General features: G+C 38.1%; 1 long non-coding RNA gene across 1 annotated transcript; it reads left to right on the forward strand.

The window, feature by feature from the left end:
* The first annotated feature begins 301 nt into the window (after positions 1–301).
* LOC138917905 (uncharacterized) lies at positions 302–5,749 on the forward strand. Its single transcript, XR_011426561.1, has 3 exons — positions 302–511; positions 1,914–2,001; positions 5,326–5,749. It is a non-coding gene; the product is annotated as an uncharacterized lncRNA (long non-coding RNA).
* Positions 5,750–72,089: the final 66,340 nt, after the last annotated feature.

Raw genomic sequence — 72,089 nt, forward strand, 5'->3', positions numbered from 1 at the left:
TAAGGGCAACCAAAGTAAACCCTTTGGGGTCTCTTCACAGTGAAAGCTTGGTATCTCCCAACACCTCCCCCGGGTAAGCTCCCTGAGAGATGGCGTCTTATCTTCACTCTCAGGCAAGGAAATACCTTGAAGGGAGTGGCTTGGACAAAATTCTCTCAGATCCTCTTCCCATATGTTATTTTTCCCTAAGATAGGATTTATCACAAGCCAGAATTTCAATGTATTAAGTGTCTCTTCCTATTCAGCAGCTAGCAATGTTTAGAACCCTACCCAAGCCCAGTTTTCTCTCCCTTCTCTTCAGAGGTTGCTGTGAGCTGCTAGAATGTGAAGACCTTGGCATCTGGCCAACCACCTGAGACTTCTTGGTCCTGTCCTTTCTGGAAACAGCCAAAAGAACTGACCACTCCAAAGCCAACTTCCTGCCATGTGTGAGATTTTCCAGAAAGTGAGCCATTTCATGTTTTTAACCCTCCAAGCAAGTTGATGGGTTCTGCACACCACCTCCTGAAAGGTAAGTTACCTGTGGCCCTTCCCATCAAGAGGACCAACATATCGGGTGTGAAAAATGACTTCTGCCACTGCCACCATTTGAATAAGAATTCAGTTTACCAAAACTGGCTTTTTACCCAGCACTTTTAGTGTAAGGCCACTCAAGTTTTCCACAGCAGGCATATAGTGAGCACCCAGGAACTGCTTAGAAAGAAGAGAAGTAAAGAATCCAAGGTCCTTATGGTGTAGAAGAGCTGGACTGATGGTTAACTTTCTAGCCGGGTGAAGGCAATTAGGAAAAGTTATTCCCAAATATGTTCCTTGTGGATCAATTGCTGGAAAAGTTGACATGTGACCTGGTACCCTTCTAGGGTGATTTAGCTACAGTGAGGAGGCAGAATAGGAACCAGGGACAGTGAAAGCTCTTATAATAGTATAGGGCCCATGATCTAGCTACCTGGGGATGCCAAAGTCTGAGTGTTTAAAACTTCATTCAGAAACAATTTCTTTCTTTCAGAGAGAAAGTGGCTACAAAATTGTAGAAGTGGAATATTAGTTTTCTGTCACCTCTAAAGCTTTTCCAAGTTGGCTAATTAAATTATACCTTCCAACAGAGAATACAAACACAATTTCAGGTTCTAATCTCTCAGTAATCAAGCGTTCTATTATTAATATCCTCTTCCTTTTTCTGTGCTTAATTGCTCATTGTACTACATGTGGCATTGATTAGCAGTAGGAAGAGTGTGTTCTGTTTTGTTGGCTTGTGAGAAAAGTGGCTATAAAAAGGCATTGAATCAAAAAGCAAGTTCTATCCAGCTGTGATATGGTGAGTGGGGGGTCTGTATCTGAGGAAGCAAAGCCAGTCAGCTTGTTTAGTTTAAAATAACAGCATAAAGTCCATATCTGCCTGTGAAAAACCATTCTTGATCAAACACGACGCCAAATCAACTGGGAGCTTTTAACAATGGTTTATGCAGAGCTTTGTAGTTCACAACACAATTTTTGGCAGGTATACTTTTGGTTAATCTGGACCATAAATCTGTGAGTTAGACATTTTAATCCAGATTTTACATATGAAAAGTCTGATGCTTAGTAAGATTAAGCAATTTTTATCAGGTCACATTTGAACACAGACATTGCAATTTCCAATCTTAGACTCTTTCCATTATTTTACACTGTCTCCCAGCAACAGTGAGTCAATTCAATGTAATTCATCGAACACTGATTGGGCAACTACCGTATTCCATAAACCAATCTATGTACTATGAGGCAATTCAAAAAAATTACTTGTAGAGGCAGAGAGCTCTAACAAGATGCATATTTGATTCTGATGTGTTATGTTACACATACAAGATACTGAAGACTCAAGGAGGAAAAAGGTACTCAGAAAAGAAAATTTTTAGTCTTTCCTTTATTTATTTCAGTTGGCCCTTAAAAGATAAGACACAATTTAACAATCAGCAACGAGAGAAAGGAATAGAGACAAGATTCAACACTCTGTAGAGGAAAAAGGTAAGAGAGATCTTATGTTGCAAAAATATGAGTTAACGTAATTTATAAGACTGTAAAGTACTTAAGAGAATAATTGAAACCCAAATTGGGTCCATGTGAAGGAATTTAAGTTTATTGGGTAAACAACAAAAAACTTTGACTATGTCTCCAGAAATATTACTACACAAACTGTTTCAAATTGACTTTTTTCCCCATATGTAAGAAGAAGAGAGCCATTAAAAACATGTCAGCTACTAGGGGGTGTGACAGCGTGCTTGGATTCAGCCCCCTAACAGAACTGTGCATTTTCAACACAGCCTCTCAGCAGTCAGTGCTTGTTAATTTTGCCACTAATACCTGGGACTATCATTTCTCTTTCCGTGTAGAATTTCCTTTCCAGGATCTGGACCAGATCATCTCCGTGGCTCCCTCCAACTCTAAGGTTCCGTTCTTTGCTTCTGTAACCTAGGTCAGCTTTAAGGAAGGCAAAGTTAATTAATCCACTAGGTTTCTGAGTACAGAATATACTGCTTCGAGCTCACTGATTTGCCCTGGAGGAAGAAAGGCTTGAGGCAGACCTGTGTGTCAGCAAGGAAACAATCTCTCCTGATGTTAAACAGAAGCAACAGCAGAATTCTTGTTTTGTTTTCAATCTTTAATAGAAAGCATTTGGCATATTATCATTAAGGATGATTTTAGCTGTAGACTTATGTACATACCCTTTATTGGGTTGAGAAAGATTTCTTCTATTCCTATTTAGCTGAGAGTTTGGATCAAGAGTGGATGTTCAAATGCATCAAATGCTTTTTCTCTATTTATTGAGATGATCATATAATTTTGGATTAGGTGCTGAATGTTGTGAATGTTCTGCTCCTGAGTGTCTGGATTTTGTTGTCTTCCTTTAAAGAGTATTAAAATTCTTTTTGGCAGGCAATTAATTTACTGAATGATCAACATGATCCTTTCAAAACTTGATTTTAGTCTTTGCTAAGGTGATCTATCATAAAGCTAGTTTATTCCTACTTTCAAGGTTTAATAAAGTGTGATGGTCCCCAGGTTCATAATGAATGACCCTGGTATTCAGCATCCCTTTTTATGCTGGTAAGTGGGAAGTTGGACATCTCCTAGCCCTGTGTTAGCTCCAGTTTTGTTCGGTTTACTGGTCTCTAGTGGTTGCTCTTTCCCTGGAAGTTGTCCTTTGCCTTGTCTCATGGAGTTTTACCCTAAACAAATTAACTTAGTATTCAGCCTAAGACTCAAGGGGACCCCTAAGTTAGTTTCTAGAACTCTTTCTCTGCATTGCCCTCTCCCCTCTTGTACTCTGCCCTTAAAATCACATCCATCGCAGTCTTCGTTGAAATACAATTCCTTGGTTACTCAGCTCATCAAAACTGGTCTTATTTAGTTGGGTTTCTTCTGCATGTACCATAGTCCAGAAAGTGCCTACAGACAGAAAGCTAGAGTGATATTAGAGTTCACTTTGTTTTCCTTAGTTAGGGATCACTGACCTACGCTGCCTACTGTCAAATAGCTGAAAACAGCTGCTTCATTTTTTCCCAATTTTCTTCCAGGAGAACCATTCTGGTACACAGTACTTCATCACCACTAAACAGTGTACTTGTTCAATGTAATATCAAACTTTTATTATTTCAGGAAATTTTTCTTGAATTATAGCTTCTTTGATATTCATTCCATTGCTTTGGTTTTCTTTTCCAAGGACTCCTACTATTCATGTTTGACTGTCTGCCGAACTTCAATAACTGTCACTTTCTCAAATAGTTTTCTCTTTTCTTTTTTGATTTGTAAAACTTCCAGAAGATCAAATTTGGACATTTTATTTATGTGAAGTTATTGTTTTCTCCTTTTTGTACTCTTCTTTTAGCTCACTATTTAGAGGCATTTGCTTTCTATTCCTCCATGCTCCCGCAACAGCTCTTTATCTGACAGCAATTAGTTTTCTATAGTGACGTCTAAACGACAACTTATTCTTTATTTAAGCTGTCACTCTGGCTGAATTTCACACTTCTTCACACTTTACTCTTTTTGAAACCTTCTACCCTCTGGAGCCGTGACGCTACTCTTTATGGGTACTCCTACATTCTAAACATTTCTTCTCAGTCTCCTTTCTGGGCATTACCTTCTCCATCTACCACGCAGTTTTGAAAGTTCTACTCCTGCCTCACAGTTCTGATTACACTACCATGCCCTATGTGAGTTCGGATATCCCCATGTATTTGTGAATTCTGTACAGATTTTCTTTTCTTTTCTTTTCTTTTTAAGGATTGACACCTGAGCTAACACCTGTTTCTGATCTTTTTTCTTCTTCTTCTTCTCCCCAAAGCCCCCCCAGTACATAGCTGTATATTCTAGTTGTAGGTCCTTCTGGTTGTGCTCTGTGGGACACCGCCTCAGCATGTCTTGATGAGCAGTGCTAGGTCCACGCCCCAGATCTGAACAAGCAAAACTCCAGACCGGTGAAGCAGAGTGTGCAAACTTAACCACTCAGCCACAGCCGGCCCCTCTGTGCAGATTTTCAATGGTAAGTTTCCTGCAAGAGCACTCTTCTAAGCTTTAGAAACTGATCCTTCCATATCATCCTCATTGCCCATTTCCCAGGGCAGAATTTCTCTCATCAGGTCTTCTAAATGTTTTTTTCACTTCTAATAGGTAGCCTCAAATTGATTTTCCACCTGGGCACCAGAGTACTTGATCTAAAATACAGATCTAATCATTTACTGTTCTCTATAAAAATTCTTCTTTTCTTCCTCATTGCCTTAATAATAAACTATGCTACACAGCCGAACAGCCACCTACCTCTGCAGCTTTATCTCTTACCATTTTTCAGCCTTAATTTTACACCGTGAACTGCTGGGCTACTTCTCATTTCCTGTACACAGCATGCTTTTTCACACTTTGCATATTTCTCAAGCTGTTCCTTCTGCCTGATGTACCCCAGTGCCTCCTCTTTATCTTGCTAATAACTCATATTTCAAAATTCAGCACAGATATTATCTCTTCCAGGAAATATTCTCTGGACAGGTAGCCCGGGCAAGTGATCTTCATCAGTGCTATTACCACACCCTGTGGTTACCTCTATGTCTCCAGTTAGGACATTCTCTATGGTGATTGTGACTTAGCAGTATTTTCCCTGGGATTGTGCAATCTTACAAAGAGCTGCTTTGTAAATCTAAATCCTACTACAGTGTCTGATCCACACTGTGTTCTTGAGAGCAGTTATGAAACCACACTATCAGAAGCAATATACTCTTGTGTAACCCGAGACACATACATCTCTATGAACATTAGAGATGCAAGAAAACTAAGTACAACTCTCTTGTTTTACAGATGAAGAATCTGAGGTACGTGATGAATTCTCAACTGGAGCAAGAATATCTTGATTCTGACTCTGGTAATATTTTCAGGGATATTATTCTGGGTATGATTAGAAGTTACAAAAATGTTTTCCCCTTCACATTATTTACTTTAAAATTCCAGCCAGGCTCTGCTCCATCCTGACTATTAATGTCACAGTGATCCTTTGATTTGATTTGTACATTCTTTAAATTGTATACACTGTGTTTATGACATTCAATTTTACTCTATATTTTTAAATTTTCCAAGTTATAATTTTCTTCTGAAGCTATTGTCTCAATATTTGACCAAAGCAATAAGGTGTTGACTTTTCTTAAGATAATGTACTGTTTGGCAAAGTGTGATGGTTTCTGTATCCTGAACCTCTCACAAATAATAAAGAGATTGTTTGCCAGACAACATATTTATCCATTTTTTTTCCAGAAAAGATACTAGGACTCAGCAGTAATGTTTCTGTTTTTCTTTCTTTTAAAAAACAAATTTTATTGCAGTAACATTGGTTTATAACATTATATACATTTCAAGTACACCTAATTATATTTTGATTTCTGTGTAGATTACACCATGTTCACCACACGAAGGCTAATTACAATCCATCACCATGCACATGTGCCTAGTTGCCCTTTTTGCCCTCCTCCCTTCCCACCTTCTCCTCAGGTAAACATCAATCAAATCTCCATGTGATTGTTTCTTGTTGTTTTCATCTTCTATTTATGAGTGAAATCGTACAGTATTTGACTTTCTCCCTCTGACTTATTTCATTTAGCATAGTATAGACCTCAAGGTCCATCCATGTTGTCACAAATGGCCAGATTTCATTGTTTTTCATGGCTGAGTAGTATTCCACTGTGTATAAATACACCACATCTTCTTTATCCATTGGTCCCTTGATGGGCGTCTAGGTTACTTCCAAGTCTTGACTATTATGAATAATGCTGCAATGAACGTAGGGTTGCACGTATCTTTATGCGTTCATGTTTTCGTGTTCTTCGGATAAATACCCAGCAGTGGAATAGCTGGATCATATGGTAGCCCTATTCTTAATTTTTTGAGGAATCTCCATATTGTTTTCCATAGTCACTTCACCAGTTTGCACTCCCACCATCAGTGTATGAGTGTTCTGTTTTCTTCACATCCTCTCCAACGTGTTATTTCCTGCCTTGTTAATATAGCCATTCTGACAAGAGTGAAGTGATATCTCGTGGTAGTTTTGATTTGCATTTCCCTGATAGCGATGTTGAACATCTTTTCATGTGTCTATTGGCCATCTGTATATCTCCTTTGGAGAACTATCTATTCAGATCTTTCATCCATTTTTTAACTGGGTTATTAGTTTTTTTGTTGTTGCTGAGATGTATGAGTTCTTATATATTTTGGATATTAACTCCTTATCAGATATATGGTTTGCAAATATATTCTCCCAATTGTTAAGTTGTCTTTTCATTTTGTTGATGGCTTCCTTTGCTGTGCAGAAGCTTTTTAGTTTGATATAGTCTCATTTGTTTATTTTTTGTATTGTTTCCCTTGCCTGGTCAGACACGGTACTTGAAAATATGCTGCTAAGATTGATGTCAAAGAGTGTACTGCCTATGTTTTCCTCTGGATGTTTCATTATTTCAAGGTCTTACATTCAAGTTTTTAATCCATTTTGAGTTAATTTTTGTGTATGGTGTAAGATAATGGTCTACTTTCATTCTCTTGTGTGTGGCTGTCCAGTTTTCCCAACACAATTTATTGAAGAGACTTTCCTTTCTCCTTTGTATGTTCTTGGCTCCTTTGTCGAAAATCAGCTGTCCATAGATGCATGGGTTACTTCTTTTTTTTTTAAGGTCACTTCTGAGCTCTCGATTCTGTTCCATTGATCTGTGTTTCTATTTTTGTGCCAGTACCATGTTGTTTTGGTTACTATAGCTTTGTACTATATTTTGAAATCAGGGAATGTGATACCTCCAGCTTTGTTCTGTTTTCTTAGTATTCTTTTGGCTATTCAGGGTCTTTTGCTGTTCCACATAGATTTCAGGATTCTTTGTCCTATTTCTGTGAAAAATGTTGTTGGAACTTTGAAAAGGATTGCACTGAATCTATAGATTGCTTTAGGAAGTATGGACGTTTTAACTATGTTAATTCTTCCAATCCAAGAGCCCAGAATATTTTTCCATTTCTTTGTGTCTTCTTCAATCTCTTTCAAGAATATTTTATAGTTTTCAGTGTATAGATCTTTCACCTCTTTGGCTAAGTTTATCCCTAGGTATTTTATTGTTGTTGTTGCAATTGTAAATAGGATTGTATTCTTAATTTGCCTTTCTGAAACTTCATTGTTAGTGTACAGAAATACAAATGATTTTCGTATGTTGGTTTTGTATCTTGCAACTTTATCATACATATATGCTGCATACAAGAGACATTTCAGATATAAAGACACTCACAAACTGAAAGTGAAGGGATGAAAAAAGATACTCCATGAAAATGGCAATGAAAAGAAAGCTGGGGTAGCAATACTTACATCAGACAAAATAGACTTTAATACAAAAACTGTAGCAAGAGACAAAGAAGGGCACTACATAATAATAAATGGAACTACCCAACAGGAGGATATAACACTTGCAAATATCTATACACCCAAAATAGGAACACTTAAATATATAAAGTAATTATTAACAGACATAAAAGGAGAAATAAACAGTAACACAATAATAGTAGGGGACTTTAACACTCCACTTACACCAATAGATAGATCACCCAAACAGAAGATCAACAAGGAAATATTGGCCTTAAATGACATATTAGATGAGATATATGCAGAAAATTCCATCCAAAAACCACAGAATACACATTCTTTTCAAATGCACATAGAACATTCTCCAGGAGAGATCACATATTAGGCCACAAAATAAGTCTCAATAAATTTAAGAAGATCAATAATACAAAGCATCTTTCCAAACACAATGGTATGAAACCAGAAATCAACTACAGGAAGAAAACTAGAAAAGCCACAAATTTGTGGAGATTAAACAAAATGCTACTGAATAACAATTGGGTCAGTGAAGAAATCAAAGGAGAAATCAAAGAATATCTGGAGACAAATTAAAATGAAAATATGACATGCCAAAATTTATGGGATAGAGCAAAAACAGTTCTAAGAGGGAAGTTTATAGTAATACAGGCCTACCTCAACAAATAAGAAAAATCTCAAATAAACAATCTAACAGTGCACCTAAAGGAACTGGAAAAAGAGCAAACATGGTCAAAATCAGTAGAAGGAAGGAAATAATAAAAATCAGAGCAGAAATAAATGAAACAGAAACTAAAAGAACAATAGAAAAAATCAATGAAACTAACAACTGGTTCTTTGAAAAGATAAATAAAATTGACAAACTTTTAGCTACACTCACGAAGAAAAAAAGAGAGAAGGCTCAAATAAATAAAATCAGAAATGAAAGAGGAGAAATTATAATGAACACGTCAGAAATACAAAAGATTATAAGAGAATACTATGAAAAGCTATATGCCAACAAACTGGATAATCTAGAAGAGATGAATTCTTAGAATCATATAACCTTCCAAAACTGAATAAAGAAGAAATAGAGAATAGAGAATTTGAACAGACCAATCACCAGTAAGGAGATTGAAACCTCCCGAAAAATAAAAGTTCCGGAACAGATGGCTTCCCTGGGGAATTCTACCAAACATTCAAAGACTTAGTACCTATCCTTCTCAATCTCTTTCAAAAAATTGAAGACGAGAGGAAGCTTCCTAACTGATTCCACAAAGTCAACATTGCCCTGTTACCAAAACCAGGCAAGGACAACACAAGAAAAAAGGCCAAGATCACTGATGAACATTGATGCAAAAATCCTCAACAAATTACTAGCTAATTGAATACAACAATACATTAAGAAGATCATATACAATGATCAAGTGGGATTTCTTTCAGGGATGCAAGGATGGTTCACCATCCTCAAATCAATCATCATGATCCACCACATTAAGAAAATGAAGAATAAAAATCACCTGATCATCTCAATAGATGAAGAGAAAGCATTTGACAAGATGCAACATCCATTGATGATAAAAACTGAATGAAATAGGCATAGAAGGAAAGTAACTCAACATAATAAAGGTCATATATGACAAACTTACAGCTAATGTCATTCTCAATGGAGAAAAACTGAAAGCTATCCCTCTAAGAACAGGAACCAGACAAGGACGCCCACTTTCACCACTCTTATTTAACATAGTATTGGAAGTCCTAGCCAGAGCAATCATGCAAGAAAAAGAAATAAAAGGGATCCAAGTTGGAAAGGAAGCAGTGAAACTGTCACTATTTGCAGATGAGATGATTTTATATATAGAAAACTCTAAAGAATCCACAAAAAAACTTTTAGAAATAACAAATGTTTTTCTTTTTTGAGAAATCAACACTAACCATGGGTTGATCTGGGTTAGAATTTAGGGTTTAGAGTACCCAGTCAGAGAAAACAGAATCCTAAGAAAACAAACAAACAAATAAAATTTTCTTTATACTGAGTATGGCAAGAATGGAATTTCAGCTTTGAATTAACTGGTATCAAACTATAGATAAAAGCACTGTTGAAAGGTTTTTGAAAATACATCTGAGGAAATGATAATTCCTAATAACTCTGAGTTCTTCTGAGCTCTGGGCTTTAGCAGACCAGCTGTTACCAAAGCAGTATATCTGTACTTTATTAACTTCTTGGAAAAATACCCCTGATGAATGTTGACAACAATATATCCTCAAGTTTTATTGAGACTTTGATATCAGAAATGTGTATGTAAAAAGTCTTCAACCGTCTGTTACCAAATGGCAGTGGCATTGCCTATCCTTTACATACAGAACCTCACAGTAAATTATTTGTAGAATTTTAGCTAAAGGGAAAATATATTTACTTCTCCGATAAACTGATAGGTTTCTAAAGTGATGCTTCTAAATTCAATGTAATTCAAACAATATTTATATCCTCTTATTTTGGAGTCACTGGTTTCAAGCAATAGAAACCAGATCTGGGTCACCTAAACAAAAGGCATACACTGGAAGTTATAGTGGGGGTGCCTAGACTCTATCAAAGGCAGAAACCAATGCCTATTTGGAGGGTTAGAAACAAAACAACAGCAGTGGCGTCACAGCATTCCACAGTCTGATCAGGACGCCGCCTATGGGAGAAATACACTGTAATATTTGTTTTGGATCTTTGACCTGCACTCAAACTTCAGACTGCCAGGAGAGAGTGTTTCACTGCGTGTAGTTAGGCCCTGGGCTCGCCCCCGGGAGAGCAGGGCAGGGAGAAGCATTTGACCCCTCAGGCTTCTACAGCAAAAAGTTGGTACATAGATTTTCTTTCCACTGAGTCATCACATGAGGCGGGAGGGGTGATTCTCCAAAAGTGAACTGAGGGGCTATTTGAGAAGGAGGAGTAGGTATTGAGCTGTCAAAATATGACAAGGGTCCTCTGTACCTGATTCTCTTCCAGCTGCTGGCAATGGAGAAAGGAAAAAGTGCTTGGCTTCGTAAAGTTTACAGTCCTAAAGGAATTTTTTAAAAATTGAGGGGAAAAAAGCCTCAAATGAAGTGAGTGTTATGAAAAGACAAGGGGTTCTAACCCAGTCAACGAGAACCACATTGTTTGTTTGTTCATCCTGGCTTACAAGAGATTGAAAGGGAAACTGTGCCCGTTGTGGTGACGGTTACTGCTACTTCCTGGTACTATCCTCTTCTCTTTCTTCTGGTTTCTCATTTTCTATTTTAACTACCCTTTGTTTGTGTGCAAGTCATGTATATTCATATTTTAGAATAGAAACTAAAATAAGAGCTTCCATTTATTAAACACCCACTGCTCACCAAGCCCTAGAAACACAATATAATTCTAAGGCAAACGTTATTATTCATACCTTACATATGAGAAAAGGCTCAAGACATTCAGTGTGTGGCTCAGAGCTAATGAATGTCAAAGCCTAGATTCTAACATATTTGTATGAATTCAAAAACCAAATCCTTAAGTGGGAGAACCATATACTATAAAATAATAAATACATAGTCAATATTTTCTGACATTTATTACAGAAATGGGAAAACACTAAAAGAATGCCAATAAAGGATTCAGGTAAGTAATAAACATATTCCAGTTTGTAGTTACACGTTTGTGGCTTCTGAGACATTTCTCCAATATCTATGGCTGGGATTTAAAAGCATCGACTAGAATTAAGAAGCCTGAGACTGCACTTCCACCATCACTGTTTTTCGTCGTTCTGGCCATAGGGAATTCACTTAAATCTAGTTAAACATTAGGTTCTCGTCTACATCATAAAATAATATGTCTCTCACAGGTGCTGTCGTGAAATTTAAATAAGACGATACATGTGAAATTATTTTGTTAACTTTGGATGTTGTAGAAATGCGCTTGTGTTTACTATCTTAATTATGTTCCCAGGAGTAGTAACATGTGCATTACAAATCTTCCCAGTGTTTCTTCCTGTTTTTCACAGTTTAGAACTGTGATTGTTTATTTCAGTGACTTAGCAAAAAGATAAAATAATTCTCCTTGAAATATAGGAATCATTTCACAGCTCCACGTCAGTGCCACTGGGGTTTTCTCTCCAGGCTGTGAAGTTTTGCACCATTTCTTCTGTAATTCGCTGCTGACTTGGACAGCGGGCCTATTTTTCAGTGGGAATTAACAAGCGCCTTTTGCAGAGAGGCATTTACTGGAAGGGGAATCACGTCTCTCACGTTCACTCTCCCTGGTAATTTTGTCAGTTAGCCTTGTCTCAACATTTGTGGAGGGGTTCTGGGTGCCCTGGGACTATTTCTCCTCTCCCTTTTGGAAAGATGACTTAAATTCTCTATTTTCAAAACTGTTGTCATGGTGGCATTTCTCTGTGGGGACAGAAACTCAGTGAGAAAGAGCTCAGTGATTCACTGCGCTTGCACGATGGATTCACGACACTGTGAAGCTATAAACCACCTCAGGGATGATCGGGAGAGAAGAGGCTCTGTTCACCAAGAAATTGGTCCTGATTAAGAATCAGGAATCAGTTTTTATCTTTCTGTCTCTTTGTCTCTGTCTCCCTATCTCAATCGCAATCTCTCTCAGTATGTCTCCTGCCCTCCCACCTTGCATCTTTCCTTCCCTTCTTCCCTCTTAATAGTTAGATATAGACACATTAATTTTAAGACATGTCCAAACTCATTCAAGATTTTGGGATTTGGCTCAGTTTCCTTCAGTTACCAGGGCTTCCAATCTCACCATGCCTCCTTTAGGCGTTTGTCCTCAGTCCTACAAAGAGAGGTACCAAACAGAAAGCTAAGCACCTTGACCCTCCATAGAGGCTAAAATTATGTATGTCACTGCTGAGAATCAGCCCAGTAGGGAATTGGGAGGGATGGTGGCTATTGTAGTAATGAAAGAGAATTTGGTGAATACTGCATGGGCTCAATTCCAGTACCACCACTTACTAGCTATTTGATTTCGAGTGAAATAGTTAATTTCTGCAACTCTCAATTTTCTTATATTTAAGTGGGAGGAAGAAATAATAATTTTGTGAGGGTTTCGTAGGCATAAAAATAAAGATTGTGAGTTGGATGGTTCATAGATTGAGTGGCGATGAGGAGCTGTGGTTGCTTCCTGAACTAATGGGCCCCGCTGCCCCCATCTCTGCCCAGGGACAGAGTTACCTTTTCACAAGATGCTTTGTGTGACTTTTCTCTACTTCACACTTTTTTCAAGTGTTGATAATGAATTCTCCAGTCCTGGTACGAGACAGTCACATTGGACAGCTGGCTATTTCCTCAGCTTCCAGAAGCCTCTCAAGTACATGTAGAAATAAGGGTTCCCTCTTTATTCTTTTGAGCACATGTCAACAGATCAGACCAGCCTGTGTCTTTGTGTTGTATTTCTTCACCACATGGACAGATCAGTCAGCTCACATATTAATGGAGCAAATTGTACCAAGAATCTAATGAATTCTTAATAAAAGGACATCATCTGTCAACAATTCCTTTGACTCTTCCCTACCTCACTCTTTCTCAGATAATTTCTTCCATCTTGAAGGGAGTTCTACAAATATTTGATAATTAAATAGTGAATTTTAGAAATAATAATATTGTGAAAGGGGAAATGCTTTTCCTTCCTTCCTTTCTTCTTTCCTTCCCTCTTTCTTTTTTTCCTCTCCCTCCTTCCCTCTCTTTCTCCTCTTTCCCTCCCCTCAGAATAATTTAACACCAATACTTGAGACAGATATGGGCTGCCAACAGTAAAGAAAATGAAAATGCTGCCTCAGCCACAAAAGGTAAATGGGTGGCAAGCTGTATAGTTCATATAGGTAGGACATAGCTGATGCTTATTTAAAATATGGGTTTTGTTATTTTGACAATTCATATGATTCTAAAAGCTGCTATCACTTGTGCAAGAAAAATAGGCAATAACTAGATGAAAATGTATGTAGTGTCAATTAAAAGCAGATTATGGGGGCCAGCCTGGTGGCACAGAGGTTAAGTTCATGTGCTCTGCTTCAGAGACCTGGGGTTTGCCAGTTTGGATCCCAGGTGCAGACCTACATACCACTTATCAAGGCATGCTGTGGCAGGCATCCCACAGATAAAATGAGGAAGATGGGCATGGATGATAGCTCATGGCCAATCTTCCTCAGCAAAACAAAAAACAACAAAAAAAGAGGAGGATTGGCAGTGGATGTTAGCTCAGGGCTAATGTTCCTCAAAAAACAAAAAAAAGCAGATTATGTAAGTTTGAAGGAAAATCTAAGTAGGTTGATGCAAGTAAAACTGTCAGCTAAAGTTAAAAATTAACAGTACAACCAAAGTTACCCCCAACAAAGTCTCCACACTACTTCTAAGGTCATTTTCAGAATTTACTTAGTAGTGAACTTGACATCAAAGGAGAAATATCTTGATGCCATGTGCCATAGATATGACCATATCTCCTGTTGGTGAAAAAGAAAAAAACACTAGGCAAGTTGAAAGTATCTATCAGAGATAGCTTGAAAAACAAATTTTAGGGGCTGGCCCAGTGGCGCACTGGTTAAGTTTGCATATTCTGCTCTGGTGGCCCGGGGTTCACTGGTTCGGATCCTGGGTGTGGACCTAGCACTGCTTGTAAATCCATGCTGTGGCTGCATCCCACATAAAATAGAGGAAGATGGGCATGGATGTTAGCTCGGGGCCAGTCTTCCTCAGCAAAAAGAGGAGGATTGGTGGCAGATGTTAACTCAGGGCTAATCTTCCTCAAAAAAAAAAAAAAAGAAAAACAAATTTTAGGTTACTGAACAGAAACACTTGCATAATTGGTTGAGGATCTAAAACTTAACTGTTGGGCAAATGTATGGATATCAGAGTTTTGATAATTTGTTTTTAAGTCTGCGTTTTGGCAAGGCAGACTGGCCCTGAGCTAACATCTGTTGCCAATCTTCCTCTTTTTCTTCTTTTCTCCCTAAAGCCCCAGTATGTAGTTGGATATGCTAGTTGTAAGTCATTCTAGTTCTTCTATGTAGGATGCCACTACAGTGTGTCTTGATGAGTGGTGTGTAGGTACACACCCAGGATCTGAACCCGCATGCCTTGGGCCTCCGAAGTGGAGCACACGAACTTAACCACTGGGCCATGGGACCAGCCCCGTAAAGATTTGATAATTTTCTTGAGCTTGCTTATTTCATTTTTAATGATGTAACTTGCAACACATACCAATCTATAAAATATTTGAGGGCAAAATAATCAGTGAAGAAATTTAACTTTTAACAATATTTGTGAGTTTTTTTCCACTTTGGGCAAATCCAGAATAGAAAAATATTTTCTGCATGACCAGAAAATACAGCATCATTCACTAAGAGCCCCATACCTCTGGGAGTTAGAGACTGGCTCTTGGAGTTTCAAGATTCAATAGTTGTTGTAAGCAATACATTTTGCTTAGACAATACCATCTCCGTTAACTAATTTATAATGAAATTAGGAACTGATTTTGAAAGCCAGCGCTACTGGTTCAGCTGAGGAAAGCTACCTGTAAGTTTTTCTGAACTCAGTATTGAATTTTTTTCTAATGATAAAATTATAATAAAATGATAAAATGAATTAATTCATTTTTTAACTTCAGTAATAAGAGGAGGGTTCATAAAAGTGACATATTTGGTTTTTCTAAGTTGAACACTTGTAATCAATAATTCCAAAGCAGAATTGTTGATGATTTTGCTGCTCATAAAAAGAAAGCTGCTGTAAGAATGACACCTGTGACTTGGATAGGGAGACTTGATTGTGGCGGCTGCGAGTGTTTTGAAAATTTTTGATCATTTACATGTGATTGAAATTAGAGGGCTAATGATAAAGATGGAAGGGCTTCAGTGAAACCTCCTCACTCCAAATGTCTTTTGCTAAATGTTCTCTTGTCATAGTAAAGGAAATGGCTCATGGATTAAAATCAAAATTAGCACAGCTATAGCACAACAGATTTGACTTTCAATAAAAAGGTACACTAATTGAAGTTTCCATCCAAGGGGTATGAAGACATTGCATCATTACCCTTCTGTGGCAATGCTCAGAACTTCACGTCTCATGAATTACTGGGGCGATGCAAATAAAATGTTGCCATTATATCCACACATATACACGAGCCTGAGTTTATGAATTGCTAGAAGAGGAGAAAAAATAAAGAGAAATGGCCTAATTATAAATCTACTATGTATTTTCTGCTTTCTTTGTAATTCAACATCATTCTACCTGTTAATTCATAAAATACGTGTTAAACTTTCCTTCATTCCAAATAATTAGCTCAAAACATTATTTTTTCACCTTGGAAAAAAATGCTCAGTATCCCAGTAAAGAGCCTGTAAAGCGATACACCCCAGGGTTAGTTTTGGACGGCAGGATGATGAAAACCTGCATTTTCTACTTTATGCACATCTATATTTGAAACTTTTTGACCAGAATATATAAAATTTATGGGGAAAATTTTAAGTTTAGACTATTCTTTGAAAAAGGTTCTGAAACCTATCTAAGTTTTAAAGTAAGACAGGAATAGTAAAGCATAAGGGCAAAGGTGCTGCAAGTTTAAACAAGGTTGTTAAAGGTTGTTCCCTCAGGCTCTGGCGTCATTTGCTCTGTTTAATATATTCTATCTTTGAGGGAACTTTATTGTATATGTTTTTAAAGATTTTATTTTTTTCCTTTTTCTCCCCAAAGCCCCCCCGTACATAGTTGTATATTCTTCGTTGTGGGTCCTTCTAGTTGTGGCATGTGGGACACTGCCTCAGTGTGGTCTGATAAGCAGTGCCATGTCCGCTCCCAGGATTCGAACCAATGAAACACTGGGCCGCCTGCAGCGGAGCGCGCGAACTTAACCACTCGGCCACGGGGGCAGACCCTATTGTATATTTTGACAATATTGCACGCTGACTTTAATTGAAAATGCGTTAAAGGTCTATGTGCCGTATTGAGGGGTGGGAGGTCAAATTTGCATGAAAAACAATTCAGTTAACTTTCTTAAATCCCTCTATATTGTCTTTTTACGTTTCCTGATGCCCACTGGGTTCATACTCAAGCAACATCGCTCCCTTATTCCTGCTCAGGGCTACTTGCTCTCATCTGAGTGACAACTGTGGTCATTCTCCAGATGTCTAGGCTTTAATCTTCACCTTTTCAGTCTATCCTACTTTTTCTAGTTATATCTATCCCTCATTGAAAAACCTTCCATTGTGCAGAGACTATCAACACGAGCATGACCTTGCCTCAGCTGTCCTTTAGAGGTAATTCAAATGAAAGTTCTAAAAAACTTTTGTACACAAGCAGTCAATCACCAAGTATATGGATTTCCCTACATTTAATTTAATATCTAATTAATATTTGTCTGCCACGGTGCTATGTTCTATGAGGATAAAAGAAATGGGATACATATTAATTCGCTGAAATCAAAGACAGCTATTTGTTTCCCAATAACCATTTCCTTCTTCTTTCTTAGTAATAGAATCTGCATATTTTATCAGGGCATATGGCCATCTAGAATAAAGACTACATTTTCCAGCCTCCTTTAGGTTTAGATATGTCTGGATGACAAAGTTATGAACAATATGATGTAAGGAGAAGTGATATTTCCAACTCTTCTCTTTCTGCTGGCTCTAATGCAGATGGAGTATCCATCTTGGAAGAAGAGGTGACCTTAGGAATGAAGTAGCCATCTTGGATGGAGAGGTGAACTTGGCAACGGTAGTCAGATGGCAGAACTATAAAACTGAAGGATTGGGGTCCTTAACAGGAGCACCAATTTATAATTGGAATGCCTTCTTAGAGAAATAAAATTCATTTACTTAAACCACAGTTACTTTTTGGTTTATTATCACCCATAGTCAAGTTTAATCCTTATTTAAATAGCCATCAAAATAATTTATATAAGACTTATTAGAAAACAAATCTTATCCAAAACATTTTGGGCACAATACTTTTCAGAGCTTTTTTTCTTTCACCAACATCTTAAATGAAAACAGTTGCTAAAGCAATGTTTTTAACTCTTTGTCACTTTGCCAATGTTTTCCTTTGGAAAACAACTATAGCTCCAACTCCAGCTTTAGCGCTGTTTAATCCCGAGTCTGTTTGTATTTTATAATCTGTCCTGTAGTTTCTCTTAAAACATTTCTCTCTGCTTCAGTGAGCTTCATCCTTTAGCACCACACAATTTAATAGAGAATGTTGAGCTGAAACTAGGTCAAGCGGAATTAGCTTCCAGTCCCTAACCTTATGATGATATTAAGCAATTTACTTTCTATCTCTTGTACTAGGAACAACTACTCTGCCTTCATGATAGAATTTTTATAGACATTAAACGAGAGGATGTAAGTGGTAGAGTTTTGCAAAATGCATAGCTTTTTCTATTTTACCATAGCAGGCTATGCAGTACTGTGCAGTTATGAGGGTTGTATATATCCTAATCTTTTCGATCCTTCTGCTCCAATATTTATTAAAAATATTTTAAAACATTTGATACATGTGAATAAATATATATAGTATGTATATCTATGAAGGAAAGTTAATCTTAAAAACACCTATGAACATTATTGTTATCTAACAACCGTGAACATTACAAATATTCTAGAAACTTTCTTTGTGTTTCTTCTCTATCCTCTCCCCTGCACCTCTCCAGAAGAAATAGCTACTGTGAATTTTGTGTTTATCATCTTTAGGTTGCCTTTATTTTTCAAATAGTTTTATTATTCATGTATATGTATCTAAGAAAGATTGTTTTGGTTATTTTGAACTTTTTATAAATGGAATCATTGTATGTGTTTTCCTGTTTGCTTTTATGAGCCTGTTTTTCTAAAATTCATCCATACTATTGTGTGTGACTGCAGTTCATTCATTTTTCTTGCTGTGTAATGCGTGTGAAATGACATTCATTCTTCTATTGATGGATGTTTGGGCAGTCTCTAGGGTTTTGTTGTTGTTGATTGTCCTTTTGTTTTGGTTTGTTTTGCTATTACAAACAAGCTGCTACGAACATTCTTATACATATCTCCTAGTGTACATGTATGGGGACTTCTCTAGAATTTCTAGAATCTAGAGTAGATAATGCTAGAAATAGAATTTCTGTGCTGTGAGTAATTGCATTCCAAAGTGATTTATATCTTTTGGTTCCTTTGAACTGTGTATGTGAGTATCTATTAGCCAGCAGCCTCTCTAACACTTATCAGACTTCTCAATTTCAGGCAGTATAATGGGAGAAAAATAGTATTTCATTGTGATTTTAATTTACATTTTTCTGATTAATAATGACAAACATCTTTCTAGATTTTATTAACTTGTGTTTCCCATGAAAGACTATTCGTATCTTTTGCTTATGTTTTCTATTGTATTATCTTTCCCTTGTTGATAAGTAGGATACTTTTATAAATGTATTTTTAGTACTATCCTTTCTGACTGTATGTGTGCAAAATATCTTCTTCAAATTGTAACTTGTTTTTTCATTCTCTTTTGGGAACTTTAGTGGAACAAAAGTTGTTAAGTTTAAGATAGCTGAACTTAACAATTTTTCTTTTATTTATCACTTTTTGACTATTATTTTAGCAGCCCCACATTTTTTTAAACAGTCCTCAGAGGATAAAAATATTCTCCTATATTCCTTTCTAAAATTTTAAGCTGTCCCTTTCACATTTGAATCTTTATCCCACATGGAATTGATTTGTACATTTGGTGAGATAAGAATATAGTTTCAATTTTGTTTATTTCAATAATTAATTGTCCAAGCACCATTCATTAAATAGTCCATCCTTTTCAAAGTGATCAGCAGTGCTAACTCTGGGATATGTCATGCTTCCATAAATATTTGGGTCTGATTTTAAGCTCATTATTCTGTTTTTTAGGCAAGTTTATTACCATGTAAATACTACTATATTAAGTTCTAGAGAAATGCACTTTACTATCTGGTAGGGCGATTTTTATTATGTCACAAGAACTCTCTTAGATGTCCTTGGGTTTTGTTCTACCATTAGATTTTAAAATCTACCCTGCCATATTAATTTTAGCATCAGCTTGGCAAAAATAGCAACCAACAATAACAACAACAAAAGAGTTGTGATTTTTGCTGGAATTTTACTAAATATAAATATGAAATTTGGTAAGAATTTGATAAATTACTAAATTCCCTCATGAATTGCAATTTTTGTAGCTAATTGAATATTTTCTACGTAGACAATCGTATAATTTAAAAATAATATGCTTCATTTTTTTTTCTTATTCTGATGGTTGATTTTATGTGTCAACTTGGAGGATGTTTTTGGATGAGATTAATATTTAAATTGGTGAACTTTGAGTAAGGAAATTGCCTTCGATAATTGAGTGGGCCTCATCTAATCAGGTGAAAGCCTGAATAGAACAAAAAGACGGGCCTCCCTGGGCAACAGGGGTCTCTCCAACAGACTGCCTTCAATTTCTACACCCTAAGGTCTCTGGGGTCTCCACCTTGCTGGCCTACATTGCAGATTTTGGACTTATCAGCACCCATAATTACAAGCCAATTTATTATAATAAATCTCTTTCTACATATATACACATTCTATAGATTCTGTTTCTCTGGAAAGCCCTGAATATACCTCTCCAGTTTGTTTGTTTCTTTTCCCTTCACTCCTGCACTCTCTAAGGTCTCCTGTACCTTCAACAATACTAAGCAGCTACAACAGCAGGCTTCTTTCTCTTGTTCCTGATTGTAACAGGAAGGCTTCTAAGGTTCTTCCAGTTAGGATAAGATTTCCTCTGGCTGTTGAGTACTGATTTGGATCAGACCATCTTCTCACGGAGAATAAGTAAGAAATTTGGGCAAAAACATTTCAAAAACATGATTGACATCTTTGAAGCACTACCACAGCAGAAAAGATTTACAGGTTAAGAACCCTGAGAAAGTGGAAAACCAGAGGAATGAGCCCAACCTTTCGTACCGTTCTTCCCCTTGAGGCATTTGCCGATTCTACAGAGGTGACTGAAAATCTAAGCAGAGCTTTTGGCCATTTCGTGGGTCTAAAGGAACGAAAAATGAAGTTTGGCCTGCCAAGAGGAAGATGTTGCTTAACCACCCTGCCTTTCATGGGGGACTTTTGACAGAATCAGGGTTTAGGAGTCAGGAACTTAGGAGTCAGGATGAACTGTAAATAAACCAGCCTCCACAATAATTAAAGTCCAACTTGAAAGCTCATTCTCTGATTCGATTAAGGTGAACTATTCCTACCCTAACAGCCTGCGAGAAGCAAGTATAAATCCTTTCTAGAGAACATAATATCGAGAGCTTCAAATTATTTCTATATTTTTCATACACAATGTTCAGCATAGGATTTTAAAAACTAAGTAACAGGGCAGGCAAAGGGATAAAAATTTATCAAAAATCAAGAGGAAAACAGATGATGGACAGCAGACAATAGACAACAGATATTTCAGATATTTGAGCCCGCAGGGGAGAAACTTAAAGGAAGTGTTATTGATATATTCAGAAAAGAGAACTTCAACAGATAACTGGAAAATATAAAAAATTCAACATAAAATAGAATAATTGAAGAGTTCAACAGAAAACAATGAACAGCATAGCAGATAAAGTGAAGAGGCACAGGAAGTCAGAATACAGTTCATGAAAAATACTGGTTGAAACACTGAGAAACAAAAGAATAAAAAATTTAGAACAGAACATAAAAGACATAGCGGACACAGTGAAATAATCTAACGTATGTCTAATTGGAGTCTCAGAATGAAAGGAGAGAGAATCGTGCAGAGCAACACTTAAAGAGATCCTAGCTGAGAATTTTCCAAAACTGACAAAAGACATCAAGGTACAAATTAAAGTAGTGCTATGAAGTGCAGAGAAAATACGAAGAAATAAACATCAAGTTAAATACAGTAAAAACTCTTGAATAATAAATACTGGTAGAAAAGCTTAAATGCAACCAGAAATGAGGGGGAAATATGTTAATTTCAAAGGAGCATTGAATTAAAGCTCGCAGCTAACTTCTAGGTAGAAATAATGAAATCCAGAAGGCATTCTAAGAATGTATTCAAAGTGCTGAAAGAAAATAAGTGCCAACCTGGTAGTGTATGGCCTTCAAAAAAGAAGTTAAATAAAGACTTTTTAGACAGGGGCACATAAAGAAGACAACACCAGCAGGTACACACTAGAGGAAATATTAACGGGCATTCTTCTGACACAAGAAAAATGATCCTAAGTGGAAGTATGAATATGGAAGAAGAAATAAAGAACAATGAAAAAGGTAACTATGCAGTAAATCTAAATGAATATTGACTATAAAGTCTTATGGAATTTAAAATAATGTTAAAATAACTGGGTGAAAAAAATGTTGAAAGAATTTCGAAGTACTAAGCTTTGTATTTTCCAGAAAATAGTAAAAGTTCTAATTTAAATTAGGTCTTAATAACTAAAGATGTATATTATATTCTTTAATTATAATATTTAATTATATAATCTATAATCTTATAACTGTAATCTTGAGAGTTGCCACTAAGAACCAAGAGCAAGGAATATGCAACTATCAAATCAATAGCGATAAAAATGGAATAATAAAAATGGTTGATCATTTCAAGAGAAGATACAAAAAAGAGAAAAGTTCTAACATTCTCAGATTGCTCAGGATGAGAGGGAGACATAAGATATTCATTAACTTTAGGCTTTTAAAAATACGCATGGTAAAATCACCAGCATAACGACTACATATAAATTCTACTTTGGAGGGAGTTGGATGAAAGAAATAACAAACAAATAAAAACCATCAAAAATGTATAAAAGAAGACAAATTGTATGTAGAATTAGCAAGACAACAGAAATGGGAATGTAAGATTTTGAAATGTCCAAGTATATCAATCACAATAAATTCAAATGGGCTAAATTGGCAAGTCAGAAAAAATCATGGGATTAGATTTAAAATAGAAACAAATCTAGCTATCCACTATTTTAGGAGACACACATGGGATTCTTCAGTGTCTAACCTGGGCTCCCTTTAGTTCACTCGGAGGAAACCAGCTCAGTGCAGAGGATTCTCCCGGCACCTCTAGACTGGGCTGTGAGAGTTCCCATGGGCACCTGCCTTCCTGGCAGCATCACCTTTCACTTTATTAGCATATAACTCACACTCAGCTTCCTGCTCTGATTCCAGCTTGGCTTAGTAAGTGTATTTTTCTTTGTTTGTTTAGTTGTTCACTTCTCTTTTAATCTTTGGAGATTTCTCCTTCTTTCTAGAGATCCAAGTGGTCCACTAAAAAGTACGTCCTTTGAAATACATCCCAGATCTGGTTTTATTTGACTGGGAGAGCTCTTCAGATTTTCAAACTCAATATACTAAAAATCTTCATTTAGTATCATTGCACAAGATTTAACGTGTTCTGAACATTTTGTTGGACAAAAAAGTTTTAAAAGACAGAGGGAATAGTCCTACCTTCAAGGAGTTCCCAATAAGCGGAATACAAGCTTCATGAGGGCAGGATCTTTGTCTATTTTGTTCAATGCCTGGAGCATGGCAGGTGCTCAATGAGTACTGTGGATACTGGCTTGAATCCTCTGGAGGAGCCCGAGTTAAACAGTAATTTCAACTGCTTAGTTTCTGAATGGTAATATTGAGAAAGGAAATGAAATTCCTGATTAGTGAGTGCATAACACTTAGATAGGAAAATATGAAGAAAACGAAGAAGGAGAAAAATCCTCAAGGAGCTCCCTTTTGCGGGGATGTGCATCCAGCTGTCCTCATGATCTCATTTGACATTTTTTCAGCACAGCGCTCTCATGCAGCTCATTCATTCCACCCCATCCCTAATGTCCAGATTTCATAAAATGCTCCAGCGGAGACTTTAAGCTTTTCAAATATCTGAACTCAGACCCCACTGGTATGCAGTCCAGAAGGGAGTCAGTGACAGGAGGATGAGGTTTCCCCAGCTTTCAAAACCTGCTTCTAGTTTATCAATTATCCAAAGCCCACAGGTGAATTCAAAAGTGTGTTCTTTGCAAGTAATTACCCCGTATGTGGGCCATACATGGGGCAGGGAAATAGGGATGTGACTCAGCCCATGCCATAAAGACCTAAAAGGCATGAGGAATAAAAGAATTCTATTTTATTTTTAAAGTGATGAAACCAGGAGGCAATTCGGCCTCACTACTAGGTGATAAAATAGAAAGGTCCTCATCCATGAAATAGAAATAGCTGAAGTCTGCCGCTTCTGACATTTCATTTCTGTTCCTGCAGGTAAATGTTTGTTACCACGAAATCACTAGGAGGAAGTAGGCCTGGCATTCTAAGATTTGGAGAGAAACGTAAGCCAATCACAGATCTTCAAGTGAGATGCACCTCTCTGTGCACACTTTTTCCTCAGCCCCGAGTCTACGCCTGCCCTTCAGTGGGTGAAATAAACAGAACTGAAATAACCAGTAATCCAGTATCCTTATCTCTCCAGAAATGTATTTTCTTCCTCACCACAGAATCTACCTGCCAGCTTGCACATGTAGAAGTCAAAAAGGAAATAATGTTAGAATTCCTCAAAACAGTGAGAAAACAGGCAGGCTGATGGATTTAGGATCAGGCTATGCATGAGATCGCATCCTCATAACCATCTCTAACTCAGACTATGCAGCAGGCTTCCAGCTGGGGCAGGTTCTGCTTGGCTCCTGGCCACGAGGCTCTCCTTCCTCCAACTTTCCCTAATCCCCACACCTTTTCAACCAAAATAATTGATCAGTTCCAGCATCACAATCTAATACATAACACCAAGTGCACATCACATACTCTGTCCTTGATCTTGATCACAAACCTGGTAACTGGGTTGCTCCCTGATTCAGGACTCACCTTGTGCCAGGTCTGGTGAGTGGCCCCTGCTTTATTCTCCTGGCCACAAGTATTTTTTCCTGATTAATCTGCCCCATAATGTAGCTTGTACTCCAGTCTATCTTTGCCAGCTCTTCCCCAAACCAGGGATTTGATCCCTGGAGTTGAAATGCTAATTCAGAGTCTGGGATCCCGCTGTCTCCAGACAGACCACTCTGGATCCTGCCCGGTGTCCTAAAATCACTACCATTTGGTTTCTCTCATTTCTCCACTGAGTTTGTTTCTCTGAGTCTTCACTGGCAGCATCCAGAGACATTTTGAGACCAGATGAAGTTAAGCAGTTACTACTCTACACTGGACTGAGTACCCTCTCGACCACCAAAATCTGGGGGCAATTCTAGACACAAATCCCAGATCCTCTCTCGTTTCTCTCCCACAGTGCAGTTAACTGGTCCATGATCCCTAGATGTAAAACTCAGAGTTGATATCCTATCCCAATTTCATAGAGTTTAGATGAGTTATAGTTCTGTTATGTCTATTTCAATACTATTTCTATTGCCGTCAGGCCAGTAATAGATTAAATTTTCAACCGAAGTTGTATCTACTTTGTGAGAGACTGTGTCCTTGAACTGAATGTTGCTCTTAGTTATGTTAGACGCTATTGAAATATCTTTAATCTAAAGAATTTTACCTCACAGAAAATTCCCAAAAATGTATGTCACAAGGGCAGAATGATTTTATGCAGTTTGGTTTCTCAAATAAAATGAGATATTGATATGAAATTTCTGCTCCAGCGATTTTAAGACACTGAACAGAGAACGTGAGTTCTGATGTAAACAGAAAGGAAATTGATTTTTGCCCAAGAACTCTGCAGTGTGGTTATTAGGAATAAACTAAACACCTAAGGAAATGTGTGCCCAGCCTCCATCTGCTCATCGTCGTTAGGAGAAGTGACAGAATTATGTAGAGGATTGTCACAGGGGAAGCTGCACAGGCCTTGACTCAACTCACATTTCCTTCACGTCTGCTCCATGCCTGGCATTGCCACGTGCTGAAGGATTGCAAGAACAGCGAGGCAAGAAGCTGGAGGAATAGACGCTTCATCTTCAGTGCAGAGAAGGCCCTGACTCCCACTGCTTCTGTCTTCCAGCATAGCCACCATGCCCACTCTCCTGTGAGGTTTCTCTCCCCCGAGCCTGGGAGCTGTTATTATCTCCAAGGGTGAGCGCACAATTAAGGCTCTTTCAGGGACTCTCCTGGTAATGATTGAAGGGAGAATAAACAAAACACCAGAAAAAGACTAATAAAAGAAAAGGAGGAAGGAAAGAAAGAAGGAAGAAAAGAAGGAAAGAAGGAAGGAAGAAAAAAATAAAATAGACACTGATATCTTTAAACTATTGAGTATCATTTTACACTGGTTGTTGCTGATGCAAAAAATATGCTAATTTGTTTTTATTATTAATCTCTTATCCAGGAAACTAGCTGAAGATTCTTATTAAGTATAGTATTTTGTCTGTAGAATCTTGAATTTTCTGTGTAGAAAGTAGTATCTGGCAAATAGCAGGAATTTTATCTCCTTCTTTCCAATTCCTATTCTCATTTCTTTCACACAATGAATGGATCAATGGTCATGACCTCTCAAACCTTGTTGAGTAGTTGCAGTGAATGTGGGCATATATTTTCCATAACTTTCATGGAAATGCTTCTACAGTTTTTTCACTAAGTATAATTATTTTGTGCATTTTTTCTGCAGACCTTTTATCTGGTAACAGAAATATTCTTCTATTTTTGTACAAATGAGAGCTGTTTTAAAACATAAATTATGTATGATTTTTTTTCTGTATATACTGAGGTAAGCATGTGTTCTTTCTTTAAAAAAATATATTCTGGTACTGGATAATCTTTGCATTTTTGTGATATGTTTGATCTTTCCGTCAACATATATACATTTTATACTTAAGTACTTATGAATGATTAGTCGATAATTTTCCTTCTTCCTATTGCCTTGTCAGGTGTTGATAGGAAGGTCATAAAAAAACACTTACCTAGTCTTAGGAGAGGAAAAGCTGTGTAAATGAGAGATGATTCCTTGAAGATTCAATAACATTGCCTTGTAAATAATATGGACCTCATTGTTTTTGAATGAGAGACGTTTTACTATTGTTTCAATGTGTTAAGTGTTTACTGGTCCATCTGCATTGTCTCCCTCTTTCTAAGTCACCACTGAGAACTGAAAATGCTCCAGAAAATTTTCATTTTATTCCTTTACAGTTTTAATCTCAAAATTGTAACTTTATACACTTCTTTTTAATTTTTAATATTGTTTCTTATCACCTTCTCTTTTTTCTAAATCAATTATGACACACCTTTGTCTCCTTTTTTTTTTATTTTTATTTTTTTTTATTTTTTTGAGCAAGATTAGCCCTGAGCTAACTACTGCCAGTCCTCCTCTTTTTTGATGAGGAAGCCTGGCCCTGAGCTAACATCCGCGCCCATCTTCCTCTACTTTTTTTATATGTGGGACGCCTACCACAGCATGGCGTTCCAAGCGGTGCCACGTTCACACCCGGGATCCGAACCCGTGAACCGCGGGCTGCTGAGAAGTGGAACATGTGAACTTAACCGCTGCACCACCGGGCCAGCTCCCTTTTGTCTCCTTTTAAGTCTTTTAAAAGACCCAACAATTTTTGTTTTGTACATCACTTTTATATATTCTCTGTTAAATTTCTGCTTTGATCTTTATTAATTCCTGTCTCTTTCTGCCTATTTACCTTGGTTCTTTTGTTTTTATTTATCCCCATTTCTGTATTCTTTTGGAATGATCATTTTGTATATATCCTTTTGCAACTATTGATTTGGAAATAATGCATTCATTGGTATATTTCCATTACTTAGTTGATATGCTTTAAAATTTCCGCATTTGAGCTTTAAAAATTCAAAAATTAATTAATAGGTTTACTTCTTCCCCAATAGCATAAGGAACTTAGCTTATCTACATCTGTTGTACAAGTAATAAATTGTGCTCAGACAACTAGCGATCTACATACAAAAGAACGAATTTTTCTTTCCTTTTTTTGTTTTTTTGAGGAAGATGAGCCCTGAGCTAACATCTGCCACCAATACTCCTCTTTTTGCTGAGGAAGACTGGCCTTGAGCTAACATCCATACCCATCTTCCTCTACTTTATATGTGGGACACCTGCCATAGCACGGCTTGACAAGCGGTGCATAGGTCCACACTCGGGATCTAAACCAGTGAACCCAGAGCCACTGAAGCAGAGAGTGCAAACTTAACTATTGTGCCACCAGGCTGGCCCCAAGAATGAATTGTTGCCCCTACCCCACACCACACACAAAAATTGACTCAAAATGGATCATAGATCCAAATGAAAGAGCTAAAACAATAGATTTCCTTGAAGAAAACACAGGAGTAAATCTTTGTAACCTCTGGTTGGGCAATAGTTTCTTAAATAGGACACTAAAAGCACAAGAGATAAAAAAGAATGAATGAATTAGACTTTATGAAAATTAAAAACTTTTGCCCTTCAAAGATACAAGAAAATGTAAAAATAACCTGAATAATGGGAGAAAATATTTTCAAGTCACATGTTTGACAAGGGATTTGTATCCAAAATATGTAAAGAACTTTTATAAATTAACAATAAAAGACAAATAACCCAATTCAAAATTGGGCAAAGAATTTTAGTAGCCATTTTCCAAAGAAGATATACAAATGACCAATGCATATATGAAAGCATGTTCAACATTATTATTCTTTATTAATCGTTAAATGTAAATTGAACCTACAATGAAATATCACTTCACATCCACTAGCTTGTATATAATCAAAAAGACATAATAACAAGAGTTGGTTACAATGTGGAGAAATTGGAACACATGTCCCTTGCTAGTAGGGATGTTCAATAATTCTTTGGAAAAGAGTTAGGTGGTTCCTCAAAATGTGAAACATAAAGTGACCATATGACCCTGCAAATGCACTCCTAGATATGTACCCAACAGGATGGAAAACATATGGCCACACAAAAACTTTTTCTTGAATTTTCATAGCACTATTATTTATAACAGCCAAAAAGCAGAAACAACTCAAACGACCATCCATTTATGAACTGGTAAATAAAATGTGGCATATCAATACAATGGAATAATATTCAACAATAAAAAATGAAGTAATAACATATGTTACCACATAGATGAATCTTAAAAACATTATACTAAGTGAAAGAAGCCAGTCACAAAAGACCACATATGTATAATTCTATTTACATAAAATGTTGAGAAGAGGCAAATCATAGAGACAGAAAGTAGACTAATGGTTTCCTGGGGCTATTGGGAGTATCGGGCCTAAGAAATGGTTACCAGTGAGTGTAAGTTTCCTTTTGGGGTGATTAAAATATTCTAAAATTAGATAGTGGTATGGATGTGTAATTCTGTGAATACATTAGAAAACACTGAGTGGCTTTAAATGAGTGGCTTTTGTGGCATGTGAATTATATCTCAATAATTAGCTATTCAAAAAGAGAAAGAGTTTCTCTAGGATATTGGTGACCTTTATGTGTCACAGGCTGTTACTGTCTTGAATCTCATCAGTGAGGCACGGTCCTTCTCCCTGAGAAATTACCTAAAGCCCTTCTTGTTTTCCGAGTGGCCTCTAGGATTGACTGCCTTTGTTTTTCTGGAAGGTCTATTTGAGAACAGTAGTTTCAAATTTTTGACAGATACTACTGTGCATTTCAGCTATCAGGTCTGACAATCAGATTTCCTTGTGGGATAGATAAATGACAGGTTTACTAAGGGAACTTTGTGAGTTGTCACTATGAATTAATGTGTAGACAGACCCCAATATGCTCAACCAAGACCAGTAATGGGCACTCATCATATAGTTGTGGGTTGTGGACCAAACTCTGTGAATATCTTATATGAGAATATAGTTATATGAGAATATAGTTGTACAGGTATTTGCACACATAGGCAATGTGAGTGAGGTGAGCATATGGATATATTTATGCAGGAATGGAATGACTTGTGTGGGAGCTGGTCTTGCTGTAACTGTGTAAATATTGAGAATATGAATAAATTTTAAGGCCTATTTGGGGACAAATGAAATCATTTTACAAATCAGTCAACAACTTTCTTTTTCGTCAGACATAACTTGCTCAAGTGCAGGGATAGTCTTGATTATTAGATCTAAAATATTTAATTTATGGATAGACTTTAGTCCAATATAGGCATGGCTATTTATACTTTTAAAAAGTCAGTAGAACTACTGATAAAAAGCATGATATTATTGAGTTCCTGAAGGAATCGGATAGTTTTTATATTTGTGATTTAAATTTATGAGCTTCACCACCACACTTGTTGACTATGGAAGAAAGGACTGGAGACTGAGTAATTCCACACCTTCTCAATCCACCTGTCAGGGCCATTGCTAGGGAGAGTCTGCTCCATTGTGCCTCATGAGACACCTAATGGATGTGTCTAATCCGAGGATAGCCTAGCAGTGCATCCTGGGCATGAGACACATTCCCCTGCTGATACTGTCGAGCACCCATCAGCCTTGCCAGAGAGCTCAGCGACTGTGTGAAAGCTTTACAGCTGTTCTGCTTCCTTTTGTTGATTACCTATCTCTCTGTTTCCATCAACAGATGAAAACACCATAAATTAATTACTTCTGGTTGTGAACAGGTCTACATCCCTTTTCAGATGGCAGAGACGCCATATTTTCTTCAGTGCTATTGAACCCACTTATTTCTAGTCAACTCCACTGTGCTAGGAATTGTATTCATGTAGTAAGTGAGTGATATTGGTTCACGGACTCAGTGTAGCGTGAGAACCTAGAGTGAAATGGATAAAGGGAGATGAGAGAGTAGAAGGAAGGAATATAGCAATAAAGTGCCAAACTGTTCTCATCCTTTACCTGCAGTACAGCAATGCCAGGCATCAGTGGAAACTTCACATGAGCTCAGTCCTAATCCACTTATAGAGGGGTGTCCCAAAACAATTCGACATGGTAATTAATCTTAAGGATGTCAAGTGACTGGGGAAATGTCCTAAGCTTTGATGTGAGAGTGTCCTACGTTTGAATCTAGTTTGTGTATCTTAAAAGTTCAATGTCTTTGGGCAAGTCCTTTATTAACCTCTCAGCCTTGGATTCTTTATCTGTAAGATGGACACAATAATAGTTACCTCACAGGATTAGAATCAAAGTGATAACATAAATAAAGCAGTTAGAAAAGGACCGGGCACATGGGTGAGAAGGCTAGACGTGCATGTACTGTGGAGAAAGGCTGTCTCTCCTAACTTCCAATTAAAATATGAATGAGGACAAAGAAAAGAAACTAAAAATAACACAGAGACTATTAGGATGGACTGACAACCTAGTATCAGAAATGAGAGAAATTTCTACAACTCTAATAACTTTAGAACCACATAGAGAAAAACCTACCTGGGCTTAATTTTACGAAACAGAGATAACCTAAAGAAAGACACTTCTACTTCTCCCATTATCTGTCCCCAAATTCAAAGACTATCCAGGGTTTGAGCCAATCCAAATGCTGAGCAGCTGCCCATCTGGCCCTTGGGTGCCGATTCCTGAGGCAGCACCCTCCGCTGTCATTTCTACTTCTATGTACAGCAACTCTCAAATACAACGAGAAGGGGGCTCGCTGTAGCACATTCCATCCGAGGCTCCACAAGGAAAATACTTTATGTAGGCTGGAAAGAGCCACCCTGGGAACAGTGCATCCTGAGAATTACACTCCCCATCCCGCCCCACATTATCCAACAACTCAAAGGGCAGTGCAACAGTTACTAGGGGTAGGGAAGGCTATCAGCTCCACAGAATGTAGGACAGTAAGTAAATGCTGACAGGAAGCTGAGAATTGGAGGATGAGGGGTTGCATCCACCAAGAGTAGATATGAGGGAAAGACTCAAACAGCACGCAAGTGGGCAGAGCAGAGCCAAAGGCATCCATGCTTCCTATTTGCTGACAAATACTGAGGATGATAGCTGAATCACTGGCTGAAAACAAATAAAAAGGGGAAAATGGGAGGTATAAAAGAAAAATGCTACAATAGGGGAAAAAAGTCACCTAGAAAATTCTGAGAAAGGCATTTGTCTAAATGTGATTTAGTTCACAATCCATGAGAAAATTCGGAGAACTGTCATCTTCAATAAAGAATAAAAAACAAGCCTTATGAAATACTCACATGAAGGAAAAAGGGTATGAGACAGTAGATTGGCAGGCAGAGATCTTGTTGTGTTTTGTTTTTATTGCCAATGCTTAGCACCATGCCAGGCACATAGCAGTCACATCGTAAAGATAAATGACATTCAGCAAATGTTAACTGCATTTATCTCTGGGTGGTAAAATTGCCAGTAATATTCATTTTCTTCCTATTGTTTCACAGTATTTTCTAAAATCTCTACAAAAAACATGGCATGCTTTTGGAATAAGGAGAAAAGCTCACGTGAATTATGACTTCCCCACTTCTGTTGTCCCCTGTTAACCTGGATGCTGGTTAGCCTCCCAGGAAAATAACTTTAACCCAGTGGAGTGAAATTTCAAGAAACAATGTGGATCCTTATGGAGAGAATCAACCATGAGGGAAGAAGAAATCTGCAGTAGTGAGCCAGGCTCAGTAACAGGGCCTGAGGATTAGAGGGAAAAATAGTATAGCATGACGGGTGCTACCTGAACATTCTACCTGCCTGAACCAATGTATACTGCTATGGAACATCTCTAGAAGGTCATAAGAACCTAAGGGAGGACCATTGCCCTTATAGTGACAATAGCTGCATCAATGGCAGCTTTCCCTTGGGTGCTGATTCATGAGGGAGCAAATGAGTAAAGATGCTTCCTAGAGCAGTCAGCCAGAGATTAGACTAGTCCGAGAAAATGGAAACCCAGTGGCTGCAGTGGGAAGGCACTGGGGAATGAAGGTGGTCAGAGGAAATCAGTGACGCCTAGAGGCAGGTGGCAGTGAGAGGCAAGTAATGTCAAGTGCAAGAAGCAGCAGCTCAGAGGCAAGTATTCCTAGGTCTACGCCCCAACCAGGCGCAGCACGGCCTCAAAGGCAGTGGCCTCAGTGGAGCAGAAAGCAGCGGCTCAGGGATAAGCAATTGCAGCAGCATGGGCACCAGTGCAGCTGCTAAGGAAGCAGACTGACCTAATTTGTGAGACAGTGTAACTCCCCCGAGGGTGCCTTAGAGAGATTTGGGTCCTGCCATCAAACAGGAGGGCCCACTGAGCTCCTGTCACACGAAAATGACTCCAGGTCCACCAGGGGAGACCTAACCGTATTCGAGTTACATAAGCAATAAAAGATATTTGCAGGGGAAATTAAAGGAAAGAAAAGCTTCAGTGGCTCCCCACTCTCTAAGCCTCATTACCCAGTATCCTTAACCTGTCATTCAGGACATCCAGGAGTTGAACCCAGTTGACTTCTCCAACCTCTCCCCACTAGTGTGCTAGGAGCAAACTACTATTCAGCTAGAGAGTCCCACATGTTTCAGAACTTGATACTTTCTGGGAGAAAGTTCCTCCCAGTTCCTTCATTACCTCAGCTTCCAAGTCTGAGTCCTTGCCCTCTGCGAGTTTACAAATATAATACAGAGATGTCCTAAGCCTTCTGCACCGGAGGCTGTCCATGAGGGCGCTGGTAAACTGAAGAGTGAGGTGCAGAGGAAAATCTCAGCCCTCAGTACCAGGCAGACCCGACTGCAGCCCTGGCTCTGCCCTCCACTGGTTATGAGGTCTGATGCTGACTAGTTTACTCAGAGCCTCCTCTCAGCCCACCATATCTGAAATAGCAAAAGTAATATTTACCTCATAGTTTACCATGAGGAATAAGTGCTGTAGTGCCGTGCAACCACATGTTTTCATGTCATGCACACAGAAAATATGAGCTCTTTGTGACCCGATGTGTCTGGCCTGGGCCCTCTGGCTGCCCTGGTCCCTGTTCAAACACCTCAAAGGGGGAGAGTGTCAATATCCCAGCACACCTGCAACTCTTTCATGGTACTCCAGGTTCCATGACACCCAAGTAGGGAAGATCTGATAAAACGTACATGAAGCATCCACCATAAGGCATTTCCCACTCTGTGCATTTCCTCAATAAATGTTAATTCCCCACACTACACCTTAGCAAAAGAGACTTTGTGCATTTCTCCCATCAGATGCAAGCAATATCAGATTAGCACAAGTACCCCGTGGGCTCTGGTAGAGAAAAGAGATTACAGAAGGGCAGTTAATAACTCTCTGAGCTTAATAACTTGTTCTAGATGTGAAGCTAAGCCTTAGTTCTATTTTAGCACCTAAAATCTATAATCTTCTGGCTCCCATGGTCTATCTAAAATCTTTATTTGTTGGTACTATGTCTATTTCCACCAATTTTATCTCTGGAGCAAGCTGAAACCTCCCCACTCCAAGAACGAGAGTGAACTCCAGGCAGGAGGACAGATTAATAGAGAGAGTACCAATATTGACAGGTGTCTCTGGACTCACGAAGGCCGGAAGCCTCAAGGTGATCAAGTTAGTGCCCAGGCACCATGTTGAAAGTCAATGAGGGAACACGCCTGCCCAGGCACCCCTCCTGGTGAGTAGGTAATCTTGTGCTTCCTTCCAGACCCCTCCCCAAACCCCGTTCTTTCATAGCCCCATGAGAGCAGTGACTTTTCTCCTGTGTTCACACAGCATGTTCTCTCAACCATATTTTGGGCCTTTTCATGAGCTCCTTGTAGATTTTCAGTGTACTATGATGAAATTTTAAAGGCATACAGAACATTTAGTGTAGTACAATGAACATCTCTACTCCCTCTTAGACACTTCAATTCCAGGCTTGTTAACTCACCAAGAGCTCTGATCTCCAGTCTTTGCATCTGTCCTCACTCAAGCGGGACCTTCTCTTTCTGGCTGTGAAACTCGTTGGTGCCATCTGTGTTCTGTCACATCCAGGACTCTACCACAGATATCTTTCTTCCATGAACTCTCATGTGACTCCCAGCTCTGGCATGAGCTCCAGAAGCAATCCACTAGTTACTAACTTACATAAAATTGAATTTTTAGTATTTTCTATCTCACAAGCATGCTGCAGCCATGGTCTAATTGGAGTTTTACTTACTCTTCTTTCTATCTCTATGGTTCTTGGAGAATGTGTGCAAGGATTCTAACTTAGTGGCTTCCGTTATTCTACTTGCATTCTCTTCTAGAAGTTTCTTCTCATGCCTTATTTCCATGACATGGGAAGGAGCAACAAATTTGATCTGGACAACTCCAAAGGACACACTTGTACCCTGAGGGTGGAAATTTCAGAGAGGTAGATTCTGGCTTTATACAATTTTAACTGTGAGATCTGTCCAGAGATTTAGGGATGGATATTAGAAACTTACTATGTTCCAAACTTGTGATCAATGTTAAGGAAAAATCAAATAAGTCTCCTGCTCTCAAGAGTCTCACAACTTAGCCAGAGAGACAGATATATCAAAAAATAAGCACAATCAAGGATTGCAGCCATTAGGGCAGGAGTATGTACTGGACTCACTGGGACCACAAAGGAGGGAGAAGTCAAATCTGTTAGCAGGATACAAGCATCAGATGGGAACATCGTTGAAATGTCCCAAATAATATTTCCTTCTACCCAGTGAACTACTTTTTGGATTTTATTTTTTATTGAAATACTGCTTATTCTTAAGACTCCTTCCCCAATGGGCCATTTGGTTCTATTGGTTTTGAAATTTTCTCAAGACACTACCAATAAATACATGCGAAGAATATGAGATGTGAGTACATTAGAAGGCACCTACAGCACACTATTTGTTTAAAATAAACAACTGACATTTCAAAAACTAGAAGCAAGACAAGAAGTCCTTGTCTTGAGCTTTAACCTCACATGTATGTTCTTCCCTGGAGAGAATGGCAGGAGAAATTCTCACTACATTTCGGCATCCTGGAAGAAAGAAATGACCAGTCACTCACCTGTCAGATTCCTGGGTTAGCCAACATGAACAAGAATTGTGAACTGAAGCATTAGGGATCCTTTTTCCTGCCATTGGAAATGTGAGGTTAAGGGAAAAGGTGACTAGATCCTTGGACCCACGTTCAAATTAAGTACAAGTTAATGAGGAATATTAAAAGATAATGTTTTTAATAAAGGTAAAATCATGACTCTTATATAAATATAAACTTACATGTGTCAAAGATTTCACTTAACTCATTAGTTAATGAGGGGACCAATAAAATGTTACAACCAGTTCAAAGGAGAATTTAAAACATATATATCCCCAAGGAGGTAGGGGGCTGATCAACTGATCAATTTTCCTCTCCACTAGATAAAATTTGTTTGCATGTCTGTGAACAAGAATCATTTATGCTGTTATCAGTTAGTTATCTGCAATTTATTAATAGCTCAAAGACGAAGAAATCTACAAGGACTCAATAATATCAGGTAAGCCAGAGGATGTGGTAGACAATCTCTACTTTTCCACTGAGGTCATTCAGTAATCTTTTTGGTCCATTCCAAGGTCTTTCACAGATTCTCTCTCCCAGGGATTGCTCCCAGACGTCTTGAGCCCCTGCAGGTTATTATCAAATGGATTACCCAAATGGATTGAGTAATCTCCATCTCATCACTAGGGTCAGAAACTCCAGCAACACTTCTTTGCTCCTCCTACTCCCTCAACTTCAAACAGCAGCTCTTCTCTCAATCTGACCTCAGGAATGAGTCATTTGTATTTGTGTCCCCCGTGTCCCATCTCCTCACAGCTGCTCTTCTCCAGACTCTCATCATCTCCAACTTATACCGCTAACTATGTACAAAGTTCCAATTTATTAGAAGCACATCTGGAACAAGGTTGGCACAGACATAAATAAATACAGAGATTAATAAGACAACCATGTCTGTTACATAAAACCTCCCTTCTTATATCACTAGTCATCCTTTTTCAGAAGTTTTCTTTAACTAGAAACCATATGCAGAGTATTTAGTGTCTCCTTGTCTGTGCCCCAAAAGTACTTGATTTGCCCCACATTTAGAGCCCTGTCTCAGATTTGTGTTAGATTTAGTTCTGTAGACATGTCTTCCTGAACTGTAAAAGGTGCTCCTTAAAATCAGGGTCATGTTTGTATCATCCTCATGCCTCTCCCATCCTGACTTAGTTATCAGTGAAAGGTCAGACAATTCAATTGAATTATAAAATAATTATTGTGTGCCATCAAATAAGACCTGTAGAGTTTAACTGAAATAACTGCTTTACAGTGACAGCCACAGTAGAAGCTGAGCTGTGCTAAAGGCAGGAACAAACAAAAGATCACGGTTCAAGGATCACTGAAATGACAGAGAACCCCAGGGCCCAAATAATTTTTAAAGCTCTTCAGTGGTTCCCCCATTTTTAACAGGACAAGATCATCTCATGAAAACAAGGCCTCCCATGACTAGGCCCACCTGTGCACCTATAAAATCTCAGATTCTTTTTCACTAACCACCCCAGGTTATACAGGATGCTGATAATTTTCCAGACACATCATGCCATTTCAACGTGTACCTCTGTACATTCTGTCTGAAAAGTTCACTTTACTATTTTAGTGCCAAAGGTCAAATGTCATCCCCCTTATGAAAATTTCTCTGACCTCCCTAAACACAGTTGTAACCACTCTCCCCACTCTGTACCCACCCCACTTTCCTAGCTATAAATCAAATTCAATGAGACCCAGAAGAGTTCCGGATTTACTCTTCCAGTTATTAAGATGGCTTCCCCTAGCCATACAGAGAGCACTGAAATTTCAGAAATTTGTTGGGTGGGTCTGCATCTTTCCAGACATATTTTCTTCTCTTTGGAAGGAGCTCCATAGTCTAATTCCTCAATCTCTCTACTTTCCTTTAATCACCCCACAGAGGAAGAATGACTTTACTCAACTGTCATTTTGATAGAAGAAATCAGGAATGAGAAGTTGAGTCTCTTCTATTCCCTTTTCTCCTAGGAAACTGACTGCCTTCAGTAAGTGCACATTCTGTTCTCCTCCATGCTATAAATTTTATAGTCCAGGACTTAATGCGAGGAGGTCTAGAGTTTTCCTATGGTGTTCAATAGTTCATTATCAGAGCATGCCTAGGATACATTCTCCACCATCAGCTTAATTTCAATAATGAAAATAATATCTTGATCTCTTCCTTGCAGTGAAAGAAGTGTGCTTTTTTGGGGGGATCCCTTAAGCCCTCAGAAGTGTTGGCCTCCCTGGCAGAAACCCACACACCCAGCTCGCATATAATTCTTTCAGTTGGTTTTGCACTAAGTTCCCTGATGCTGGAGCAAGAACCATCAGCGATGAGGGCTGAGAGAACCTGGGTGGGTATAGTGTTGGGCAGAGGTGGATAATATTCTCCAGCTCGTCCAGGGAAGATTTCCCCCTCAGGCTGTTTCTTCCTCCATGGAAACTCACCTGGAGCACAAAAACACCATCATTATGCAGTCTATTTTTAAAACTGTTAAGTGGAGGGAAACATTGTACTTTGCTGAGGTTTTTTCCTTGCCTACACTGTCCTCCATCCCAGCTCACAAAAGGCCGCCATACAATTATTGCAATCTGGCAGGCACTTCACAATTTTCCTGAGCACGTAAGTGGGTTTACTTCCTTTACCTCTTTCAGTTTCGAAAGAGTGATTGGAATGAGTCAGTCCCTTCTATTGCCTCCAATTTGCCGAGCATCCTCCTTGAGGAAGACTAAGACAGGTACTGTTTAGGATGTACAATATATTTGTAATCAGGGAAGAAAGACATGCTTAGATTTGACATTTCCAGTTTCAATTCTGAATCATTTGCTCTTGTTAACTTGGAAGTGACTTGTTTCATCAGATCACTCTGATGATCTAAGCCTTTAACTGTCCTTCCCACTCCATGCAGGACTGATTCCCAACTAGTCTCTACTTCAGCCCATTTTCCTCCCCAAAGTCACCCCCACAAGAATATGAACTTTTAACTTCATCATCGTGTGCTCTCATTTTTGCCAACATTACATTCAAATTCTCCCCCTATACTTTTTCTTACATGATTTCTCTTTGGGAATATTACTGCTTTTCTTCTGCTGATCCAGGTCCACCCTCCAAAGGCCAGTTCAAGTCCTGCCTCCTCCAAGAAGATGTACATCCTATCCTATAAACCCCTATAATACTTAGATGAGTCATTCATTTTTTATTTGCAAATACTGCCTCATGGCCTATTTGATTTTATTGGTTACTAATATTATCCCTTATATAAAACCTAAGATTCATACACCTCAGGGAATCCAGAGAATTATCAGTGATACAGAAAAGCAACAGATAATTACTTATTATTTATTGTTGATAGAGGCAAGTAGGGGTCTCGGGGGTATAGGAGAAGGGTATCTACCCCAGGTTAAGGGTAAGGAAAGGCTCCCTGCACTGAGCCTTGAGGAGCTAGGTGGTGTTAATTAGATAGCCAAAAGCAGTAGCACATTCCACCCAGACAGAATAGCATGTGCAACGACCTAGAAGAATGAGCAGCCTGCCAAATGTGGAGATCTGCAAGCAGGAGCAGATGGTCTGGGGTGGAGTGCCAGGGCCAGGCATTCAGTGGCGCTGAGGAGAGCAAGGTTGGTGAATTAGGATCCCAAGTGTGAATGGCCTTGCAGCCTGTGGTACAGAGCTTGGTATAGGCACGAGTACTAGAGGCACAATGGAAGAATTTTCACTAGGTTACAATTCTCATAATCAGAGACTCTAGAAAAAGTGCTGTCAAAGTGGTGTGCTAGGTGAATCACAGATGGACAGAACTGGCTTTCCTTTAATAAGCAGGGGATTGTTTCGAGAACCCAGATACACAATGAAGAAAGCACAGATTACTTTACGTCCTTGGTTATTTCTTGAGGTGACTGTTGTCTCCTGAATGTCTTTAATAAGTTCCACAAGAGCAAGAACTTGGCCTGATTTGTTTCTGTCTTCTCTTAGCCCACTTGATTGTGCCCAGCAGAGCAGAAGTACATAGTGGACACACCATTAACATTGGCGTCTGTCTGGGGTGCTTAACTCAAATAGTCAGCCTTTATTTTCTTCCTTCTTACTTTTCTAGCAGAGACAGGATCTAGATGTCAGATCTGCCATTGGTACATTGGATGCCACTGAATGAACTTCCCTGTCTCATCGCCCCCCTGCTCTGGCTACACAGAAAGCAACTTCTGAATTCTGTGTTTATCATTGTTCTGCTTTTCTTTATAGTTTGAACACATCAGGGTGTATTCTTGAACAAGATATTCTTGAGTTTTGTGTTTTTGAACTTTAGAAAACCAGATTCTTGTTGTATGCATTCTTCCTAAACTGGGCTTTTCAATCAGTATTGTGTTTTTGAGATTTAGCCATACTGATATTACACTCATTTTCACTGCCCTATACCATTAATTAAATGAGAATATCACAAAGTCTTTATCCATCACTCAAAAAGTGGACAGCTGGGCTGTTTTTGGCCATGGCAGTGCTGCTGTTATGAATTTACTTTTGTGTATCTCCCAATGGATTTACCACTAGCTGATTCTGTGACTAGAATAAAAAATTATAAACTTTCAGTTTTGACTGATCTTGATATTACAAATGTGACACTTGTAGAAATGGATTTTTTTTTACATGAATAGAAAATAGAAAGACAGCTGACATTTCCTTTCCCCATATGATCAAAAAATAGCTGGAACTAACAGAAGGTTTTGCATTTCTGTGGCCATAAGAATACAATAAACAAATAATGCTGTCAGAAATTAGCCTGATAGAACAAAGGTATTATGAAGATTAAATACTGCCTCTGATTATTTTGCTGATGTATCTTTATCATAGGTTTACTGATCATTAATGAGAAGAAACAAGACCCTTAGAGAGTTATATCTGCCTGACTATAAAGCTTGTAAATATAACTATTAACCACAAAGCTTAAGATAACAAAGATTGGAAAACATATATGTTTAAAAAAATTGCAACTATTCTCTTAAATGATTAGAAACAATTGTTCTAAGAAACTAATTTTCTTACTTAAGCTATAATTCACCATCTTTGTGTTAATTAATTCATTGCTCTATAGGCTGTGTGTGTTTTTTGTTAACCAAAGAGCATTTCGACTGGGTGTCACCTACATGTGGTCATTAAAACTACCCCTGCTGGCTCTGATCCAAACTCAAGGGGAGGTTCCTGTCTTTCACAGGGAACAGGGACAAGGCAATCTATCTGAGCCTCAGATTACTTTGATGGGTATTATAATCTCAACTTTGCCTTCCTCAAGTAGCCAAGAGAGTCAAGTGACGTCAAGCATGCAGAAGTGCTTTGTAATCAGTAAAATTCTGAACAAATGTAATGGATAATGGTGATGATGATGATGATGATGATGACAGTAAAGGTTATGTTACTCTTGTGCCCAACCAGATAGGTCACTAGAAGACCTAAAGCTTCCTATTGGGAATAGGGATGGATACTAGGGTTCAATCTGAATCTCTGAATTTTATGCAGCACTAGATATGTCACTTTGTGACTCATATTACCATGGATTGAACTGTGACCCTCCAAAATTCTTATGCTGACATCCTAACCACCAGTACCTCAGAATGTGACCTTACTTGGAAATAAGGTCATTGCAGATGCTTAGTTAAGTTAGGATGAGGTCATGATGGAGTAGGGTGGGCCCCTAATCTAATATGACTGGGGTCCTTATAAAAAGGGAAAACTTAAACACAGATACATACACACACACACACACACACACACAGGGATAACGCCATGTGAAGATGAAGGCAGAGATTAGGGTGATGCTTCTACAAGCCAAAGACTGCCAGGAAACCACCAGAAACTAGGAGAGAGGCAAGGATCAGATTCTCCTTCACAGTCCTCAGAAGAAACCAGCCTTGCCTTGATCCCAGACTTCCGGCCTCCAGAACCATGAGACAGGAAATTTCTGTTGTTCAAGCCGCTCAGCTTGAGGAATTTTGTATAGCAACATTAGCAAACTAATGCACACACACACTCCTACTTACCATGTTATATTATTAAGGGAAATTGCTGTAGTATTCAGATTTATAAACACCTTTCAGAGTGACAGAATGGATGTTCAACACTAACGTCAGGAAGCCCATTGTTACAATGTTTACACATACAGAATATTCATTGCTGACTAATAAACATAAAACTTAGTCAGCCTCATCAGTGTGCAAATAATTTGAAAAAGATTTGTTCTCCTAACAGCAAAGCAAAGAGTATTTGATAGAATATACTTGGTGCTGCTGTGGACTTAATGAGATATCTGCTTGCATCCTATTTGATGAATAGAACTTGGTAGAATTGTTCTCGAAATCAAGTTGGTAAAACATATTAAGTACTGAAAGAAATGATCTTCAAATTCTGGTAATCTGCCTTAAGGGAGTATAATATGAAATTCAGTGTGGAATTATGAATAAAAGATATTTAGTCCAGTGTTATTTTTGTTCGTATAAGGCAGGAATCGACCTAAATGCTCAAATAACATGGAGATGGTTAAATCAATTATAATACTTTTGTTTTGGTGAAGAAAATTGGCCCTGAGCTAACATATGTTGCCAACGTGACTCTTTTTGCTTGAGGAAGACTGTCGCTGAGCTAACATTTATGCTGATCTTCCTCTACTTTGTATGTGGGATGCCACCACAGCATGACTTGATGAGCAGTGTGTAGGTCTGCTCTCGGGATCCATACCTGCAAACCCCAGGCCAACAAAGCAGAGGGCATGAATTTAACCATTATGCCACTGGGTTGACCCCAATACATTCTAATTTTAATTATGTTTAATAATTTACAATACACTGTTGAGTGACAACCACAGAATATATACATAGCAGGGATTCTCAAAGTCTAGTCAAGAACTGCTGGGGGGGGGGGGGCGGTTCCCCAAGCCTCTTGGGAGTCTGTGAAGCTAGAACTATTTTCATAATATTGCTAAAGTATTACTTGCCATTTCACTCTCCTTCTCTCATGAGTGTGCAGTGGAGTTTTCCAGAGGCTCTAGGACGCATTACAATTATCTGAAAAAGCTGGTAAAATACTCCTTACTTTTCCAATTTCATATCTGTATGAGGCTGCGCTTTCTTCATATATTTCAGCCAAAACAATATCTCACAACAGGTTGAAGAAGCAGATGTGAGAATCCAGCTGTTTTCAATTAAATCAGACACTAAACATATTTGTAAAACAATGCCATTCTTTACATGTAATTCTTCCTTGAAAAATATAGTTATTTTTACTACAATATGTTGTTTGTGTTAATTAACACATAATGTGTTTCTTACTGCAATTTTAAACATATAAATACTTATTTTTTTCCGAAGTTTAACATTCAATAGTAAATATCAATAACAAAACACATAAACAAAATTCTTTGGAATCTTCAATAATTTTTAAGATGTAAATTGTTCTGAGGTCAAAGAGTTTGAGAACACTTGTTCTAGAAAATATTATTTCAACTACACAAAAAAGAGCTGGAAGGAATTTGCTGAATTGTTGGGACTGTGCTAAATTGCCAAGAGTGATTTTCTATGGATGTTGGGTTTAAGGGTCATTGTTATCTTAACATCTTTACTTCTCTGTGTTTCCAAAGTTTTCCGCTTTAACACGCTTTTCTTTTATATCAGATGAAGGGTAATTTTTTTAAATTTATACTTTCTTTTCTTCACCTTTAAAAAAAAATATCTCTGCCCTTAAGCCATCATTTAGAACCTAAAATTGTAAAGTGTCTTCTAATTACACTTGCATAAAGAGTCCCAGTTCATAAAATTCTGCCAGATTTAAGGTCTGTGGAAAAATTAACCACAAGCTCTATGGAGGGAGAATTTCTAAAGGAAATTTGCACTACAGCAGTAGTTTCCAGAGAAATGGCCTTTGAAATACCAGTGAGCAAAGGAGATATCTTCCAGGGGATATTCATGCCAAGACTGAGATAAAAATTCACTTTGCATTTACTTATTCATTGATTCTACTACCATAGAACCATAAAATTGTCAATGATTTTAACTCTTATCCATTTCAAAATCTCACCAGTGCAGAAAACCTCCCAACTTGAGCTCATCACCTATTTGGGTAATCCCAGTGACCAAAGATTTTGGCTAATACATTCCACTGTTAAATAGTTCTGCTTATTTTTTAAAAAGTCTAGCTGAGTTATGATTTTCTTAACGTCTACAAGTCAGAACTAGATGTATGATCTTAGGCTAGTTCCACAGGTAAAACATCATCATCTTAATGTGTCATAAGACTAATAATATATGTTCTCATAGAGTTTTTGTGAAGATTGCATAACATATGAAAATATACATAGGAGTGCCCGACATACAATTGATGCATAATTTATGTACAATATCCATTATTATTTTGTATTTCCAAATACTTCCAAACTGGTGTTTGGGCCAGCCAACATAGCCATTCCACTGTCTTAGGAACATTTTAGGACCTGTTTACCTCTCTCTGATCAATCCACTGCTCTATTCCCAGTATTTACATCCTCCAGCAAGCATTCCCAGCCTGCCCAGAATTTCTCCTCTGGTTCCCAGAACTTCTAGAGCATATATTGCCTGGGATACCTTCCGCTGCCGCTCTGCACCTAGCCCACAGGCTTCTGAACAGACTGGACAGAGTCTTCTGTTTCCTTTGTCTTCTCCCAGTTGATGCCTAGGACTGCCTCTCTGTGGACAGATTGGTTCCTAACACATCGTCTCTCTCATGGTTTTGCTCAACATTTCCCCTCTCCAGTATTTTGGGGTTGTTTTAGTCTCCTTGCTTGTTTCCTGTGGAGTAATTATTAGACTAAATTAGACACCTGCTCTCCCATTCCATCATCATGGCTCCCTGAGTCCTGGGAGTAACATAACTTAAAACAGAAATCTTTATCTTGCCCAATCTTAAGAAATTTGATTAGCAATTTGGCGTATTTCTCTATCCTTTGGGATTAGGTGACGTCTCAGACCAATTCCCATCCAGACACATACTCATAAATATTTTATAAACTCCTAAATGCCAATAACTTCCCAAAACTCTTGCCATTAATTTTATCCTTCTCCAAGCAGAAGACTGTAACTACCCACAACCATATGGAGGGTAGAGAGGAGTGAACACCCTATCAGGATGGACATGTTACTATGAGGGTCTCTGCCCTTACTCTCAGAACCTGGAGATTCCCAATAGGCCAAGTCTAGGTTCCATAATACCTCAAGCTGAAACTCAAAATTCCCAAAGATAAATAGACAGATACACATTCCCTACATTTCTTACCTCTAGCTTACTCTAAAGGGTGCTCTAAGTGAAGGCATGTTTGTTTTAAAAAAAAGAAAAATAAAACATTATTCAGATGGCTATCAAAAATCAACACTTCTCATCCATTTTGTTTTGAAATTCCAGATAGAACTTGGGAGGAGAGTAGCAAATTTGAAATTCTCTTTCTGAGTTTATACTGAACTCTATTTTAAATGATAACTTACGGGTATGGAAATTAAATCTGAACAATATCATGAGATAATATGCGAAAGTTCCTCAAACCGTTCTGGATGCACAGTAGGGTCAAGACAAATGCTGCCATTCATCTACAGTCTCTCTCTTGTGTGTGAAATGCAAAACCTGAACTGTTTTTGTAACCGTGGCTTATAGTAGAGAATATGACAATTTCTTTTCAATATGGTGGAATATGTTGATTATACTCTCCAGAGCCCATCACTCTGTCACATTTACTCATCAGAATGTGAGTGGTAGTATGACAATCAAATGCATTGTTGTTTGCATATCCTTCTTTTACTGCCAGCAACTTTAATACTTCAGGAAGTACTGGGCACACTCTTAGTGAATGTTTGATTTTCCTAAGTTCTCATCTTATAATGCCAGGTCTCATAGATGGTGGCCACCAGCTTGCACCTTCCTCCCTTCCATTATTTTCACCAGTTCCTCAAATTCTGTTAGCACAATGGATTCTCCCACTAGAATGGTGTCAAAATTGTGTAACTTCTTTGGCCAATATGATATCAAGAAATTTCCTTGAATTCTTCATGTGAGTTCAACACATTTTATATCAATCTGTTATCTCAACAGGTTATATTAATCTGTTTATTAATGCTTTCGCAATTAATCACAAAATAATTACCAATTTCCTTTTTAAATGTTACATCTTCATTTCTTATCTTCTTTTAGAACTTCAAAGGGGTGTATTATGTATTTATGTTGAACTTATAGTCTGTACTTATCTTTGTATGTGTCCATTTGCATACATGTGCTTCGTGCATATCTATGTTTGCTCATATATGTGTGTGCATATGTATACATATATATGAGCTTTGCTTGTAATATGTTTCACAATACTATGTGAGTGTGTGCAGGTTGTATGTCCACGATGCATATATATATACGTATATATAATATATTTATATTTGCACATATCCATGTGTATTCATGTATTCCCGTGGGCTTGCCACACAAACATGAGATGCTTGAATTTCTTTCTCCTTGGAAACCAGCGAGTTTGTCATAGTTCACCTGTTGTTACATAAGCTGGATAAGTTGAAATTCACTGGGTTTGTCAGGAAGAAAGGGATTTTGCAATCTCTCGCTTTATCTGTTATTTCTTCCTTCCTGATCAACAAACTCTACTGATGCAAGAAGTCACTGGTGAATCATCATTCTGAGAAAAGCAGTGACATGAGGCTGTTTAATTGAAGTAAGTTTTGAAGAGGTTATCTTTTTTTAATACAAGTAGGATTATTGTTAAAAAGATTCTTATTTTGTTCTCTCAGAGTCTTGGGTATATTTGGTCATGCTAACCAGATTTATTCATAGAAACGTTTGAATTTCATGCATAGCTGAGCTCGCACACAACAAAAGTGGGCTTGATTGTGCTGAAACGGAGGGTAGCAAGGATCCTGGAAGGTTGTAAGGTCCCCCAGGGCTCAGCGGCTGTCTATCTTGTTTTTAGGTAGCAAAATTCAATTTCCACTCTACCCACATGGGCTGGGAGACAGCAGGGGTGCACACTAGCTCAGAGAATCTTGGCTTCCTCATTTGTGAAACGTGACCAAACATATTAATCTCAGTGACAGGAGGAGATTAAAAGAATACCAGATAAGATGAACAAATTGCAATCATCAAACACAAACTACCACAACACTGCCAGATGAGGATCAGAGAAGAACACTGGGTTAGGGAGTAAACATGTAAATAAAATGGGGCTTAGAAGAAGCTCTCAATTTTTGAAATGATATCTAGTCTACCTCCAATGCATATCTGAAAGGCTTCTGAAGTATTTTTTTGCTAGAGTACAATTCATATCAGTCAGCTACCCTAGACAAATCATTTCAGGGGCTCTCTTCTCTGTGGTCCACAGAATGAAATTTAAAGTTTTAGTTCCATATTTGAGGCCATCAATCATTAAACTTCAGCTTCTCTTTATAACATGATTACCCGTAGTTGCTTTCTCAAGCCCTTTGCGGAATGACTCACCACTTTCTGTGCTAACCCAAATCATACGACTCTCCCTGGATCTGCCTATGGAAAATACTTTATCAAATTTGTTCTTTGATTTCCTGGCTTGGATTTGTCATCTCTATCTCACTCTCTCTCTCATAGAGTTCTGTTTGTGTTTTTCCCATGGTACTTACTTCCTACTTCTATTTTGGATTACAATTATGTGTCTACATGCTTGATCTTCCTTACCAGACTCTTTCACACAGGGACAGAATCAGCTTCATTTGTGTATTCTTACAGTATGCAACAGAGACCCTTGCAGCCATGTAATAGGTAAAAAATAATTTTTTGATAAATAAATAAGTAAAAAAATATAGGACATTCAACAATTTTGTTTCTAAATGCTATTCTAATACTAACTTAATATCATAGCACCTCAATTTACTTACCTCTATGATAAAAATTAGCACTATTTGACTACTTCAGAAATCTGACATAACAAAACACAGATGATTTTGCAGGAAAATTCCACCAAATGTTAAAGGCCTGATCATTCCAATCTTACTCAAAACGTCTAGAGCAGAATTTCTCAACCTTGGCACCATTCTTTGTTGTGAGGGCTGTCTGTGCATCGTAGGATGTTTAGCAGCATCGCTGGCCTCCACTCACTGGATGCCAGTAGCATCTGTCCCTCAAGTCATGACAATAAAAGAAACACTCTGCAGATACTATCAAATGTCCCTTGGGGAAAAAATGGATCACAGCTGAGAATCACTAATCTAGAGACTAAAAAAGAGGTAATAATTTTAATATTTCCTAATCTGACAATGACAGCATATAAAAGCAAAATTATAGAGAGATTTTTTTATGTATGTAGAAGTAAAAGTTTAAGCAAAACATTAACAAACCAAATACAAAAATATGTATAGAAAATTACCAAATCAGGTTTTTCTCAGGAATGATTTAATAGATAAAATACATAAATAGCTCTTGTTACATTAAACAGATTAAAGGAGAAGACTCATATGACCATTTCATTATCTTTGGCCTAAGGATTTAATAAATTTAACAATAACTCAAGATTAAAACAAACCAACAGACAGCTATTAATAAACTAGGCACAGAAATATGTTCCATTACCTGTTAATGTTATATATTTTTAAAAACAATATATAATATTTAAAAAGGGAAATTTTAGAAGGATTCCCTTTAGCATCAGAAGCAAGGCAGGAATTGCCACCATTTCCACTTTAATTTAGAATTATATTGGAAGTGTTAGGCAGGACAGTATGATAAGAAAGATGAAGTAAAAGTAAAATTATTAGAAAGAAGAAGATAAAACTGTCATTATCAACCTAAAAAGCCCCAAAGAATCCAAGGTAAATTATTATAATTAATTTTTATACACTGTAACAAATAAACAGAAAAATTTTTAAAGTTATCTTTTAATACACTAACAAAAAAATGTAAAGTGTCTAGGGATAAACCTAACAAAGTAAGTATAAGATCAGAATGCAAAAGAAATTATAAACTTTATCGAATACATTAAAGAGAACCAAAAGAGATTAAGAGAGATTTAGTGTTCACAGATAGAAAGAATTAAACTAGTACAGATTATTGATTCTTTCTAATTAAGGATTGAAACTCCAACTAAATGCCAACAGTTTTTTTGCTCAAGGCAGAAATTTTCAAGCTGGGCATTCTAAAATGCATATTAAAGAGTAAAGAACTAAGAATAGCCAAGACATTTAGGAAGAAAAAGAAAGAGAAGGAGGAGGAGGGAAAGAAAAAGGAGAAGAATGGAAGATATGCCTCATCTAGTATCAGAGCTCCTTATGAAGCTAAAATAATCAAGATAGTGTGGTGTTGGTGTAGGAGTAGACAACGGGATCAATGGGCACGATATTGAGCCTGATAGATGACAGAGATTGTATGATAGATGTGTGGGAAAGAGAGTCTAGTCAATAAGTGGAGATAGGCTGATAAAAAATGTTTATATGGGTGCAGAAAAATGGACTATATCATGTCATGTACAGAAATCAACTCCTGATAAATTAAGGACTTAAATATCAAAATGAAAGATCTAAGTAGAAAAAGTAAGTGCTATTGGATTTGAAAAAAAATTATGTCATATAATCCAAGTGTTAGAGAAGATGTGGATTGACTTGATCTCTTGTACATTGCTCTGAAATCTGCAATTTGGTAGAACCACTTTGAAAAAATGTTTTGTCCCTTTCTTGAATGTTGACCATTCTCATACTCTATGTTTCAGACATTTTACTCTTAGGTATTTACTCAAGAGAAGAGAAAAAACAAGTTGAATAAGAAATTTCCAGATCAGAGAAGGTGGTACATTTAATTCCATACCTCAAGAAAAAAAAAGATAATAATAAAAACCAATACAGAAATAAAAACCAGCATAAAAGGAGAAAGAATAGAACAGCTTAAAACAGAGTTAAAATGGAAGAGCATAAGTTTGAGAAAAAATCATGCAAAAGCAATTGGAAAACTGCAAATATATCAAAATTGTTAGAGAGAAAATGATACCTATGTTAAAAATGACAAAGGAAACCAAACTTTCACATAATGGATTTTCTTAAGAATAAAGAGTAGAATAAATGAAACGGAAAATGCATTCAAATATATAATGCAAAAACACTTCTCTGCAATGTAGAAAACCTGCCTGTGAAGTTTGAAAGAGCAACGTGTTTTCAGAAAATTGATACAGAATTGTAATGCCAAGAAATATCCTCGTGAACCCATTGAACTTCAAGGATCAATCAAACAAAAGAGCTCGGAAATTTGACTTCATTTATATGAATGAACTGATAATTCACATGGAGTCTATTTAAACAGAAAGCAAGGCTAAAAACAATATGGGAGTTATGATTATAGAAAAAGGCATGCGCATCATAAACATTAACACTATAAAACAATGTAATTAAAGCAAATTAGGAGATTAATGTTCTTAACTAGGAAATTGAGGGGAAATGTAACTTGAGTGATTTCCTCATTTTTCAGAACAAAAATTCAATGTACCGATAAAAGTGGATGCCTCAAGAAATACAGGTTTATGTATATTATTTATGATTATTGTGGTAACCACAACAAGAGCTAAGAACATGTTATAAACTCTCCAAATTTTCTGGAGGAAATGCGCACATACACATACACATACACACACACACACCCACACACAGCATCAGCAGGAGCAACAACAAAGAAAATGGAAATCATATAGCAAATCTCTCCTCTCTCTCTCTAGCTCCATATACAAATATACAAATATACTTATTCATATATTTCTTATCTGCAACGCCTAGAACAACATACTTTACAAAGTAGATACTCACAAAATCAATATTACTTCAGAAGATATCAGGACCACTTCAGGGCCATTGAACCTGTTGCCCACACCACTTGCTCCTAGGGCCTCCCAACTGCACCTCCATCCACCCTCCCCACACACACACACACCACACTGGCCTTTCCATTCTGAAGTCTACAGTCTGTGATATCAGTCTTTGAATACAATCCTGGAATCAAAGAGAAAATGTAGTTGGAAGGAATATTCAGGCATGGGAAAGTCACTTCACCTGTCTGACAATTTCTTTCATTATAAAATGCCTTACTTTGCTCCTTCACTCTTTTTAGGGTATGTGCCTTATTTTCCTACTAAACTCCATGTTCATGGGAAGCTTGGACTCTGGTCTTGAAAACCTTCTCTATCCCATAAAGTGTCAATCACTATCTCTTGCTCATAGGAAGGGTTCTGCATTGAGCTATGATCAAATGAATAAAGGATTGAATGTTAGAAAGTTAGTAACAGATTGTATATATTGGGGTTTTAATCTTTGCCAAACATCCTGCTAATCTCTTCACATGCATTGCATAATTTAGTCTCATTACCAATCCTATTGCTATTTTATGCTTGAACCAAGGAGATTAATGAATATGACCATACCAGGATTTGAACCAAGGCAGTCTGGTTCCTTACTTAACTACTATGCTGCACAGCACAAACAAAAGAACAGTGTGTATTTTTCTGAATCTTCAATTGACTCATAGCCTGTATTCAAAGATTTAGAATACATGGGTCACTTCCTCCAGCATGCCCAGCTGCACCCGCACCGGGGAACTTCTCACTCTTTCAGCAGGTGGAAAGGAACCCCCTGGGGTGGAGAGATGCTCAGTGAAGCAAATGACCTACAATTTAAGGATGGTTTGCAATCCCAGGCACCCCTCTTGCATAACAGCTCCTCTGAGAGCCAGACCCACATGGGGCACAACAAAACAGGCACAGACCTGACCTTTCTGCCAACCTGCTCTTCCCCTGAAGACAGCCTGAGAACTGAGTGCTTCCTACTTACTAGGCCCAGGAAGGAGTCAGGGAGAGGTCTGGGAGAAGGAGAGCCTTGGGCAAGTCCCAGCTTTGAGGAACTAACCCAGGCATTAGGTTTACTCTTAGCTGTGTGTGTCCAACTAGAGGATTGTGCCATTTGAGATCTCCTAAAGCTCTAGAAACTCTAAGGGAGAGTCATCATTATGACTGTAGAAATGTCCAGAAGTTTTAGGTTTCCAGCCTAACATCACTCATGCATCGTTGGATCCCCTTAGTGTCCTGACATGCTATCACTGACTCCCTTCTGCTCCTGTAACAGCCTGAGATGCCCAGATCTACTGCAGCACTTACTATATCATGTCACAATCTCTGCTCTCCAACTGTCCCCTAGACTAGACTGCGTGCTCCTAGAGGAGGGAATAATGTGTTACTCGTCTCTGCATCCCCAGTGTCTAGAAGAACAGTGTTTGACACCAGCTGACATCAATGGACTTGTAAAACAAGTAAAGGATAAATCAGCTGTCCAGTAAAAATAAAAATCTATCCAATGGGATTGAATTAAAGGAAACTGCTGAGCTTTCTGACTGGAAAGCTGATTTCCTAGCCCATGGCCCAGGACTCATTTCCAAACTTGAAGCCCCTGACTGAAACTAAAACAGATTCCAGTGGCATTGAAAGTGCAGGGAAGATGTGAATTATTCTTTGTGGCATTCAGGTCAACATTTTCATTAGTATTCAACACACATTTTATGCATTTACTATATATATAAATTTTTTTTAAAAAACTGAACATACAGGAATAATCACTTTGACATTTTAGAGTATTTCCTTACTACTTTTCATTTATATTCTCACAAACATGTGTGTAGATAGCTAGAAAGATAAGATAATCCCCAAAAGATGCCCATGTTTAAATCCCCAGGAACTGTGAATATATTGCCTTACGTGGCAAAAGGGACTTTGCAGATGTGGTTAAGAACCTGACATGAAAAGGTTATCATGAATTACATTGGGTAGGAGGGCTTGAGTCAGAGAAGGAGATGTGATGACAGAAGCAGAGGCTGGAGTGATGCAAAAAGGGCTATGAGTTAAGGAATGAGGGCGGCCTCTAGAAGCTGGAAAAGACAAGGAACAGATTCTCCCTTAAAGCCTCCAGCAAAAACACAGCCCTACTAACCTCTTCAGTCTTCTGATCTCCAGAATGGTAATATAATAAATTTGAGTTGTTTTAAGCCCCTTGTTTGTGGTAATTTGTTACAGCAGTCATATAAAACTAAGTTAGATAGAAAGTATATTAGTTTCCTAGGGCAGTCACAACAAATTGCCATAAACTAGGTGGCTTAAAACAATGAAATTTGTTCTCTCACAGTTGTGGATGCTAGAAGTCCAAAATGAAATATTGACAAGACCATGCTCCCCCCAGAGGCCCTAGGGAAGAGCCATTCCTCACCTCTCCCCCAGCTTCTGATGGTGGCCAGCAATCCTTGGCATTCCTTGGCTTGTCGATGCATCACTCCAATCTCTGCCTTTGTCATCACATGGCAATCTCCCTGTGTGTATGTGTCTTCATGTGACCTTCTTATAAGTACACCAGTCATTACAGTTGGGGTCCACTGTAATCCAGGATGATCTGAATTTAACTAATTATATTTACAAAGACCTTCTTTCCAAATAAAGATCACATTCTGAGGTTCCAGGTAAACATAAATTTCTAGAGGGTACTATTCAACCCAATAGAGATTGGTAGATAGGTAGGTAGATAGATAGATAGACAGAAACACAGATATAGATAGATAGATAGATAGATAGATAGATAGATAGATAGATAAGCAGACAGAAAGCTATATACATAGATAAAAACATTCTTTGACAATATCACTTTCATTGTTGCATAATATTTTGTTATATGCTTATAGCAAAATGTGTACTGTATTTATCCATTTCCTCAGCAGCACATTGTTATACTCACCAAAACATCAATTATTTCACTAGAAGAATTGTCCTCATTTCTGAGTGCCATATTCCACATGGGATTTTCACAAACCAGAACTTATTCTGGAGAGGGCAAACCAGGACAAAGAATGAACTCGAATCATTTCTAATGAAGGACTGTGGAAAGAACTGAAATGACTAATCAAGAGAAGAGAAATCTGAGGACATACATGGAGGATATCTTCAAAGACTGGATGTACTACCACTTGAAGAGAAATTAATCTTTTTCTATGTTTCCCCGAGGTGTTTAACTAAGGCAAATGGATCAAAAAACATTCTAAAGGGTAAAGTGCTACAATACTGGTCTCACCTCTCTGGATATCCTTCTTCTCTCAAATCATGGATCTGAAAATTTTCGGTCTTAGTAGTGCTCCTTAGCCTTCAAAAAAAATGTTTTTTAAAAACCTTTTTGTCAAAAACTGTGAATGACATTAGATTTTGAAAACTGTCAAGAACTCCTAAGGGTCTGAGATTTTGCCCTACTTGCAAGTTAGCAAGTTATCCTGTTATAGTTTCATGGAAGGTGTGAAAGTCCTGGGTCAAATGCCAAGGGCAGTTTACTACTCACAGCAATAGCAGTAGCCAGAACATCATCATTTTCTTGACCAGTTCTCAAGTCCCGTTCCCACAGGATGATATGAAAAGGCCAAGAGATGCCTGCACACACAATGGTTGCATCACAGGAAAGAAACTCTGAGCTTAGGAAATCCTAGTCTTTTATAATAGTCTCTAAGCAAACCTGTCTGACCTTTGCCCTGGAAAGGTCTACTATTGCTACAGAAAGAAGCTTGAAAGGTAGTCCAAACAAAAGCTGTGAGTATCAATGCTCCCAAGACATCCAGAAAGGCAAGAGACTCATAGAAAATTCTCTCTCAATAAGATCCACCCCTCCTTCATTTTTATACCATCTTGGCTTCTGGTTAATTTTCCCTGAAGTTCATCTCTACTTCAGCAACTCTGATTAATCTGACTGACAGGGACTGGAACCAACTCCATTCAATATGTCTCACACAGGATTTAGTTAATATGATGATGAATAGGACTCTGAACAGCAAGATGAGGTCAGCCCGAAGTATTAACCTCAACTATGTCCCCTCCCTCCCAACCCCCATGATCCAGGACTCAACCAGCTGAATAAATCCTTTAAACCGTTAGAATCTACCTTTAAAAGTCAGATTGTTTTTTTCTAAGTTTCTTTATTGGCATTTCCACTTGGCCTAAGGTATTAATTCAGGATGTATTGGTGATCACACAGAAAGCTTTAGTCTGAAAGGTGGCAATCAAGGGCAATGCTATCATCCATAAAAGCTCTGCCCAGTGACTTGAGATTCACCTGAATGCCTTCCAGGTTCAAATTTGACATCACTAATCACTTAAAGTCAAGGATAAATTTCAATCAACTTGTCTAAATAGATGATTCCCATTGTAGGAAAACCTGCCTGCAGGATGCACAAAAATAATGAGTCAGTTATTCCTCCAGGAAGCTCCTTCAAGTAATCAAATGTAAACTCATTTTTCAAAGATTTCTGAAGTTGTCTAAGGTTTAAATAATCTGCTGATGTTTTCTTAAACAATTTCAGGTCACTCATGACTACCCCTAAGGGGAAAACCTCTGTGTCTTCATGATAGAAACAAGGTATTTCTTGGCTTTCATACAAGTACAATCCTAAGGACACATATGATTCCCCTGCAAGAAAGTATTGTTTACAATTGTTGGGACCTGCCAAGTGGGACCTATATTGGTCAGAAGCACAGGTTGATTTGATGGTGCCTCCAGTGTAGCCTCCCAGCTGTAGGCCTTAGGATTCTAAGTTCAGTTAGAAAGAATCCTTCTTTCTGTGGCACTGCCTGAGGGCAATCAGTCCAATCTGTCCTGTTTGTCCATGCCACCTGTCAAGTGGTGCTATTGCCCTCTCCACAGAATAATTGAGAATAGGATGGGGAAGTCATCTAGAGGTGTCAACAGGTGTTTTTCAATGAGAGGTACAGGAACGGGAGGCATTCCTTGGTGTTTCTGTCAGACTTCCCAGTAAGGTTAATGGGAAAGGTGATGAAACTGTGGTCATAGTTGAGCGTATCTTGTGAAGGACTGCAGACCCAGCAGTCAGTGAAATTTAAGGCACCTACAACAATTTGGGATCGCAGCACGAAAGGAAAACTCTAGCAGTGGTTCTGAAAGACAGAAGATTAATAATGTTCCTCCCTTCCTCATATCTCCGTGGGTCTAAGGTATCCCCTCCTCAGGAATCAGAGTCATTGTTTTTCCCTACTTGAACAAAATCGGTGTGCCCCATTCCAGTAGCTATATCTTTACCCCTTTTTCCATCCTTCCCCTCCTTGCACTCAGACTGTTTGCCTGGAAGGGTCACAAGTAAGAACAATAAGTGTAGTTTTATAAAATTTAACCATAATTAAGTTTTAATATCCTATATTCCCTTTTGCCTGAGTTGTAACCCAGAGAGTGTACCCGTCAAGCTGGCCTGGGGCTCTGCCAGGGGAGAGAAGCTACCACCTGCCTAAAAATGGTCAAGATGGAATCCCAAAATTTCAGAATAGACCTCCCACATGTTTCATCTTGATCATTACCCAGGAGACAGCCTAGATGAGATGATCCCTTTCCTTTCTGGGTACAGCCACATTCCATAACCAACCTGCCTTCCTCAGGTGTGTGGATCAGGTGGAGCTGAGGAAGATAGATTCAGAAATCATTTTGTCAATCTTTGAGGAAGCTGTTCCAACACTCAATAATACCACACTGTGGATGGTAAGGACCATGGAAGTTCCATGAAATCACTTGACTATCAGTTCATTGTCAAATAGGTTTTGAGATAAAAGATGCACCACTATCAGAGTGCAAATGGCTCAGAAAGCCAATTACATGGCACTCATTAGTTTAAGGCCACAATGGTGAGGTTAGGACTGGAACAACGGCACTGCAACCTGAACAAGTGTCAACAGTGGTGTGGCCCCACTAAAGCCCTGGAGGGGTAAAGGTCTGATGAAGTCAACAAGCCAGGAGCAGGTGGGGCCTCCCTTACCTACCAAGCAACAATGGGGTCAACTATAATGATCTTTGGAGAAACCTCCTGTCTTCCTCTTCCATTAAGAATAAACTACCTTTTCTTGATCAAAATCTCCTGTTCTTGCTTCTGAAGTGTTTGGCGACAATTTTAGACTTTTCAGTACTTTAACTCAGCCTTTATGCTCCCTACTATAGGAAGCTGACCCAATCTAACTCTCAGATACTCTGTCAAAGTCACAAATAAATTCATCTTCCATCCCTCTGACCAGAGAAAAGAAATAAAAAAATGATGAAAACTGTGAAATTCTCTTATCTCCATATCACAAAATGAATTATGTTATGATTGAGGATTTATTGACAGGCCTTTTTCTCGAATCTTTCTCTCCCATTTTTGTTATAGATTAAACCAGATCCATTTATTCATTTATTTTACTTATATTATTTAATTCAACTAATGTTATATAGCACCTGTTTTATGTCAGGCTTTTTGCTCAGAATTAGGAATATAAAGGCGAAAAAAAAAAAAATCATGGCCAGGCTTTAAAAGGTCTTTGACAATTAAAGGGAGATAATACAATGGGACTTGTGGGATTATGGGAATCATTGTGTGTTACAAGAGCAGAGAAGTGGGCGTCCAGCCTACCCTGAAAAGTGCAGAGGGTCATGGGAAGCTTCTTGGAAATAGAAGCCCCTGACCTGAATCTTAAGGAACAAGAAAGAGTTTGTCAAGAGAAATACTGTTTATTTGCTTGTTTTTTTTTTTTTTTTGTAGGAGGGACACAAAAGGAGGAGTTGAAATGGAATAATATAAGAAAGAGGGGGGGAGTAAAAATAGCATTGGTCTGCAGAGAGCACTAGGCAGGTCAGATTGAGCATAAAATGAAAAGCAGAGTGTGGATGAGGATGGAGTCAGAGAGGTAGGTTGAAGGCAGATAAAGGATTCTATACACTGTTACATTTAGACTTTATTCTACTGCTGATGAAGAACTACTAAAGCGTTTAAGAGGAGAGTCATACAGCTGATTTGCAAATAAAGTAATTCTCCAGGATAGCCACATGGATAACACTCGGAGAAGGTGCTAATAATAGTCAGCAAGAGACTGAGTTCAAATGACACTTCAATAATGCGTTTAGTAGACATTGAGGCTTGAAGGGGGTAGATTTTAAACATATTTAGGAGGCAGAATAGACAGAATCTCTAAGTGAAGAAAATAAGGGGGAAGGAAGAGTCAAGCAGTCAATCATGACTCCCAGGTTTCTAGCTTTGGTAACACTGTGGATGGCAGGGGCACTCTCTGAGACCGGGAAAATATAGGACAGTGGTTTCTAAGGGGATTGATGTCTACATGTTAAGTTTAGACATCCACTGGTATGACTAGCAGCCATTAAAGTTAAGAATCTGAGGTGGTTGGGGGCTACTCCAGTGCTCAAAAAGTCAATTTGGAAATTATCAGCACATAGGTTAACTAAAATCTGGGGACTGGATGAGAATTTCTATAGAGAAAGTAATTAGAAAGATCTTAGGGAAGAACTCTGGCGAACATCAACATAAAGGGCCTGGGGTTGGGGAAAGGAGTCAATAAAGACTGGAGGAGACGGGAGAAAACCTAGGAGAAAGTTCTGCTGTAGAGCCCTGTTGGAGAGTGCCAGGGGAGAACTGAAAAATATGAATTGGATTTAGCAAGAAAAAGATCGTGGCCAGCTGAAGGAGAGCAGTCCTGTGAAAAGGTGAGAGCAGAAGCTAATTGTTGTGAGCTGGAAATGTCATTATTCGGCATGTGATGAATATGTTCTCTAGCCAGTAGGAAAATTCTATTGTATAATGTTCATTCTTTTTAACAATTAAGGAGAAAGTTTGGGGGCTGAGGCTCTGGGAAGCCTCAGCTTTAATTTTTAAAGAGACTTTAACAATTTTAATAATAATAATAATAAACTTTAATTATTAAAAAGAAAGCATGAGATGTTTCATTCATTCATGTTATATATTTGCTTGGCAAGCACATGGCACATTCGGTGGGAGGCCATACTTTGAGAATATAGCAGAAATAGCAATAATATGTCCTCTGGTAATGGAGGTGAAAGGATGGTCAGCTCGTGATGCAGAGTTTGTCAAATTTTATTAAAGGAGAAAAAGGAGATGGCTTAGAAGTCTACAATTGAGTCAGACAATGGCACGTTTGTGTCAATACAGACAAGCTGTAATAATGAACAGTTCCGCCAATCTCGCATCATCCATTTTCTTTTATGTGTAAGCCCCAGAAAAAGGTTTCATAAAAGTGTGTCTGGAGGAAAATGGGAAATGTCACTGCTGCTGAGTTCCATTCAAAAGGAGCAGGAGGAAAATACAGACTCAGGTAATTAGATTTTTAGATCCAGCTTAGACTGTAACATTGGTCACCTCGCTGTCTTCCAGGTCTAATGTGTTGATCAGGTGTGCTGTGGTGGGGAGTAGAGAGTGCAGAGCTTTCCTTCATGAGGCAGCTAAGAGTAGGATAAGAGCATGGGCTTTGAGCTGACTCTGACGTTTGTTAGTTCTATACTATTTGCAAGTTAGTTAAGCTCTCTGAGCCTCATGGCTTTTGTTTGTATTTTGGTTTTGTTTGTTAAAGGAAGTTAGCAACACTTAATCAAAAGATTGTTGAGAGGATTAAATGACCCTTTAAAGTATTCAAACAAGTCTATGAAATGCTTGGAATATTAGACAATGAGAAATTTATTGATTCCTTCTTCTTTCTCTTCTTCCTCTATTCCTTCTCTCTCCCTCTCTCCCTCTCTCTCTTTCTTCCTTCCTTCCTTCCTTCCCTCTCTTTCTCCCCAGTGAATATCTGCTCCTTCAGGCAAAGAGCGTGATTACTCAAGAGTTCAAGTGCCGCTTCCCAGACATTTCTATTATTTGCATGATCATATCATCCAAATAATGGACACCAATTTCAAAATGTCTCTAGAGGTAGGAAGGCCTTCCAAGGCCTTGGAATTCCCCTAAACAGATTGACCCTCACCAGGGACTTGATTACAACAACAAAATTCTTCCAAGCCGTAAAATGACTCAGCTCCTGTGAGAGCCATATGCACAGTTTTCCAACTCATTAACAAAAAGTTTATTCCTCATAAACCTTGAAGAAAGAACAGCTCTTTCCCAAAACTCCAAAAAACAACCTCTCCTCACTCCAGTCTCTGAAATTGGATGGAACATGACCATATGAACTGCAAACATCATTTTCCACTATAAGTGACCCTCATCTCCACACGTGGCAGGGTGGGGACTGTCTCCATTGTTTGATATTCCAGTTCTCTGGTATTTTCTTGGCATGAAGTTGTAAACCGAAATTTGGAGAGCCACAGCTATTCAATATTCAGAGGAGAGAATTTGGAATTTTTTATCCAAAATTTTCAGGGAAGGAAAACTAAACTACTCTCTGGCAATTGAAAAATATATGTAAAAGTCTCTTCACTACACTTGGAAGGACCTTTCAGTCCCTTGCTGAGGGGTCTCTTTCCTTAGTCTACACTCAGGTCTAAAATCACGTTTACTGATATCCAAATTCATGGCAGATTAGAAGTAAAAATTTGCAGTAGAAAGAGAAATTATGGGCAGACGGGTGTATCAAAAAGAAACATCAGCTAATATTTAAAAAGGAAAGTGAAAGCTAAACTTGACCAATACGGAGAATCAAATGATAGCCACAGCATTTGATGGACATCCTGTGCTGAGTGATAAACCATGCACCTGTCAGTCCCCCGAGGTCACCACCGTGATGCTGCTCAGCACAGTGAGGGTTGTTCAATGCAAACATCCATCGAGAAAAGACAAATGTTTAAATGATGCAACCAGTAGCTTATTAAGACATAGAATGTTTCCCTCTTTCCTCCCTTCCTCAAGTCCTGACTGCCCTGATTTCCATCTCTATAGATTGCTTTTGCTCATTCCAGAGTCTCAAGTAAATGGTATCGTATGGTATGTATTCCTTTGAATCTGGCTTCTTTATCACATCATGTTTCTGAGCTTCTATCATGTATCCATTCTTTTTATTGCTGAATAAGTATTCTACCATATGAATATACCACAGTTCATTTGTCCATTTACCTATTGATGACCATTTCTATCCAAGTCATTTCATGGGCAGGTGGAGTGAGACTACTGGGTTGGTTATATGGTTAGTATGTATTTAACTTTTAAGAAACTCCCAGTTTCTCCCTTAAGTAACTCCCAAAGTTATTATACTATTTTACATTCCCACTAGCAATATGTGATATTTCTAATTTCCTTACCTCTTCACCTACACTTAGTATTGTCAATCTTTTAAAATTTTATCCATAATAGTGTATGTGAAGTTATATTCGCACTGTGGCTTTAATTCGCATTTTCTTTATGACTAATGAATGACCTATAGAGCAGGGATCTGCAAACTACATCCATAGGCGGACCAGCTACATAATCTGCAGATATTAGCATAGAATAAAAATGCAAGGCCACTTGTTCAAAAGTTAATGAGAATTCCAAGATGATGACAGCAAAACGTTAAACATAGCAAGAGGCCCTGCTAAGTGGACCCCATGAAATTACACAGGTCACATGTCTGTGAGCCAAGTCTAATCCAACACCTACCTATATTTTCTCTTTTCAAAATAATATGTGTTTCCTAGCTTTGTCCACTGTAGGGCCAAAAGCAATAACTAACTTTGAAACAATGAGCACCACAACTCAAATATTGGTGTCTAAAAACCATTTCACACCACAGAAACCAGAATAAATCTGGAAGAAAAAATATGCAAGAAGAGCCTGGAATGCTTGTCATGCCAGAAAGTAAGTAAGCTGTTGAAGATGACTGGAGCTGTGTCAAAATGACAGAACAGCCAATTTAAAGAGGTTCTGACTGCCCCAAATGAATTAACTTGTGCACCAAATTAACAGTAGATGTAACAGATTTAACACATCAAAATACATGAAAAAATCCTTATGCTCATAATTGTGCAAAAATAAACACACACTCAGTAATTGCACTTCTATAAAAAGCTATCTATCCTACGGTAACAAAAAGCAGATCAGCGGTTCCTTGGGGGCTGGGGCAAAGACAGAGTTAGACTGCAGAAGGGCACACTGAATCTTCTAGAGGTGATGGAGATAGATAGTCTACTGGAGGCATTCTCCAGTGATTGTGGCAACAGTTTCACATATACGCAACTGTCAAAACTCCTCAAATTGTGCGCTCTAAATGAATGCAGTTTATTTACGTAAGTTATTCCTCAATAAAACTGACCATGAAAAAATTCAATTAGGTAAATTGAGTTGAGAGTATTTTTCAGAGTTTCTACATACCTACTGATTGTCTATTTGTTCTATCAATTACCAAGAGAGGAAAGTTGAAATGTAAAACTATAATGATGAATTTGTCTATTTCTCATTTTAATTCTATAATTTTTGCATTCAGGAGTTTTGAAGCTGTTTTTAGATTCATACATATTTATGATTGCTGTGTCTTCCAAACGAATTGGTGTTTGTATCATTGAAATGTCCCTTCTTTTTCTTTTTAAATACTCTGTCTTGAAGTCTACTTTGTTTCATAGAAATATAGCCATTTGTCTTATGCATACTGTTTGCATGGGATTATTTTTTGTATCCTTTTACTTTTGATCTATTTGTGTTTCAGATTTAAAATATATTTCTTACACACAGCATATAGTTGAGTATTGATTTTTAAAATCCATTTGACATTCTGTCTCTCTTTTTTACAAAAATCTTTAGAGTTTTACACATACGCAATTATTGATATGGTTGGTTTGCATCTAAATTTTGCTTTGTTTTCCATTTGTTTCTCTATTGGTCTTTTCCTTCTCATTGCAAAAATCATTTTTTTAAGTGATATTCCATTTTATTTTCTCTATTGGCTTCTTGCTTAGCCTAGCCTTGCCCTATGGCTAACAATACACATCATTAACTTATCAGTCTGTTTAGAGCCCATTTGTACCACTTCGTGCTTCACACTTTCCGCTTGGCATTTCAGACATTCCCCTTACCGATTCCCACTTCTATCTTCACACCTGATGCTTCCTATTCTCAATTCCTACTCCCTACCTCACATATATAATAGTATTAAAATATATAATATCATTTATCATCCCCCCATCTTTTTTCTTACAGTGAGGAAACTGTCAGTTGTCTTTAGGGAAATTATGAGAAAAATAAAACATAGCATTTTATATCTATCCATTTAATTACCATGTGCTGTGCTCCTCATTCCTTCTTCTAGATGCCAGTTTGTGTCCAGGGTCATTTCACTGCAGCCTGCAGAATTTACTTTAACATTGATTGTAGTGTAATTCTGCTGGCAAAAAACATTCAGCTTCCAATATTATGAAAATGTCCTTCCACTCTCATTTTTGAAGGTTATTTTTTGCTAGTTATGAGATTCTGGATTCAGGTTTTGTTTTGGCTTTCAGCAATTTAAAGCTCATTCCATTTGGATTCCATTCTTCCTTTTTTTCTGATGAGAAGTCTGGTATCATTTACATTATCGTTCCTCTGTACGTAATGTGTCTTGTTTTCTCTAAATGCTTTCAAGAGTTTTTCTTTATCTATGGCTTTTATCAGTTTACTATGATGTGCCTACATGTAATTTCACTTGTTTATTTCCTGCTTTGAATTCACTGTGATTCATGGATTTATACATCAAAATTTTTCATCAAATGGGGGAAATGTTCAGCCATTGTTTCCTTCGATACTTTTTTCTGCCCTATTCTCACTCTCCTCCTTTTGGGGCTCCTATTACATTTAAAATAGACAGTTTGTGTTGTTGTAGAGTTTCCCAAAGTTCTAGTCATTTTTTAATACAATTTTCTTCTTTTCTTACAGATTAAGTAATTTCTGTTGATCTATCTTCAAATTCCTTGACTCTCCAATCTGTTAAGCCCATCCTAGGATTTATTCTTTTAAGTTTTATTTTTACTCTCAAATTCAGGAATATTCATTTGATTCCTTTTAAAGTTTTTATTTTTCTATTGAGTTTTTCTCTCTTTTTTATATTTTATTCATTATTTTAATTCATTAAAACCATATTTCCCTTTTATTACTTTAATAGTTTCCCCCATTAGATCTTTGAAATTTTTATAATAACTCTTTTAAATACAACATACTAAATTCAACATTTAGGGCATTTCAGGGATGATTTTTAGTGACTGTTTTTTTCCTTGAATATGTGTCAAAATTTCCTATTTTTGTGTGTCCCTAGTAATTCTTGTTCGTGTGCTGGATTTTGTTGATAATATGTAGTACAGATTCTGAATTCTGTTGTTTTGTCCATTGAATGTTAAATTCTGTTCTGGCGGCAGTTCAAATACACTGAACTTGAGTAGACTTGGTTTTATGCTTTGTTAGGCGAGACATGTGGAACACTCAAACTGCTTCCCCACTTCCTTTAGCTAGGCAGGACTTAACATCCAAACTCTGCCTCTCCTATAAATCTCATCAGGGTCTGATTTTGGCTTTGTTTAAGGTGGTCTAAAATAGACTTTTCCCTTGGTCTAAAATAGACTTTTCCCTTGAACATGGTCCTCACTCCTAAAACATGGCCTTTATGGTGTCCCAGCTAGATGCCTGAGGTGTTCACGGGATATAAATGATTTTGTCCATTCTGGATAGACCAAAACTTCTGCCCTGCCAGGCCACTAGGCTACTTGTTTTACTCTAAAATCCATAGCTGCCACTTTCTAGTAAATATCATGAAATGTCCTCACTTACATGTGCAGCCCAACCCTTAGCTAAGGACTTGCGAGGAGCCCCCACAGGCTTCTGGCTCAGCCCTCCACTCCGTACAGCTCCATCCTCTGCCACACCCTGCCCCAGAATTACAACCGTTTTAGTTGTCCTACACTGTTGTTCAGCTATCTGTTGAACTCTTCCTCTTCAGATCATCCTCTGCTTGTGGACCTCGCACTGTGCAGAGAGCCAGGGAAATTATGGGGCTCACTTCATGAGTCTCCCTTTTCTCACAGATTGGAATGATGTACTGCCGGGTGGCCAATGCTGAAAAGAATTGCTTTGTCTGTTATGTTCAGTTTTATGGTTGTTTACTTTGGAAGATCTAGACCAGTACTAGTTCCACAGTCTCAGTCTGAAGCCAAAGTCTTATGCAATTGCCTTTGTTACTGTATCACATGGACGTGTAACCTAACTCTAGGTTTCTGCTTTCCAAAAATGTACACTGGTAAAACATACAGGTACTATTAGCCGAAAGTCCTAAAGGAATTCTGTACCAATTAATAATAGCTCATCTTAATAGATTAGAGTTTTAATAATAAACCTTTCACAATAATGATGATACTTAACCTTCATTATTTATTGGAGGTATTTTTTCAGCAAGATCATAAATTAATAAAGGAAAAAAATTAATAGTCACATAGCTCTGAGGCCATTACCAAGGGTCTCTGGAGCCTAGCTTGCTGTCAGATCCTTATCTCCACCTCCACTTCCCACCAACAACCAGGACTGGCCCAATAGTGATGGAGGCAGGAGCTGACTAATGTTAGTGCAATTTTCCCCATGAAAATCAAGTAGTACATATTATTCTTGGAGCTCAGGGATCAGAGAATTTAAGCTAAGAGAAGGTTTCAATCATCTGTTACACTCTCATCTAGTTGGAATAACTACCTGTGGAGCACCTACTTAATGTGCCAAATACTAGGTAGGAGAAAATATTCAGAAAAAATGGAAGGGAAGAAGGAAGGAAGGAAGCAAGCAAGGAAGAAAGAAAGGAATGGAATGGAAAAGAAAAGGAAGGAAAAATGGGTCTCTGTTCGTAAAGATACTACTGTTGAATAATTTCAGGAGACTTAAATTGTAATGCCACTCGATAAGACTGATTATGGAGATATACAAGTACTAAGGAAACTTGGAGAAAAGCCAACTGCCTTATAAAGGAGAAGTAAAACAGATAAAGTAATATTTAGGTAGGTATAAATGCGATAGGTAAAAATTTCATAGTCAGAATTTCTCATTAATAAAGATATCACTTTCTTTATTTCACTCTAACTAAATTTAATTTACCTCAGGAGCCACCATTCCACTTTGATAGAGGACAACTTCATCGTACCAATTCAAGAAACTTTCAATCACTTATGGCTTAATATTGAGTCTCTTGAGAAGCCACGAAGACAATTCAATATTCCTCCTCTCCTCCTTTCCTGGGGGTTTGCCTCAGGGTGACTTAACTCCTAGGAATTTATTTTTATTTGTTTAGGTTTGAGAAGGAGGTTTACTTATTATCCAAGAATTGAGGGGAAGATATTTGGTCCGTAGTTATCAGCATGTTTCTATGTTAGCATCTTCTAAGATGAACCATCATTCTTCAACTATCATTGCATTGTTGACAGAAAATTCTACATTTCTTGTTTGTTAATTGGTCACTATGTTCATGCAGGTCATTCTCCATCGTCCTTAACCCTGTTCCAATGCTTGTCCACATCTGCTGGCTTAGCCTCAAAAATATCTGTACCCTTTCCAGAGCACATGCATAAAAAAAATTTGGACATCCGCCTGCCCCAGGCTGACTGTATGGTCCAAAGCTGCCTTCGGGCTCATTCTGAAGCAGTGGAGTAGAGTGATTAAGAGTAGGAACATTGGAGCCCTTCTTCCTGAGTTTGATTCCCAGCTGCCCCAAAGATCAGGGGTGTAACCTTGGTCACCTAATCTCTCCATGCTTCATTTCCCTCATCTATGAAATGATATTTATTACTTCATAGAGTTGTTTTGAGAATGAAAGAAGGTGGTATAACCAATTTGCTTAGAACAGAGTCTGCACAGAATGAGTGCTATATATATGTTACTTGTCTATTGCTATTATTATTATCAGCAACAGCAGCAGCAGCCTGAACATTTTACTCAGCAATTTCTACTCAAGCACCAAGCTGAACCTGGATCTTAAATTATAAGGCTTGTAGTCTCCCCAAAATGCGTCATAGGAAATTAAAAATGACCAAAAATTGTTGGGTAGCCAAAAATAGAAACTAGGCAATGTCTCTCTGTGTTTGGGTTTATGTCAGGGACTTTTTTCAGGTTCACAGCAGCCTTTACATTCTAGTTGTGTTCTTCAAATTTGCCTTTTCCCACCAACTATATTCCTTTTGAGTTAGAGAACTTCTCTTGAAATGTTTGATATTTTTTCTTCTACGTAAACTTACGGGATAAAAACATGTTGTTGGTTCTAGACTTAACCTTTGCCGTTAAAGACAACACCAAAAGCAAAATCTATTTCTCCTTCAAAAAAGCCTGGCTCTTATAAGCTTTGATTTTAAAGACTTGGATTTGCTGTGGAATTCAAGGCCCCTTTTGTCAATTAAATGGTTAAAGGTTGAATATCAACTATTTACTTCTCTTTGCATACCTGCTGTACAAATCTATGCTGAGGCAACTGACGCTAGTGACCAAATAGCCAGAATACCAGGTATAAAGAAATGAAGAAAAGATTTTTAAAAAGCGATTGCCATATTTTCTGCTTGACCCTCCAAGTCCACCTTCCAAATTTCTCTGCCCTGCTCTGTGTCTCAGGATGCTGCTGTGTGGGCTGTGTCAATGGCCCCTCACCCTCTAGCTTCCAGTTAGGTTTGGCCGGTGGGCAAGAATTACAGTTACAGTACCTGGTTTCCTTTCAGTTTCTTCTCTGCAGGTGAGCTAGGACCCTCTGCTAAAGTCAAACCTTCTCCCACAACTATAGCTACTCCCTCCCCATTCTGCTATCCACTCCCTCCCCTTTCCTTTGCTGGGTAGGGGTTGCAATAACTGTCCACTCCTGCTAGCCACTAAATACTTCACCACTCCTACTGGTTTCCTTTTAACCTCCACACAATGTCGTAAATAGTCCCTTTATTAAATACTTCTCAATTACCCCATTCGAGTGGGCCCTCTGTTTCCTGCCAGGATATTAAGTGATCCAAAAGGAAATTGGAAAATCCAGGAAACAAACAAACAAATTGACCAAAAAGGGAAACATAATCATAGCATTCCACTTATCATTCCAAAAACAATATTAAGATATTCTTATTTCCAAGTTTTAAAATCAATCTTTAGATAATTCACTAAAGACTTCATTATGGTAGCAGAATGGAAGGTAATACAATCAACTGCGAAAATTTTAAAGTCAAGGTAATTCACCAGATATTGAGAGGAAGAAGGAGAGATAAGGTGAAGAGTAGAACTGCTGATATCCAATCTTAATAGATAAATAGTGTCTATGATTGAATGTAAATGGACTAGAGGTGTGTGCACACATTGTTTAATGTTACAGGGGAACTAAAAGTGATGGAAGAAAGCTTTTGTGAGACGGGAGGAGGGAGGTAGAGAGAGATATAAGTGAGTGGAATCCTTATCTCTCATAGCAGGAAATCAATAGCTCACATCTAAATTTGACAAATCAAGAAAGAGAGGTTTGACTGTATTATTTAGACATATGGAAATAATGACCAGAATAACCATGAAAGGAAACAGTATGGAGTAGCTGCTTCTAGAGAACAAGGCTGTGGCAGCGAAGGAAGTAGGGGAGGGTATTATGGCTTTTCATCTAAGCTCCTCTCCACTATTGAGATATGGTTTTGAAAACTGTATGTATGCCTTAATTTTGTTTAAAATGTTAACAACCCTGAGGGCATTGTGAGGACCAGGCTTAGGAAGCACCCACTGCTCTTTGGTCAGTGTTTGGCCTCAAATATGTGAGTCAGGTTGAGGAGAGAGAAGAGCAGAGAGACTTCAAGCAGCTCCACGCTCCAGTTCCTGGAGAAAGAGGGTGATTGATCTCCCATCCTGAGAAAGCTTATCCTGTGGCTCCAGGTTTGCTTCCTTCCTTTGTGCCCGAGTCTCAAAGCCTGTTTAGAGGGGACTTTACCCTATAAGTCCATCCCTTCTCAGAGAAGCTGGATGGGGGGAGACTCCGTTCCACTTTATGCCGGATGCCTGATGCCAAGACCTGGGGAACATGCATCTCTTTTTGCTCTGATGTAATGACATCATTTGTTTTGTAATTTTTATACACAACTGAAAAGTTTGCTTCTTTGCTAGCCCTCTCCCCCAATCTCTTTATGACAGCTGTTGTTTCAAGAGGCAGTCGGTATTATTTAAAGTATGTGGGTGTTTTGTAGGCAAACTTTGTAGGCAGTGCCTTCAAGGCTGGCGTCTAGAGAACAAAAAAACAGAGACCCTTGGATCTCCAGTACAGGCTTGGGATGAGAATACAGGTCTCAAATGAAGATCGCACAGACACACAGGCTGCTCTAACTTCAGACTCTCACAGGAGTCTGGAGGCAGCTACTTTTAGCTTGAGCCCTCCGTCTATGAAAGGGTGAGGGCTTCCATGTCGGCACACAAGTACATTAGTGACAGCCCAAAGCCAGACCTTTCTCAAGTCTCCTCATTTCCCAGTAGGAAACAGCCCATACTCCATAGCTTGTCGTTCAGGGTCATCTCCAATATGGCCCCAGCTCTAATTCCACCCTCTCCTCCATGTATTTAACTCTCACTCACAGAATACACAATCCTTATTCCCAACAAATGTCCCATGCTTTCCCAAGTCCACTACTGTGTTTACGTCTTTTGTTTTATCTGCAATGTCTTCAGCTGAAAACCATCGTCCTCTTTCTCCAAGGCTTAGCTAACAAGCCACCTCTCCAGTGAAGCTTCTGTGATGCTCACAGAAATGTGTCCCGCCTTGTCTGGCTCCCATAGATCTTTGATTGTCTCTCATGGATTACTGGTTTTTCCTTATATTATAATGGCTCTTTGCATGGCATATCAGGACAACACTTTATACACCTTGAATACATTCCTTTTAACAGAGTCTGCTCCAGCCAGAGCTCAGAGAACAAAACTTGGCAGTATGGCCACAACAAGACATTGATTTGGAAGGAAATCAGCTCCAGGTTCTTGCTAACGCCTTTTACCATGGAAGATGATTTCTTTTTTATCCTTGGATTTAGGGAGACATAATAGTAATAGTCTAGAAGTGACTACTCAGTGAAGGTTATTACACTCTATTATGCTCTATTATTACGCTAAATCTACAGTGGAGATACTGGGGTTCAGAGAATGGAAGACACTTACCCAAGGTTATTCAAAGTCCCTAGCAGAATCACAGAAAACAGGACTATAATCTCCCAATAAAACTCCTTTCATCAAACTACATCGATGAAAATATTTGTGTCCATAATTTTGCCATAGTTAATTATAACTTCCTCATATATCCAGTCCCAATTCAAATCTAGAATCTTCAATCCAAGGATCCTTTTGAGTGAACAGTTGAGCAACTCAGGTTGGGCAGAAACTGTACCCATTCATTCATTTAATGAATGTTTATTATTAATGGGTGCTGGCACATCCTGCACAATCTGTGGGTTCAAGGAGCTCTCAAATTGTGCTAGGATCTAAGCAGGCAGTGCCATTATTGAATGCTTTGTCTTCCTTTATAGCAGCTTCCACAATCTCCCTTTCTCTCTTCTTTTTACGTTTTTTGGTTTTTTTCCAGTTCTGACAGCAGCTTTTAGACTTAATCGTCTCTATTGCTCTGTTGGAGTTACTGTTACTGCTGTTTCATAGCTCATTCATTTCTGCTTTTATCTTTATTATCTCCTTTCTTTTACTTTCTTTAAATTTATTCCATTGTTATCCTATCTTCTTGAAGCAAACACTGAACTCATTTAAACTTAATTAATTTCATTCTTTATTGTCTTTCATCAAATAATTTTGACTATAAATTTACTCCTAAATTACATTACAATCAGTTACATTCTACTCTATTTCTTCATTATCTTTTTTATTTTGGAAAATTTGAAACATATGCAAAGTAGATGAACCTTCATGTACCCACCTTTCATTTTCAACAATTTTCAGCTCCTGCTCAATCTTTTGGGGTTTTTTCCTGTGTACTTTTCATTTTACAAATTTTGACAATATTTTCTTCTTCAATTAAGTCTTACTATTTTGTAATTTCTGTTTTATTTATTATCTAAATCATATTTATTTAGGAACAGATCTTTTGGGAAGTATTTTTAACTAGATTTTTAAAATTTTTGCTTTCTAATATAGTAACAATGTGCAAAGGAGAAAGAGAAAAGAAGAAAGAGAGAGAGAAAGAAGGAAGGAAGGAAGAGTGAAAGAAGAAAGAGAGAGAAAGAAAGAGAAAGAAAGAAAGAAAGAGAAAGAAATAAAGAAATGCAGAAAGAAAGAAAGGCAGAAAGGAAGGAAGGAAGGAAGAAAGAAAGAAAGAGGAAGAAAGAAAGAAAGAAAGGAAGAAAAAGGGAGGAGGGGAAAAGTCAGACAGCTCGATGGGATTTTCTAAAAGTTGCTCTATACAAAGCCTGTCCTTTAACCATAAAATTAACACTCCCTCAAATGCCTCTCATGCTCACCTCCTCTCACACCTCAGCTCAGATGATTAGCTCCAGTGGTCAGCATTTTTCTCCCCAGTTCCCTCTGTACCTTCTCCTCCCTGATCTTCACAGCTTGGTTCTGCTTCTTCCCATAGAGGCATGAGCACCTGAAGAGTTACATTTTAAGAATGTGGAAGGATTGGAGTATTAAAAGAACGTGCTCCATTGAGCCTAGAGTTTTCTTTTGTTTTGTTGTTTTTCCCTTTGCAGAATGCAGGTACTGGTCGTCCTAAACATTACTGTGATTTTGCTAGACAAGTAATACCTGCTTTTGTCGGAGAGATCCCTAAAGGTCTGCAAAATGTCTCTTTTGTCAGTGTTCTTCTTAACACCCCACGGTCTGTGCCAACCAGCTTCAACTTTTCTCACTTGTTGATAGTCTGTTCCTTCCTTATCGCGGGCCCTGCCTTCGTCCTAACTCTTTGTTGTAGCTCTCACTTATAAGTGCATTGTGCCTCTTTAGACCTGGCATGTGCATCTGATCTTTCTTGCATTTACTCCTAGTCCTCACTCAAGGACGCTGGCTTGGCTTCAACTCACGGGTTCTATCAAGTTGGACACTTCTGGTGATGTCTTTACTGTAGCCAACTTTATTGGCTAGTTTTTCCCACAGTTTACCCATTCCCAAAGCGCTGATTCTTTTTCACCTATGCCTTATGAGCTGGAAATGCTAACTACTCACTTTCCAGTTGAATTTGGTTGGATACATGGACACACAGTAACCAATTTTTGACCATAAGGAGACAAACTAACATGCAGAGGATGTCAGAGCAAGAGTGTCTAGGTCCTTGATGAAATCACTCAGAGTCTACACCAGCCTCACAATTCCTATCTCCAGAATTCTTATTATATGGGCATGGAGGGAGAGGATTATTTGTTAAAGCTACTGCTAGTCAAGTATTGTGTTACTTGCAGCTGAAATTGCAACTGACGGGGACCCCACCTTAGCCCTAGAGTGCTCTAAGACACACTGAGAGATGAGATTCAGGGATTTCCCCAGAAAAAGACAATGACAGTGATCCTCCTCCCTCTCTCTCACCCCCAACCTAATCCTGCTTGGTTCATAGTGAGAGTCAGGATACTCAACTATATTCTGCCGCAGGAGATCTTTCTCAAGTCTGCTTTGATTTCTGTGAAATTCTCAGAGATAGACTGTAGTTAATCGTGTCTGACCTACTAGTGAAGGAAAGGAGGCTTAAGA

The sequence above is a fragment of the Equus caballus genome, chromosome 15, assembly GCF_041296265.1.
Source record: "Equus caballus isolate H_3958 breed thoroughbred chromosome 15, TB-T2T, whole genome shotgun sequence".
Taxonomy (NCBI): Eukaryota; Metazoa; Chordata; class Mammalia; order Perissodactyla; family Equidae; genus Equus; species Equus caballus.